This window comes from Oryctolagus cuniculus, chromosome 13 (genome assembly GCF_051225735.1).
Source record: "Oryctolagus cuniculus isolate XC-2025 breed Fujian yellow rabbit chromosome 13, ASM5122573v1, whole genome shotgun sequence".
Taxonomy (NCBI): Eukaryota; Metazoa; Chordata; class Mammalia; order Lagomorpha; family Leporidae; genus Oryctolagus; species Oryctolagus cuniculus.
The window spans coordinates 101,205,057-101,276,363 of NC_142879.1; the positions used below are offsets into that span (position 1 = coordinate 101,205,057).

The 71,307-nt window shown below is 44.6% G+C and overlaps 1 protein-coding gene across 3 annotated transcripts; it reads left to right on the forward strand.

The window, feature by feature from the left end:
* Positions 1 to 1,289: 1,289 nt before the first annotated feature.
* RAB18 (RAB18, member RAS oncogene family) lies at positions 1,290 to 45,517 on the forward strand. 3 transcript variants are annotated; one of them, XM_051820952.3, is made up of 8 exons: positions 1,290 to 1,435; positions 3,005 to 3,142; positions 6,105 to 6,160; positions 30,270 to 30,331; positions 38,250 to 38,322; positions 40,775 to 40,893; positions 40,968 to 41,034; positions 43,766 to 45,517. In XM_051820952.3, the coding sequence occupies exons 2-8, from the start codon at positions 3,099 to 3,101 to the stop codon at positions 43,939 to 43,941; spliced, it is 597 nt and encodes a 198-aa protein (XP_051676912.1). In that variant the 5' UTR covers positions 1,290 to 1,435; positions 3,005 to 3,098; the 3' UTR covers positions 43,942 to 45,517. The 3 variants fall into 3 exon arrangements, with proteins under 3 accessions (XP_051676912.1, XP_002717338.1, XP_051676914.1); XM_002717292.6 differs by lacking the exon at positions 3,005 to 3,142; XM_051820954.2 differs by lacking the exons at positions 1,290 to 1,435; positions 3,005 to 3,142 and adding an exon at positions 2,654 to 2,700.
* The last annotated feature ends 25,790 nt before the right edge of the window (positions 45,518 to 71,307 follow it).

Genomic DNA, 71,307 nt, shown 5'->3' on the forward strand with positions numbered 1-71,307 from the left:
CTGCCAACACCCTGAATCTCAGAGATAAGAATATTATTTAATACTATTTTAACTCCTCACAACTATTTATTTGTGCGGGTCAGATTTTTTTGGAATGGTTCAACCAAATCAAATACAGAAATAATTCGTGCTCCTAAACAATCACTGTGTCAAACAAGAATTGCAAAGAGAAATGAAATCAAAATGGCAGCGCTGTAAAAAGCCGTTGCAAGAGAAAAGCTTACAGGCAACAAATGCCTGTTTCAAAAGAGATCTCAAGCAGTCCAACATTACAATTAAAGAAAGAAGAACCAACCGGAAGCTAAAGTCAATTTATAGAAGCTAAACCAAGCTAATCAACATGCATTACCTCACATACTTAGCAACGTCTTATGCTTATTGTGATGCCACAAGCAAAAGTAACCCTGAGGGGCTGGATTTAGTTTTCAAGGCTAAAATGAATGGACTTCAGAATGTTCATTCATTCCACAGATCTGCAGCACTCAGTGTGTGCCAGGAAGTCCTCCCAACACTCAGGGTATTAATGATAAACCACACAGACAAAAATTCTCTGAGGACTCTCTTTGGGGGAGATCAGGCAGGGAATAAACTGGTAAAACACACCCAATAGCTGGACTGAAAATACACCTGATCTACCCCAAGTCTACACCTCCAAGATGACGTAACTCGCGAGGGGAACTCTAACAGCAAGTCAGGAAGTCTAATGCACTTTAACTCCTTTCATCGGCCTAACACTTCCCAGCAGGTGCTATTCCAAGAAGTACTGTGTTTCTCTCTCTCTCTCTCTCTCTCTCTCTCTCTGCAGGTGCTATTCCAAGAAGTACTGTGTTTCTCTCTCTCTCTCTCTCTCTCTCTCTCTCTGCAGGTGCTATTCCAAGAAGTACTGTGTTTCTCTCTCTCTCTCTCTCTCTCTCTCTCTCTCTCGGATTGGGGCTAGGTCGGACCTAAATTTAAGATAATCTGCTCCAAGCACGACACTCTTCCCTCCGCAGCGCTGAAATATAACAGCTCCCTCCCCTCCCGTCTCCTTTCTTTCCCAGTTAGTTGCAGGCTCCTATTAGGGCTGAGGGAGCAGACAGGGATCCGAGCCGGCCGGGAAGCCGGCGAAGCCACACGGGGCGCGCCCGGAGCTCTGCGCCTGCGCAAGGGAGCAACACGCCACCCGGAAAGAGGCCGCGGACTCCCGTGGTGCGCAGGCGCAGATTCACACCAAGGCGGAACTGGGACGTCCCGGGCTCGGGCAACCTAAACAGCCGGGGGTAAGAGGAAGGTGGCGGCCGCGGGGCAGTGCGCATGCGCGGGCCGCCGTCCCTGGTGAAGTGAGAGGCGGACCGGGGCGGCCAAGCAGGGCTCGGAGCAGGATCAGGATGGACGAGGACGTGCTGACCACCCTGAAGATCCTCATCATCGGCGAGAGCGGAGTCGGCAAGTCCAGGTGAGGGGTCTGCGGGCCGCGACGGGGGGCGGGGAGGGGCTGCGGCTGCCTCCCGGGCCGCCACGGGGACGGTAAACGGCGGTGGCGGCGGCGCTCCGGCCGGCTCCAGGCCTCCGGGCCGCGCGCGCCGCACCCGAGGCTGCCGGGCCCGAGGCCCCGGGCCGCTCTCCCCTGCTGTCGGTCGCACCGAGAGCAGAACCGCTCCGGGGCTGCTCTGGGCCGGCGGGGCGGGCGGGCGCGGGCCCGGGGCCGGGGTCGGGGCCGGGCGCGGCCGAGGGCGACGCCTCGGCCCGGGGCTCTCGGAGACGAGGATCCCGGCTCCCGGGGGTGGCGAGCTGTGGGACTCGACCCCCGGGGCTTCTGTGGGCCCCTCTGGAGATGCGCAGCGCTCCACGCAGGAGCTTTCCCGGAGCCGTAGGTCACATTCCTGGCCTGCGTTCTGGCGCAGCCCTTTGTCGCTTCTTTGCTGTGAAAGCAAGCAGCCCTGGCGAGGAGTTGAGAGAGCGCTTTGGTGTCGGGGGTCTCGAAGGCCCGGTAGGAGCTTGTGGGGTCGTTGCTGCCTTGGGTTATTTCGCTGGGGGCAGATAGTAAACACTGACAGTGGATGGAGTTGAGGATGAGGTGTGGCGGGTGCTGGGCAGGTGCGGTGTGGGGGGAGCGGGGCAGGTGCGGTGTGGGGGGAGCGGGGCAGGTGCGGTGTTGGGGGAGCGGGGCAGGTGAGGTGTGGGGGGAGCGGGGCAGGTGCGGTGTGGCGGGGAGCGGGGCAGGTGCGGTGTGGGGGGAGCGGGGCAGGTGCGGTGTGGCGGGTGCGGGGCAGGTGAGGTGTGGGGGGAGCGGGGCAGGTGCGGTGTGGGGGGAGCGGGGCAGGTGCGGTGTGGGGGGAGCGGGGCAGGTGCGGTGTGGGGGGAGCGGGGCAGGTGCGGTGTGGCGGGGAGCGGGGCAGGTGCGGTGTGGGGGGAGCGGGGCAGGTGCGGTGTGGGGGGAGCGGGGCAGGTGCGGTGTGGGGGGGTGCTGGGCAGGTGCGGTGTGGGGGGAGCGGGGCCGGTGCGGTGTTGCTGGCGGGCTGTGGATTCTTACAGGTCTGGGGACAAAGTTCTGCGGGTGAAGTCAACCCTTGCCAGCTGATCAGGTGCTAGCGCAGCCCGGGTTTTAAACCATCAACTCCAGGGGTTGGTAGGCAGTTTCCTGCCCTAGCGCTGCCTCCTGGAATTCGTATTCCGGAAATCTTTTAGGATGCCCAAGAGTTCGAAGGCTTCATATGTGTGGTATGTGCGGAAGTCACGGATTTTTTTCAAGTTTGGCACTCCAACTAGGTAGTTTTTCTCACTTAACATACTCTCTACTGGAGTGAGGGCTTTGTACATACGGAAGGATGGATCAAGGGAACACTCTGGATTCGCAAAATCCTTGGAGAGAGAGAGAGAGTCTGTTTCAAAGGCTGAATAAAATTATTAAAATTACTGTGTTTACCGTCTGTCATTGCATGTATTCAAAGGATTAAAAAATTGAAGATTGTCCCAGTAGCAGCTCCGTAGCTGTGACCTTTATTTTCGTCTTTTTCTCTTTGAGGTGTGACCCCAGTTAAGGCATTTGCAGTTGCTGTTCTCGAAGTCAAGAACGGTCCGTTGTCATTTCACGTGGGTCAACCCAATACGTGTGTTGAATGGAGCTAAGGTGTCCTAGCGTTGTCTGGAAGGTTAACCAGAGGTTAGTTAGCTGAAATAGGCCATTAAGATTCCCTTTTTAGAACATGGTCTGTTAAGTGGGTTTATTGGTCTCCCTAGTTCACACCCATCCCCCACCCATATGAATTTATTTGAGCCTAAGTTGCTTTAGATTTTTTTTCTCTACAAGTATACTTAATGGTGAATTATTAACCACTCCCTGCAAAATTTTAACACTTTCTTTCATTAAAGGTTTGCATCTAGGGAGAAAGTTGTCTTACTGTTAGAGGTAGATACACATTACTGGTCTGTGTGATGTGCTATGGAAAATGACCTGAACGGTGATCTTTCAGTGTTACTGAAGTAGAAGTCTGTAGCTTTTCAGGTGAGTTTAGTGCAAAAACATTTGTCATGGACGTGATCTTAAAGGGCTGTTCTAACGAATGTATTATTTATGCCTCTATGTCCAGCTAGTGGAAGTGAGATAGCCCTTTGTTGAGGAATCATTGTGCAACAAAGGAAATTTTAATCCAAATTAGTGGCTACTTTCCAGTGTATTTCCTCCTGTTGGAGTATAAAGGGTATGTCAGAGTAGCCGGGAGATCAGGATTATGAAACTGGTGTGACCTTGTGTTTGATACTTGACATCTCTAGGCCTTCATTTGGAAAGTGAGGGGGTTGGGAGAGAAACTTCTCAAACTGTTGTTAATTGTTTAGGACTGACTCTGTGGTTAGGCCTGATGAAGTGAAGATGTAGCAAGGTGTATCAAGCATTGCCAGTCTCAGAGGCTGTCCATTTGCATTCTGTTTGATGCAATTCATTTGTAAATTGGGAAATGCAGATAAGTTATAGTTGCCTTGTTTCTTTAATTTGGCTTTAGTGGCCTGGTGGAAGTTACTCCTTCCACTATAGCACTGCATCGTGAGACTTTTGCACTTTGGAAACAGGAAGGTTGTGAAGATAGAATGTAAGTGCAGTGGCTCTTAAACATTTGGGGGTTTTGAGTTTGTTTCAGAAGCCGGTAGGGATGTGGACTCTGTAGGGAAGTACATGCATAGACCTTAGAAAAACATTTGAGGCTATAGTGTGCCTCTGGCTAGGGTCGGACTTAGAGCCCGTATGAAAATGGGGTGTTTGACACCACTACCAGTTCCCTGCCTTCCCTGTCGGAGTGCCGTTAGCGAACACAGGCTGTGATGAGGATTAGCAGCGATGGAGGAGGAATCCCTGGCTCGGTCTCTGGTCTGGGCCACACTGTAATGGCCACACCACCATTATTACTAGCCTTACTTTCGTGGTGGTGCTATTGTTCCCATTACTTTGCAAGGTTATTTTAACCTGTGTTTTTGCAGTACTGTTCTGGGTGGTGACCAAATATGGAAACATACCTTTTCGAGTCTTAAATTATGGGTGACTGCGCTTGTTGGGAGAGAAGAAAATTATATATATAGATATATATCCTCTTTCAGACTTACTAGTGCTGGCACATGACTCATGTTGGTAGTCAGTAAAAATAGTTATAGTTAAAATGTTAGGTAAAAAAAAAATCTAGAATTTGACTCTAGTTTTACCTGTGATTCTGTAGTGTCTGTTTTATGGTAGACACAAGAAATCAGCTGAAAAATAAGAGTTCACTCTTCAGATATAATTGACACTGGGTTTGGAAATGACCAGTGAGCCATTCTGTTTTGCAGTATACTCTGGACAAAAATATCTTCAGTAGTTGGGGGCCAGTGCTGTGGCTTACTTGGTTAATCCTCCACCTGCAGCGCCGGCATCCCATATGGGTGCCGGGTTCTAGTCCTGGTTGCCCCTCTTCCAGTCCAGCTCTCTGCTGTGGCCCAGGAGTGCAGTGGAGGATGGCCCAAGTGCTTGGGCCCTGCACCCCATGGGAGACCAGGAGAAGCACCTGGCTCCTGGCTTCGGATCAGCGCGGTGTGGCGGCTGCAGCAGCCATTTGGGGGGTGAACCAACGGAAAGGAAGACCTTTCTCTCTGTCTCTCTCTCACTCTCTATCTGTCAAATAAATAAAATTAAAAAAAAAAAATCTTCAGTAGCGATAATCACAGAGCTTTTCTGCAGTTCAGATATCTGACAGCTGTTTTCTCGATAGGAATTAACACGAGGGGAGATTGATTAATTTTGTAAAGCCAGATCTGTAGCAAAGGCTTCAGCTTCCCTTCCGAAGAGCTTCTAATTACTGACAGTTCTGTGTCACAGTAGGTAAGATAGGAAACATAGTTTTAGAGTCCCCTTCTAACCTGGAATCTTCTGCTCCTGTCCATTCTTTTCTCGCTTCTTTGTACTTGTTGGGTTTAGTCCTTGCTCTGCCACCATGACGATGGCAGTTGTCTTGATTTGCTTGTCCTTTTTGGCTGGCATTCACTTTTCAGAACGTATCTTGTCACTCCTTTCTCTCAGTCTCCCTAGCTCCCTGTTCACCCTCCCTAGCACTTGCCTGAGTATGTTTACTCTGGCTGTCATGGGCTCCTTCTACCCTCTCCCTCCCTGTCCTTCCCTCCCTCTGAGGCAGTAGGCAAACTGCTTGTTAGAAAATGCTACCCACAAACCTTTCTGTTCTTGCTTGAATTCAGAGTGTATTATGTGTCACATTTTTAAAAAATTGATTTGTTGTGTTCCAAGATTGTTTCCCCTTGCATCCAAATCAGTTTAAACATTCTATGTTGCTGCTGTTACTCTCTCAGAAAGACATTCCAGTACAGTTAAAACAACACAGAAACCACCTTTTCCCATTTCAGTATTGTGTGGGGGAACGTCGGGGTAATATTTAGTGGTAAACTGCTTTGTTCTTAGGATTTTTAAGTTGCCAGTAATTTAATTTCTTATCTACTGCACTGAGGCAGAGTTCCTGGGAACAGGCCCCCATCAGCACTCTGCATCTAGTAGTTTGTAACAAAACATAACAATCTGGTGTGAACACATTTGTCCTGCCATTGGAAGTAAAAGTCAAATTCCTGATGTATCTTTTTCGTATCTCTTTTAGCCTGCTGTTGAGGTTCACAGATGATACTTTTGATCCAGAGCTCGCAGCAACTATAGGTAAGCCTGTGTTTAAAAACTCACTAGAAGTGCGGAAGATTTTCTTGCCTTTGGGCTGTTCTGTGTAAATTGCCATGCCCTTTCCTCTCATCCCACTGCTTGCATTGTCCTTGGGAATCAGTAAATCTCTGGAGCCTTCCTAGAGCTCACGCCCGTTACGTGTTGTCTGGTGGCATTTGGTAATACTGCTGGTAGTGTGATTCTCTGCATACACATTTCTCCCCTGTGTGCACATTATCTTTCATTTTGCAACACACCACAGTCTTTGAGTATCTGTTGCATGCAGGCGCCAACCCGAGCGGTGGGGCTGTAAGGATGAATAGTACAAACTTGGTCTCTGTCATCATGGACGTAACAGCAGTGTGTTCGTGTTTAGCATTTGCTACAGTGTTTGGAATCATTCTGATTTCTTAATTTTTGATTGGTTATAAAGATTATTAGGAGCAGTGACACCTAAATGCCGTTTTAAAATAACATGTGAGATAGGCTTAATGGAGTACATGAGACATCAGAGATACATGTTGAGACATAGAGATACATGTTTTGACATCATGAGTTAAGGGAGTAGACCATGATTTAAAGGCATCAAGAGACAGTGAGGAATAGTTGTTTGATAGCTGAGCTGAGTGGAGCTGGGTTGTAATCTTGGCTCTGCCTTGAACTTGGTGTGCTCTTGAGCAAGTCATTTTCCTTCATTGTCTTCATCTGTGAATTGAAAGGTTTGGGGAAAGAGAATGTATTTTTCGTCCAACATTAACATTTCATGACCTGATGAGTAGAATATGTGTTGAATGATTCGAGCGTTATTAGTGAGTGTAGTTTCTAGTTTTCATTGATTATGTGTGTTTTTCTTTTTACTGTGAAATAATTTGAGACTTAAAGATACATTATAAAATTAGCAAAAATAATTCTTACATGTCAAATTCCCCAAATGTTAATATATATTTGCCTTATCATTTTCCCTCTACATATACACATGCCATTCTTTTTGTAAAAATTGAGAGTGAATTGCCTTTCACATGTAGATATTCATTTATTTTTACTTTTTTTTTTTTTTTTAAGATTTATTTATTTGAAAGGCAGAGTTACAGAAAGAGGAGGGTGTATTGGAGAGAGAGGTCTTCCATATGTTGGTTCACTCTTCAGATGTTTGCAACAGTTGGGGCTGAGCCAGGCCAGAGCCAGGAGCTTCTTCCAGGTCTCCCATGTGGGTGCAGGAGCCCAAGCACTTGGGCCGTCTTCACTGCTTTCCCAGGCACATTAGCACAACTGGATTGAAGTGGAACAGCTGGGAATCTAACCGGTGTTCCTATGGAATGCCAACATCACAGTTGGCGGCTTAACCCTGTGAGGCGGCCCCTTCACTTGTAAATATTTAACATATATTTCTTAGATGAACATGGGTGCAGTTTACACACCAATTTGATCATTCATCCTGTTAATGTCCTGAAGGAAAAGAAATGTTTCTGGTTCTTAATCCGGCCCAGCATCATGCAGTGACTTTAGCTGTCGTTTCTCCTCCATCCTTCTGAACAGTTCTTTAATCTTTGACAGTTTTGAAAAGTACAGGCAGTCACTCTGTGGAATGCCCCTCACAGTGTGTTCTCATGGTTAGATTCAGGTTGTGTTTTTAGCAGGACTTCCACACGGTGCTTCTCAGAGCATGTCTTAGCAGGCCCATGCTGTTTATCTCATTGCTGGTGAGAAAACTTGACTCACTTAAGGTAACATATGCCAGGTTCTTCCACTGTAAAGGTCTTATTTTTCCCTTTTGTAACTAGTAGATTTTTGTGGAGAGAAAACTTTATGAGACAGTATAGATGTTCTGCTTGTTATATACTTTTTTACTTTGTGCTTGGTCATACATTATGTGGATGATATCTTATTTGCTCACAAGAATGCAGCAACTCTGAATGCCTGTCTAAGTGAGACAGTAGCAATAGTCAAGGTTCTACTCCTTAGCCAAGATGGACCGGTAAATATATTTTCGGACAGCAAATACTCAGTACAGGTAGCAAAGACGATCTCTTTTGCAGTCTTTAACCCAACCAATAAGCCAATTGACCATATGTTCACAACACTTAAAGAGCTAACTGAGAACAGAAAACACCCATGGTATATCTCACACTTAAGATCATATACTGGGTTACCTGGCTTTATTTTCCAAGGCAATAGAAAGGTTGATCATCTTATCTCCTGCAATACGGCTTCCATTGGACACTTAGAACAAGCTCATATTTTACACCAAAAATTTCATATGTCAGCAAGCAACATAAAATTGCTTTTCCCAGAGCTAACAATGAGCCAATGCAAACAACTAGTGCACTCTTGCAAGAATTGTGCACCCCTCGCCTCGTCAGGCCCACTGCAACAAGCAGGAGTGAACCCGTGAGGCCTTGCTCCTAATAAGCTCTGGCAAGTGGACATCACCCACATTAACTCCTTTGGTAAACTTAAGTTTGTCCATGTGGTGGTAGATACTTATTCAAAGGCTGTATTTGCAACAGTCCAATCTGGAGAAAAGGCTAGTAATGTGATAAAGGTGGTTAAATCAGCCATGCTGGTCCTTGGTGTCCCCTGGACCATAAAGACTGATAACGGGCCAGCGTATACATCACAGGAATTTAATTCCTTCCTGAAATCTTGGAACATACAGTCTGCCACAGGTAACCCATACAACCCACAGGGACAGGCAATCATTGAAAGAACTCATAGCACGATTAAAGATCTCTTACAAAGACAGAAAAACAGTCATATGCCCTCAGACCCACAGCTTGCTTTGACTGAGGTCCTTTTCACTATCAGTTTTCTTACTTTTGATTCCCAACGGATAAGCCCAGCTTATAAAACACTGGGGATCCTTTCCATCCCAGACCCCAGCCCCTATGGTTAGGTGGAATGACCCCCTGACAGGAGAATGGAAAGGACCATACCCTCTGCCAACCAAAGGTGGAGGATATGCTTGTGTCTTTCCAGAGAATGTGGAACAGCCCATTTGGGTACCAGCCAGAAACATCAAGCCTGCAACTGACAGCCAACCAGAATCAGCTGAACAAGACTGAGAATCTGCCTTGTTAGCAGACACACCTGTCCTATCATCCTACCCTGAGAAACTGCCCATAGCTATATCTGTTACTGTTTTGTACCCCACTAGCTCTAGTCAGGCACTCAAATGGCCCAACCTATGTGCGGTCATGCCATTCCTGATAACCATTATTCCTCATTCCTACCCCTATCTGAGCAAGCACTCCTGTGGTCTCTTGATTTGAGCGCTGGTTAGTCAATGACAGCTAAGATCCCCTGGGAGACAACCTAAGACAGGCACAGCTGTGTATGGAGACCACATGGAAACGGGGTCAACAATGGTAAGAATCATGCATCCCGTTGCTCAAAAATAAACGAAAAGGGGGAAATGTGGTGGAATGGGAAGGCCATGCCAAGATGGCCGCTGGCAAGCGAGCATCAGTTACTCAGGAATGGCTTTGAATCCCGCCTGGCAACGGAGCCTGCCTGGCAACAGGCTGTGAGTGGATGGCTTTGAAACCCACATGGCAAATGGAGCCTGCCTGGCAACAGGCTGTGAGTGGATGGCTTTGGAAACTGCCTGGCAACAGACGTGATTGGTGGGGTATAGCCTGCCCCTTGACCGGATTGGCTGGTCTTGGCTGTATAAGGTGTTGTACCAACTGAAATAAGCGAGTCTGCGGGCTGCTTGCTTCAAGCCTGCTTTCACCCCACTCCCGGGGTCTGTGTGGTGACTCCGCCCCTCTTGCCCCCACTAGGCTCCTCCTCTCAGAAACGAATCCACTGCAACATTGTTGAGAAATCAACTGCAACATCTTTGGCATCCCTTGATGATCCTAGCCTTCAACAAGTAATAGTACAAAGCATAAGCATGTCATTCCAATTATGATGGTTGACAAATGGTGATTTTTCAAATGTCATCATTCTGTGTACATTTTATTCTTGGATTCTGTAAGAAAAGTCTTTTTTTATATGATATTAACTTATGGTGTCTCTAAATTTTTATTCTGTCAGGTGTTACATTTATAGATGTGCTCTTATGTGTGTCATAAGAAAGGGAATCATTGAAACCCTAGTAATTCAAAATCCACTTTAATTTGCCTTTCATTTGTGATTTGCACCTTCAAAATTACTTGGGAGCAGAACTTCCTTTAGCCTAAAGCAGGCCTGGGGACTCAGAGCGAGGAGCAGAGGAGTAGTGAATGGAAGGAAGATAAACTTGCTTGGAGTTAAAGTTTTACTAAGGACTGAGTTTCTGTGTAACGTGAAATGATTTTCATTTCAAACCCACATGGAATCCGGGAAGTTGCAGAATGTCAGATCTTGGGTTGCCCTTACTATAAAAGTGGTCTTTTGCAAAAACAAACACCTAGATTATAGTGTGCTGTTCAAAATGTGTTTGAGCGGCTCCCCAGATGGGCCTTGGGTCTTGAATATATTTAAAAGCTAACTTTTACATTTGGACACCAGATTGCTTTCTACCACAGATTGTAACCGATAAGCATACGGGTTCTATTTGTTTATTTTTTAAAGATTTATTTACTTATTTGAAAGAGTGACAGAGGGGGAGGAGAGAGGGAGATCATCCATGTGCTGATTCACTCCCCAAATGGCTGCAGCAGTCAGGGTTGGGCCAGGCTGAAGCCAGGAGCCAGGAATTCCGTCTGGGTCTCCCATGTGGGTCAGGGGCCCAAGCACTTGGCCATCTTCAGCTGCTTTCCTGGCAGGGAGCTGGGTGGGAAGCCTGCTAGCAGGACTCAAACCCGCACTTCCGTATATGGGATGCTGGTGTGGCAAGCAGTGACCTAACTCACCGTGTCACAACACCAGCCCCCAGCATGGGTTTTATTGTTTGGCAATGGTGTTGTGAAAAACAGTGTTTTGTGGAACTCATCTGCCCTTCTGTGTATGAAAACTGGCCCCTACCCAGTTCCTCTCTAGTAGGTACGCGGTATTGTCAGGCTCTAGTTTCCCAGTCACACTTCTGAGCTAAAGTTTCTTTGCCTTTTTTGATGATTACAAATCAGTCTGTTTTCTGAAATTTACTCAGTGGATTGAGGGAGTGACGCATTAGATCCTGCTCCTGTGACTGTAGTCATTATCTCCTCTTGATGTGAGGGTTTGTCTTTAGGGTGGTGTGTGTGTGTGTGTGTGTGTGTGTGTGTTAACAAGAACCCTAGGCCCTGAACAAAGGCCAACAGAACTGTGGGAGATGCAGTGAGCGATATAGAGGCTCAGATGAAGAGTGGGTATTATGTACTAAAATGAATACACATGTTTAAGTGAGCAGATGGAAGAAATAGATAAATAGAAATCCAACATAGGCATATGTGAATCTCAGGAGAAAACATGAAACGCAAGAACATTTCTGGCATAAACATTTGTCCACACAAAATTACAATAAGATTTAAATTTTTTAAAAAAGATTTATTTTATTTATTTGAAAAGCAGAGTTACAGAGAGACAGAGAGAGGGCTGGGCAGGGGTCTTCCATCTGCTGGTTCACTCCATAAATGGCTACAATGGCCAGGCCAAAGCCAGGAGCTTCTTCCAGGCCTCCCAGCTGGTGGCTCAAACCATTGCACCACAGTGCTGGCCTCAACCAGGTGGCATCTTAAGCGTTGTGCCAAATGCCTGCCTCAGGTTTTGTTTCTTGTTTACCTGTTTTAGGAAACCTTTGAATATAAAAGGAGTATCTTAAATAAAGCTTTTCTCTAATAAAAATTTAGAAAATATAAAACTAGTTCTCTACCTAAGACAGGTTTACAGCCATTTGCTTAACCTATTTGTAAGATTTTTAGTTGTTGGAGCTGGAGTTGTGGTGTAGTGGGTTAAGCTGCGGCTTGCAGTGCCAGCATCCCATATGGGTGTCGGTTTGAGTCCCAGCTGCTCCACTTCCCACCCAGCTCCCTGCTAATGGACCTGGAAAAGCTACAGAGGATGCCCCAGTGCTTGGACCCCTGCACTCATGTGGAGGACCCAGATGAAACTCCTGGCTTTCATCTGGCCCAGTTCTGGCCACTGTGGCTATTTCAGGAGTGAACCAGCAGATGGAAGATCTCTCTCTCTCTGACTCTGACTTTCAAAATAAAAGAGTGAATCTTAAAAAAAAAAAAAAAAAAAAAAAAAAAGATTTATATCTGTTAATATGTGTGAAAGTGTTTTTTGAGGGTTGATATGCTTCAAGTAAATTTTTGTTGTTTTTTCTTTGTTTTTATTTATTTGAAAGTGTTATAGAGAGAGGGAGGGAAAGACAGAGAAAGAGAGAGGTCTTCCATATGCTAGTTCACTTCTCAGATGGCCACAATGACCAGCACTGGACCAGGCTGAAGCCAGGAGATTTATTCAGATCTCTCACATGGATGGTGGGGGCCCAAATGCTTGGGCCATTTCCACTGCATTCCCAGGCTATCAGCAGAGAGCTGGATCAGAGGTGGAGCAGCCAGGACTTGAACTGGCGCACATATGGGATGCTGGTGTCACAGGTGGCGGTGTTACCCATTCCACCACAGCTCAGGCCCCTCAACCAAACTAAGATGGCCCAAGTGTTTGGGACTCTGCTGCCACATGGGAGATCTGAATGGAGTTCCTGGCTCCTGGGTTTGTCCTGCCTTGGACCTGGCCACTGTGGCCATGCGGGAAGTGATCCAGCAGATGGAAGATCTCTCTTTTCCCTCCCCACTCCCCTCTTTCAAATAAGCCCTGCCTTTCAATAAATAAACCTTAAAATAAAATATGCCCATTATTTGTGTCCTCATCACAGACCACTTACTACTTGTGTTTGCTTCTAAGGGCAGAGCCCAGATTTGTGGGAATTTTCCCACCAATTACTCTACAGTTGGGCTTAAAAAAAGAAATAACTTGGTTAAAATGGAAAATAGTAGGTTTGTACTTCTTGTTTAATAGCATAACAAAAACTTGGTGAAATATGTGGAAATATGAGGTAATTTGAAGAAAAATAAAGCTGTGTGGTCTGTTTCATATAATTTCATTCATTTAAATGTTTTAATTGGAATAAAGCAATAAAAATAAATCTGGCATTTCTTGAATAGTGGCAAATGATCTTAATAATATTTGAGTAGCTTCTCTTTCTGTTTTGTGTGTGTATGTGTGTGTTATTTTTAAAAATCGGCATTTGGTATTAAAATTGTCCTGGTTTGTAACATGAAGAACTTTCCAGCTTTAAAAATGTTGTGACTAACTTAAATGATATTGGAGTCGTCTGTTCTTCGAAGATCACATTTCACCTGTGAGCAGCTTTTTTTTTTTTTTTTTTTTTTTGCCATTCCAGCCTTTATCCTTCCTAGCGACGATAGTCTTGAGTGCACAACTGTGAAAGTGTTTGTTTTAAGTTAGTTCCACAGAGTATTCTCTCAGGCCCTTCATTATTCGTAACTGTGGCTTCTCTCATTTCTAAACTTGTATGTTTTTGTTGTCTGTCTTCGTGAGGAATGTATTTTACTGTTTGTGAGATTGCTTTATTTTTTTCACCCCCTGTTTTTCTTTACTTTTTTCTCTTAAAGGTTTATGTATGTATGTATTTGAAGTCAGAGTTACAGAGACAGAGATATTACTTCCAATGGCGTGTTCATCCCCAAATGGCTGCAATGGCCAAGGCTGGGCCAGGTTGAAGCCAGGAGCCTGGACTTCACCCAGGATTTCCTACATGGGTAGCAGAGGCCCAGCACTTAGGCTTTTCCTGGGAGGTGGATTAGAGGTGGAGCAGCCACGGGAACTGGGGCTCATTGAAGTTGCCAGTGTTCCTTTTGTGTTCCTTTACTTTTAGTCTATTCTTTAACAAAGATGCAAATACAAATTGTATTGTATTGCATTGTGTTCTATAGGTTTTGGTATGTAATTTTTTTGGTATTGCTCTGGATAGTTTGAATTTTCAGTTTTGCTTTCTTTTTTTTTTGTTTTAAGATTTATTGTATTTAATTGAAAGGCAGAGTTACAGTGAGAGGCAAAGGCCAAGGCAGGGGGGAGGGTGGTAAGGAAGGAGGAAGAAAGAGAGAAAAAGCTATCTTCCATCCACTGGTTCATTCTCCAAATGGCCACAACTGCCAGGGGTGGGCCAGGCCAAAGTCAGGAGCCTGGAACTCCATCTGGGTCTCCATGTGGGTTGCAGCACCATCTTTTGCTGCTTTCCCAGGCACCTTAGCAGGAAGCTGGACTGGAAGCCTAGCAGCCAGATCTTGAAGCGGAACTCATATACGATGCAGGCAGTAGCACTTCCTGCTCAACAATGAATGCCAGGCGTTTGACCTAGCCTTTAGGATGCAGCTTGTGATGTCTGCATCCCATAGCAGAGTACCTGGGTTCAAGTCCTGGCCCAACCGGGTCCCAGGCATTGTTGGCATCTAAGTAATGAACCAGCATTCGGGAGCTTTCTCTCTGTCTGTCTTTTCTGCCTCTCAAATTAAAACAAACCTGAAAGACAGTAAAGCAGGACTTATATATTTCTTGGTGAGAAAGAAATTGACTTAGAGAGGTTTTATGCCCTTGTTGAATGAGACATTAGTAAGAGATTTGGTATTCTTTTAATTACATCAAGTGGATGAACCACACATCTGACAGAATATCAAAGAATGCTAATGTAAGAGGGAAGCCACAAAATAAAATATATCAGTGAATTAAATGTGTATGTGTCCAGTTCTCCTGACAATTCAGGTTGTCATACAGGATTGAAAGGTTCTAAAAGCAAATAATGTAAGGCTGAAGATAAGGGAATGGCCAGGCAGATGCAAATAATACAAAAGCAAGGATTTGGTAATATAAGTTAAGGTAGAGTTAAAGGTTCATGCATCGGAGAAAATAAAGTAGGGTATTATATAATGATGAAAAGCCTGATTATTAAACACAGCAGTTGAAACAGTCACAAACAAGTAGACACCAAACATGGAAATCATATATAAGAGCAAACTGGGTTCAAAATGCAAGAGGAGAATTTTTTATGAAAGTACAGTTAAATTAGGCTTGTTGTATTTCTTTCACAATTAAAACAAAATACACAGGTAAGTATATAAGGAAGTAGAAAAACACAAATGTCAAATCTCTGAATAACAAACTGTGCTTTAAAAGCCCATGGAGGGGCCAGGGCTGTGGCGTAGTAGGTGAAGCCGCCACCTGCTGCAGCAGCACCCATATGGGCACTGGGTGGAGTCCTGGCTGCTCCACTTATTGACCCAGGTACACCTGCCAATGGCTCAAGAAAGCAGCAGAAGATGGCTCAAGTACTTGGGCCCCTGCACCCACATGGGAGACCTGGATAAAGATCCTGGCTGTTGGCTTCTGCCTGGCCCTGCCCTCTGCCCTGGCCGTTGCAGCCATGGAAGACATCATTAATTTGTGTATAGTACCCACTCAATAATGATCTTGCTGGGTCATATGATAGAGGTAATATCTAAGTTTGGAAAGCAATTTGGATATGTTGTTATACAGTGATTGTATCATTTTATATTCCCACTATGATGAGCATTTGAGAATCCTTCTTCCTTATCCCTTGCCTGTATTTAATATAGGCACTTTTAAATTTTAGAAATTTGAATAAGTGTGTTGGTATATCATAGAGGCTTAATTTGCATATGTATAATTATGTTAAGCATCTTTCTATGTTTTTCTTTTTATATGAGTGCGTTCTTGAAGTGTCTCAGTCTTTTGTTAAGTTTTTAATTGTATTTTTTATTTCTGATTATTAAGTTTTAAGAATTATTTATATATTCTGCATGTGTCTTATTAAATGATAAATGCTTTTCAAATATTTTCCTCCCAGTCTTTGGCTTATCTTTTCATTCTTGTAACAGTACATTTCTAAATACACAAATTTTATATTGTGATGAAATCCAGTGTATCAATTTCTCCATAACAGGTAATGATTTTGTTCTGTTTTTTGCACAGAAGGTTGCATTGATTATTTTTCTCCTATGTTTTCCTCTACAAGTTTTGTAATTTCAGGTATTACACTGAGTATAATTTTTGAGTTAATTGTTGAGTATGGTGTGGAGTAGTGATTGAAATCCTGTTTTTTCTTTTGCACACGCTATCCAGTTGTTCTAAACATCAGTTGAAGAAACTCTGCTTTCTACTCTGAATAGCCTTTGTGCACTTGTAGACATACCATTTCTTTTAGTATGTGTTGACATTTCTGGGCTCTATTCTGCTCATCTGCTTGTCTTTTTCCATGTCATTAGCTCATTGTCTTGATTGATGTAGCTTTATAAGAAATCTGGAAATCAGATATTGTCGGTGTATCAACTTTGTTGTTTTGTGAAGTTGTTTTGCCATTCTAGTGCTTTTGCATTTCTCAGTGAACTTCAAAATCTGCTTGTTGACTTAAAAATAAAAGTCTGCTTGAATTTTTTTTAAAGAGATGTATTTATCTGTTTGAAAGGCAGAGTTACAGAGAGGTAGAGGAAGAGTCAGAGGCAGAGAGAGATCTGTCCACTGGTTCACTCCCCAAATGGCCACACAAGCTAAGCTGATTGGAAGCCAGGAGCCTTCCTTTGGGTCTCCCATAAGGGTGCAGGGGCCCAGCACCTGGGCCATCCCTGCCTGCTTTCCCAGGCCATTAGCAGGGAGCTGGATCAGAAGTGGAGCAGCTAGTTCTCAAACCGGCGCCCATATGGGATGCCGGCACAGCAGGCGGCGGCTTTACCCACTATGCCACAGCACAGGTCCTGTACCTGAATTTTGATAGCAATTATGTTGAATCCACACATCATTTTGGGGAAAATTGACCAATAGCAGTATTAAGTTAACAATATTGAGTCTTAGGCTTGTTGAATAAATTGTATCTTTCAATTCATTTAGGTTTTTAAAATTTTCTCAGAATGTTTTATGATTTTTAGTGATTAGATAGTCTGCAAGTCTGTGAGATTTAACCTTAAGTATTCTATAGATTTTTGTTTAAAACAATGTTTTTTAATTTTTGTTTCCCTTTGTTCACCACTAATATATAGACATACAGTTGGTTTTTAGTGTTTTGATACTAGGAGGGAAATATTGAGACAGAGCTCACATCCATTGATTCATTCCCCATATACCTGCAACAGCCAGAGCCAGGCCACACCGAAAGCAGGAGCCAGGAATTCAACCTAGGTCTCCATGTGGATGGCACAGACCCAAGCACTTGAGCCATCACATACTGCTTCCTATTAGTAGGAAGCTGGAATCGATAGTAGAGCCAGGATTTGGACCCAGGCAGTTTAGTAATGGTATACAGGTGTCCCAAACAGACCTAAACCAAAGGCCCGCCACCCAGTTGACTTTTTACATGTTTATTTTGTATCCTCCAGCTAAACTTGAACTTGCTTATTCTAGGAATACTTTTTTTCTTTTGGTATATTCCAGTGAATTTTTCAATCTGAATGCCTTTATTTCTTATTTCCTTTGGCTGAAAAATCTCACGTGCTGTGCCATGTTGAGTAGACGTGGTAAGAACCAGTTCCCTTATTTTGCTCCTGAGATTAAGGGGAAAGAATTCTTTACTGTGAAATATGTTGGTCGTGTGATCTTTAGAGATGCTGTTTGTTAGGTTTGGGAGGTCTGTTTTTTCCTAGTTCACTGAGAGGCTTTCCTAGTTCAATGAGAAATTCAAACTGGATTTTGTCAAGTGAATTTTATTTATCTTTGGTGAGCTGCTCCTCTGATAACTTTTTAAAATTTTTATTTTTTTCCCTTTTTGGTAACTTCTTTTTTAGTTTAATATAGTGTAGTACACATTGATTTCTTTGAATATTAAATGAACTTTCTACTTCTGGAATAAACTCCAGTTAGCATGATGTGTTTTTTATACATTTTGGATGGGATTCATTATTAAATTTTGTTTAGGATTTCCTTTTATGTTCATGAGAGATATTGTTATATAATTTTCTTTAGTTGTGGTATCTTTGGTCTTAGTATCAGGTAATGTAGGACTTACAGAGGTCTAAGGAAGTATTTCACTCCTCTTCAGTTTCTTGGAAGAATTTGTTTAGAATGCGCTAATATTTAAATGCTTAGTAGAATTCACTCAGGGCTTGACAATTTTTTCATTTTTAAACTTTATGATACAGGATACAGGATTTCTTTAACAGATACAGGATTCTCCAGGTTGTCTATTTATTTTGTTGTTGTAGCAATAAAGTAAATACAAAATCTACCATTTAAACAATTTTTCCATGTGTGTTGAGTATATTTACATTGCTGTGCAAATGTCATCCCTGCCCATTTCCAGAACACTCTTATCACCCCAGACAGAAACATTGACCCAACTGTACAAAACTTTCCCACTCCATCCTTCTCCCCAGCTCCCGGTGGTAACCTGTATTTTGTTTTCTGTCTCTATGAAATTTGCCTGTTCTAGTTACCTCATATAAGTAGAATCATACAGTATTTGTCTCTTAATGTCTAGTTTATCTACTTAGCTTAATGCTTTCAAGGTCCATCAGGTCTATCATGTGTCAGTACTGGGTTCCATTTTATGGCTGGGTTGTGTTCCACTGTACAATGATACTTCAAAACATTCGTGGAGAATAAAATTAAAAGGCAAATTAATTTTGCTACAGAAAAATTGAAATGCATATGTATTTTTTTTTTTTTTTTTGACAGGCAGAGTGGACAGTGAGAGAGAGAGACAGAGGGAAAGGTCTTCCTTTTTGCCGTTGGTTCACCTTCCAATGGCCACCACCGGCGCGCCGCGCTGATCTGAAGGCAGGAGCCAGGTGCTTCTCCTGGTCTCCCATGCGGGTGCAGGGCCCAAGCACTTGGGCCATCCTCCACTGCACTCCCTGGCCACAGCAGAGAGCTGGCCTGGAAGAGGGGCAACCGGGAGAGAATCCGGCGCCCCGACTGGGACTAGAACCCGGTGTGCCGGCGCTGCAGGCGGAGGATTAGCCTATTGAGCCGCGGTGCCGGCCCATGCAGAGTTAGGGAGAGACAGAGAGAAAGGTCTTCCTTTGCCGTTGGTTCACCCCCAAAATGGCCACTACGGCCGGCGTACCACGCCGATCCGAATCCAGGAGCCAGGTGCTTCCTCCTGCTCTCCCATGGGGTGCAGGGCCCAAGCACTTGGGCCATCCTCCACTGCCTTCCCGGGCCACAGCAGAGAGCTGGACTGGAAGAGGAGCAACGGGGACTAGAACCTGGTATGCCGGCGCCGCAGGCGGAGGATTAGCCAAGTGAGCCGTGGTACCGGCCTATAATTTTTTGATAATATATTTTTCCATGGACATTCTGAAGACTCATATGCATGGTTTTCTTTTTAGATTTTTTTCTTTAGATTTATTTTATCTATTATTTGAAAGACAAAGTCACAGAAAGAGGGAGATCTTCTAACCACTGGTTTGCTCCCCAAAAAGCTGTAGTGCCGGGTCTTTACAAGGCCAAAGCCAGGAACCAGGAACTCCACCTGGGTCTCCCACATGGGTGGCAGATACCTGAGGATTTGGGCCACGTTCTTCTACTTTCCCAGGCATGTTAGTAGGGAGCTGGATCGGAAGTGAAATAGCCAGGACTTGAACCAGCACTCCTGGTATGCCAGAGTCACAGGCATGGCTTAACCTGCTGTGCCATGACATTGGCCCCATTTACAGACTTCTTGAAATACCATATGTATATACCACATCTTGTTTACCTAATAGCCCATAAGCGAACCCGTGAGTTATTTCTGCCTTTTGGCAATTGTTAATGATACTGCTGTGACCTTTATTCTCTTAGTATATGTTTGAGTCCCTGCTGGTAATTTTTTGGGGTCTGTGCATAGAAGTGAAATTGCTGGCTTATGTGGTAGTTCAATTTTTAGCTCTTTGAGGAATTGCCAAATAGTTCACAATAGCTGGACCACTTTAGTTTCCCATCAATAAGGTGCAGGGGTTCTGGTTTCTCCATATCATTGTCTACATTTATTGTTTTCCATTAAAAATTATTTTTTTTTCATTTGAGAAGAAGAGGGGGCAGAATCAGACAAATGGAGCTCCCATCTGCTAGTTCACTCCTCAGATACCCATGGAGCTGGGCTGGTGTCAGGAGACAGGTGTCCCACGTGGGTCTCAGGGACCTAAGTGCTTGAGCCCACCTGCTGCCTGAAATCAGGAGCTGGAGCCAGGAATTGAACTCAAGCATTAATAATATATAACAGTATCTCAACTGGTATATTGACCACCAGCCAAACATATGGCCTTGATTACTTTTCAAGATTTACTTATTTATTGGAAAGGCATAGTGATAGAGAAGGAGGAACAGAGATCTTCATCTGCTGGTTCACTCCCCAAATCCCAGCAACAGTCATGCCTGGCCCAGGACAGTCAGGAGCCTGGAATTCTCCCAGTCTCCTGGAGGAGGGCAGGGACCCAAGGACTGGGCCATCACCTGTTGCCCAGGCGCATCAGCAGGAAGCTGGGTCAGAAGCACGACTTGATCCCAGGCACTCTGATGTGAGATGTGGGCATCCTAAGCAGAGGCTTAACCTGCTCCACCGCCCCACCCACCCCAGCCTTAAGATAGTAGCCATCCTGGCAGCCATTAGGGGAGTGAACCAACGGAAGGAAGACCTTTCTCTCTGTTTCTCTGTTTCTCTCACCGTCTAAAACTCTACCTATCAAAAAAAAAAAAAAAAAAAAAAAAAAAGATAGTAGCCATCCTAATGTGTGTGATGTGTATGAACTGTTGCAGAAACCTGGGCGGGGGAAACTCCCTTCTTCAAACAGGCACCAGAGACAGTGAAAGATGTAAAGTTTATTAATGCCAGTGAGCTCAGTGGGAATCATTTCCTGAGAACTGAGCATCAAACCCACGTTTCTTACAGTATTTATAGGCTCACCAGCATCATACCCTTAACCGTTAGAGCACTGGGTTTAAGTTGCAGCCTGCTTGACTTAGGACCACACTTCCAGTGGTCGGTGGGTCCAGTGTGTTTATAAGAGAGATACCCGAGGAGACTGATAGGACAGATTTATGACTGGAGTTACAGAAGCAGAGCTCCCGAGACAAGGTAACCGCGCACAGCTGCTTCCCCAGGGAATTGGGAGAGCCACTTTCCAGCATGAATGTCGGGGTCCCCCTTCCTTCCTTGGTCCCTGGTTGCAGCCTTATTTCCTATATAGAAGGAGCTCATTGGGATTTTGATGTGGCCATCCCTAATGGCCAGTGATGTTGAGTATATTTGTGCTTATTGATCATTTGTTTCTGTTCTTTGGAGAAATATACATTCAAATCCTTTGCCGCATTTTCAGTTAGATTTTTTTCCATTCTTAAGAGTTCTTTATATATCTGGATGTGAACCTCTTACCCAATATATGATTTGCAAATATTTTATCTCTTTCTTAGGTTTGTCTTTTAGCCACTGTGTCCTTTGATGCCCATAAATTTTTAATTCTTGTTTTTTAAAGATTGATTTATTTAAAAGGCAGGGGGAGAGAGAGAGAGCTCTTCCACCCACCGGTTCACTCCCCCAGATGGCTACAACAGCCAGGGGTTGGCCAGGTGGGAGCCAGGAGCCTCGAACTCCATCTGAGAGTCTCCCATGTGGGTGGCAGGGACCCAAGCCCTTGGGCCATCTGCCGCTGCTTTCCCAGGTGCATTAGCAGGGACCTGGATTGGATGTGGGGCGGCTGGGACTCCAGTCTGTGCTCATATGGGATGCCAGTGTCCTAGGCAGCAGCTTAACCCACTGTGCCATTACGCTGGCCCCAAATTTTTAATTCTGACAGAGTTCATTTTTTTCATTTTTTATTGCCTGTGCTTTTCATGTCATATCCAGAAACCATTGCCAGATCATGTCATGAAGACTTTTCCTGATGTTTTCCCAGGAGTTTTGTAGATCTAGCTCTTACTTTTAGGTCTTTGATCTCTTTTCTGTTTACTCTTGTTTATGGTGTAAGGAAGGGTTCAGGTTCATTTTTCACTTGTGGGTATCCAGCTTTCTCAGTGCTGTTTGTTGAAAGCACTGTCCTTTACACTATGAATGGCCTTGGCTCCCTTGATAAATATCACATATACATGAGGGGCTTATTTCTGGACTCTGTTCCATTGCTGTAAATGTGTGTCTTTATGCTGCTACCATTTTGCTTTAATTATTGCAGCGTTTTAGTAAGTTTTGAAGTTGGAAAGCATGAATCTTTCAAATTTATTCTTTTTTTTTCAGTTTTTTTGCTGTCCAGTGCTTTATGCAGTTCTACATAAATTTGACTATTAAATACTTTTCCATTTCTGCAAAAAAGCTGTTGTAATTTATATAGGAATTATGTTGAATCTTAAGATTACTTTGGGTATGATGTCATCTTAACAGTATTAAGCCTGCTAATTCACTAACATTGGTCTTCCCACTTATTTATGTCATCTTTAATTTCCTTGGCAATGTCCTTTAGTTTTCAGTGCACCCTAAACCCCTTGGTTAAGTTTATTCCTAGTTATTGTATTCTTTTAGATTTTCATGCTGGTGTATGGAAATGCAGCTTCCTGTTGATTTTGTGTCTTGCAGTTTTGCAAGTTTTCTGTGTGCCTGTGTGTGGCATCTTTATGGTTTGCTACGTTCAGGATCTTGTTATCTATGAACAGAGAGAATTTTACTTTTCCCTTTCCAATGTAGATGCCTTTTCTTTCCTAATGGCTAGTACTTTAAGTAATCTGTATTTAAAAGATAGAGGTGGTAATAGGTGGCATCCTTGTCTTTTTCTGATCTTAAGGGAAAACTTCCAGTCCCTCACCATTGAATATGATATTAGCTGTGAATTTTTCTTATGTGATCTTCTCATGTCGACGAAATTTCCTTCTAATCTAGTTTGTTGAGTATTTCCATCATGAAAGACCATTGCGTTGTATCAAATGCCTTTTCTACAGCAGTTGACTTTTTTCTTTCATTCTATTAATGTTAACTATTACTTTGGTTTTCTTTTTCTTTTTTTTTTTTTTTTTTTTTTTTGACAGAGTGGACAGTGAGAGAGAGAGACAGAGAGAAAGGTCTTCCTTTGCCGTTGGTTCACCCTCCAATGGCTGCCGCGGCTGGCGCACTGCAGCCGGTGCACCGCGCTGATCCGATGGCAGGAGCCAGGTGCTTCTCCTGGTCTCCCATGGGGTGCAGGGCCCAAGCACTTGGGCCATCCTCCACTGCATTCCCGGGCCACAGCAGAGAGCTGGATTGGAAGAGGAACAACCGGGACAGAATCCGGCGCCCTGACCGGGACTAGAACGCGGTGTGCCGGCGCCGCAAGGCGGAGGATTAGCCTAGTGAGCCGCGTGTGAGCCGCGGCGCCGGCCTACCATTGTGTTCTGATAATGAACTTGATTGATTGCTGATTCCATCTCTTTAGCAGTTATGAGTCTATTCTGAGTCAGTTTTGGCATTTTGTATGTTTCTAGGAATTCATTTCATCTAGGTTATCCAGTGTTTTGGTGCACAGTTATCCAGTTTTCTCTTATAACCCTTTTTTTTGTGTAAAATTGGCAGTTCAGGTTGAACAGACCTAACCCCAAAATCTGAAATGCGCTGAAAGCTGAAACTTTCTGAGTACCTGATGTTCAGACAGTCTCAGGTTTGGGTGCATTTCTGATTTCTGATTTTGGATTTTCAGATTAGGAATGCTCAGCTGGTAAAGTGTATGCAAGTGTTCTGAAATCTGAAAAACTGAAACCTGAACCACTTCTGCTCCTGAGCATTTTGGGTAAGAGAAAGTCAGCCTTTAATGCATCTACTTTCAGGTCTGACCTTTGTTAATTTTAATTGTCTCTTTTCCTTAATCAGTATAGTTTATAGCTTTGTCAGTGTTGTTGATGTTATTTAAAACAAAACAAAACAAAAACAAGGGCCAGCATTGTGGTACAGCAGGTTAAACTATCACTTGCAATAACAGCATTTAGTGCTGTTTTATTCCCTGTTGCACCACTTTCCATCCAGCTTCCTGCTAATGTGTCTGAGAAGGCAGCAGATGATGATGGCCCAAGTGCTTAGGCCCCTGCACCCATGTGGGAGACATGGTTAAGGTTTCTGGCTCCTGACTTTGGCCACTGGGGAAGTGAACCAGTGGATGTTCCAACTCTCCTCTCCTCCCCCTCCTTCCTCTCTGGGCCTCTCCCACTCCCCCTCCTCACCTTGGACCCTTGTTGCTCCCTCTCTGTCACTCTGCCTTTCAGATGAATCAATCATTCAATCTAGGGGCTGCCAATGTGGCGCAGCAGGTAACACAGCATCCTGCTACACTGGCATTCCATGTGGGTGCCAGTTCCTATCCCGGCTGTTCCACTTCTAATCCAACTCCCTGCTCAGGGCCTGGGAAAAGTGGGAGAATGGCCTGAGTTTTTGTGCCCCTGCACCCACCCACATGGGGACCCAGATGGAGCTCGTAGCTCTTGGCTTCAGCCTGGCTCACTGCTGGCCACTTTGGCCATCTAGGGAGTAAACCAGTGGATGGAGGATCTCTCTCTCTCCCTCACTCCCCCTCATCCCTCGCTCCCTCTCTTCTTCCCTCCCTCCCTCCCTCTCTCCCTCCTTCCTTCTCTCCGTTTCTGTAGCTACAACATTCAAACAAATAAAATTTAAAAAGCTCAATGAAGAAATCTTTTTTAAAAACTTGGCCATTGTTTTTTTCTGTTGTGTTTCTGCTCTCTGTGCTCTTTATTGCTTCTGCGCTTCTGTCTCTGCACTTGGCTTGCTCTCGTCTAGTTTCTTCTGGTGGAAAGTTAGGTTATTGATTGAAATCTTTTTTTTTTTTATCATAAGTGTTGCTCTGCAGTGTTTTCATTAGTCTCAAGGTGTTCTCATTTTCCTTAAGATTTCTTTTATTTACTGGTTCTTTCAAAGGGTGCTTTTAAATGTCCATGTATTTTTTATTTTTCCAGCTTTCCCTCTGTTACTGATTTCCAGTTTCATTCCATTGTGATCTAGAAATACTTTTCATGATTCATTTTTTTTTTTTTAATTTCTTAAGACTTGTTGTGTAGCCCTGTGTGCTCTGTCCTGGGAATATTCCATGTGCACTTGAGGAAATTTTATTGTTGGATAGAATTCTGTAGAGTATAATTGGTTTATAATATTCTTCAAATCTTTTATTTGCTGTTGAGAATGTATCTGGTTGCTCTGTTCATTATTGAAAGTAGTATAGAAAAATCTCCAACTATTTCTATTAATGTAAAACTGTCTTATTTTCCCCTTCAATTCTGTCATTGTTTGCTTTGTGTATATTGGGGCTGTATTCTATGAGGCATATATACTTATAATTATTGTCTCTTCTTGGTGAATTTACCTTTTCCTCAGCATATTTTGTCCTTTGTCTCATAATGGTTTTTGACAAAGTTTGTGTATTGTCTGATAATCTGTATAATCGCCTCTGTTGTCTTTCATTGTTTGCATGGAAATCTCTCCTTTCACTGAACCTGTTTGTCTCTACATCTCAGGTTAGTTAGATTCTTCAAATATTCTGTTCATCTCTGCATTTTGATTGGAGAGTTTATCTATTGATAGTGCTGATACAAAAGGATTTCTGCCATTTTCTACTTGCTTTCTGGAAAGAGTTTTGCCCCATATTTTCTCCATTACACCTTTTTTTGTGTTTAGTTGATTTTTTTTTTATTTTTTGACATGCAGAGTGGACAGTGAGAGAGAGAGAGAGAAAGGTCTTCCTTTGCCATTGGTTCACCCTCCAATGGCCGCCACGGCCTGAGCACTGCAGCCGGCGCACTGCGCTGATCCGAAGCCAGGAGCCAGGTGCTTCTCCTGGTCTCCCATGGGGTGCAGGGCCCAAGCACCTGGGCCATCCTCCACTGCACTCCCGGGCCACAGCAGAGAGCTGGCCTGGAAGAAGGGCAACCGGGACAGAATCTGGCGCCCCGACCGGGACTAGAACCAGGTGTGCCGGCGCCGCAAGGCGGAGGATTAGCCTGTTAAGCCACGGCACCGGCCCTGTGTTTAGTTGATTTTTCTGTGTGATGTTTCTTTTTGAGTCATTCTGGTATGTAATCTTTCAAGCAAATTTCCATTTCTTCTGAGTTGTCAAATTTATTGTAGACTTAACTCATAAAATTCCTACATTATGTGTTTTTAAAGTTTTATTTATTTGAAAGGCAGGGAGGGAGAGAGAGCAAGAAAGAGAGCTCTCCCATTGCTGGTTCCTTATTCCAAATGCCCACAACAGCGAGGGAGGGTCAGGCCAGAGCTAGCAGCCCATAAATCAATCCAGGTTTCCTATAGGGGTGGCGGGGACCAACCAGGTACTTGAACTATCACTTGCTGCCTCCCAGGAAGTGCAACAGCAGGAGGCTAAAATCAGAAGTGGAGCCAGGACTTGAACACAGGCACTGCATTATGGGATGTAGGTGTCCCAAGTGGTGTCTCAAATGCTGTGCCAAATGCCTACCCCCATTTTCTTCAGTTACATTTTTTTTAAAAATTAGGATTTACAAGTATTTTTTATTTTTTTAGAATTTCTGAGAAATGACCAAAAGTTCATGAAGAAAAATCTGGATTAGTTTTAACAATCTCTGAGAACTTTAAATTTTAGATTTGCATATTTTGAAACAACTCCTAAATAAGAGACTAAAAACAATACTTAGGCATCCTGGCCACATAAGGGAACCCTGCCACCTTGCGTCCGGCGTCTGGCTCTTGCCTTTGAGCTTGCTGCTTTGGCAGTCTTTTACTGCCCCCCATAGACTCTGAGAACAAGGGATCTGCGGTAACAGTCATGCTCGGGTGTTTGCCCGCTCGCCTCCCACGCCTCCCGCGGGGCTCGAGTGCCTGGTGGAGCTGCGCTTGGGACTGTGGCTTCTCTGCTGCCCGTGCCTCTTTCTGGTCCTGGCTCCTGGCAGGCTCGTGGTCTTGCTCTTTGTGGGAGGGCAAGGTGTGTTCATCGGGTTTATTAGAAATCTTTAGTTTGTACCAGCAAGAAGACACTTCGTCCAGCCCGTGGGGCCCATTGTTCCTGCTCTGGTTTTCCCACGCCTGCCTCCTCTAGCAGTTCTGCCACTTTCCTCTCCTGCTCTCTTGGTCGTCCTCCATCGGGGACTGGCTGCAGGATCCTGAGGTGTGCCGGTGCACCTGAGGCTCTGCCCGGGATCGCGAGCCCTGCGGCTGAAGCAGCAAGGTCTCTCTCTCTTTGTTTTAAAAAAGATTGATTTTATTTATTGGAAAGAGAGTTACAGAGAGAGAAGGAGAGACAGGGAGAGGTCTTCCATCTGCTGGTTCACTCCTCAAATGGTCACAATGGCCGGGGCTGGGCCAGGCTGAAGACAGGAGCCAGGAGCTTTTTCAGGGTCTCCCACATAGGTGGCAGGGACCCAAGTACTTGGGCCATCTTCTGCTTTCCCAGGCCATTAACAGGGAGCTGGATTGAAAGTGGAGCAGCTGGGGCTCTTAACTGGTGCTGGTCTGGGCAGCCCGCATCTTAGGTACCAGCGTAACTTGGCATGCCACAGTGCTGGCCCTCTCTCTCCATCAGCTCCAGTTGCTTGCATATTGGACTGCGTGAAGCTGTCTCACACAGCACTGACGCCCTCTCGTTCTCCTTGGGTCTCTTTCCTCTGTGTTTTTTCTTTGCGCGTGTCTATTGCTGTGTCTTCACATGCACTACTGTTTTCTTCCGCAGGGTCTGATCTGCTGTTCATCTCATTCGTTGTGTTTTCATCTCAGAAATTGCCATTTTCATCTCTAGAGATTCTATTTGGGTCTTTTTTATATTGCAGTGTCTAATTTTGAGTATATAGTTGTAGGTTTTTTAAAATATTCTTGTTTGATAATTCTAATATTTGTGTAAGTTCCGAGTCAGTTTCTGTTGAGGAATTTTTTTCTCTTTGATACAGCAGATGCTTCAATTGATAGGTTCTGATTTCTGATACACAAACATCTGTTGAGTTTAATATGCTATTTTTGGTAGATTTTCATATTTCACTTACTGCTTGTTTCAAAGGCTTTATTGCCATTATTAAACTAAAATAAGCCTTCATATAATAAGCAGGTGTACCTAAACAAGATAACTGCAACAATGTTAAAAGATCACATTAAAAATATAAACACAAATGAACAAAAATTGACAGTTCTTCTTTTTTTTAGAGAACTTGTCACGTACACGAACAAATTGAAAAGATGGGTCAGTCAAATCTAGGAAGAAGTCAACAAAATGAAATTTGTTAAAAAGACTCCCACTGCTGCTACCAGTGAGGACGATTTATCAGCCACTTAGAGAAGAGCAAGAGCCAGGGATGGTAAAGAAGCAGTTTGGCTTGTGAGAGCTAAGGAGCTCCGTAGTCGCATATGAGATTCCCCAAGGAACCCAGGGACGATGATCCCAGGCCACCCACGTCTGTTGGCTTTGAAGCCAGTGGACATGGCCCGCTGTGGGTGTTAGCAGTGACTTTGAGATACAGTATGTCGAAAGAATGGCTTGAAGACATTGTTAATTATCCATGTGGAAATTATTCGTGATGGGACAGTCATCGGACCAGGGTCACCAGACATGTGGAAGCAGGAAATGATACAGAAGTGATATGAGAGGGGAGGAGAGCCCATTTTGAAAACAGTGGGTTTCTTTACTGGAGTAATCAAGCAATGGTTAGGAAGAGGCTGGCCGGTCTCCCCTTAAACATGCTTTGTGGTTCCCAAGAAAAATGTTAGCTCTTTGTATCCTGTCTGAAGAACTCTGAGAATGTAACTGCGGAGTACACGGGACAGACTGTCTCTGTGTCCTGTCCCCCAGTGCCCTTGATTTTGTCCTATCCCACGGCAGAGTCACTTTCTTCCCCGAGTATTCTCAGGTTTTCTTTTCTTTTTTTTTAAAGTAGTAGGAAGAAAATGCAAAATTTTCATATTACGCCATGAAGGTGGCATATTTCTTCTTTACCTGGACGTGGTGAATACAGGATTGTTTAGTGTATGAGGCTGTTTGACTACAAAGAAATTTCCTATTTAGTGTTTCCTTTGGCTACATATTCAGCCTTGTCCTTGCCCTGAAGGTTGTCATTCTAGGCATGGGTTTATCAACTCCTTTATCACCCTAGCCCAAAACATCAAACTTTTTTTTTTTTTTTACAATATCTTTGGCACACAGAAAGGCTTGACATAATGCACATTTTGAATGTGTACTTTTATTACCTAATTTTTGTGTGTAATAGATCACAAATATATTTCCGTATGTGACAGGTGTTCTATTAAGCATTTAGTACATGAGGCAGTTTGGGCTAGTTGGGGCTGTTTTGAATTAATTGTGACAAGCTAATAATATCTTTCAAAAGTTTCTTTCCAAACTTGTTGAGCTAATGTTTTCCCTCTGGCTAGTTGGGTAGACTGCATAGTATTTCTGATACTTTTTAAAGGCATGTGGGCAGTTACTGTTCATTTGAGCCAGATGTGTGTGTTAACTCCTTTTCCTGGAAAGGGAGAAGTTTTTTGGGGGGAAAGAGTTGCTGTAATAAATTAGCTTTATGTGACTGCTTATGGAGCTCATCTTCTCTTTAAATGAATTAGTAGGTGGAAGTTTTTTTTTTTGACAGGCAGAGTGGACAGTGAGCGAGAGAGACAGAGAGAAAGGTCTTCCTTTGCCGTTGGTTCACCCTCCAATGGCCGCCGCGGCCAGCGCGCTGCGGCCGGCGCACCGCGCTGATCCGATGGCAGGAGCCAGGAGCCAGGTGCTTTTCCTGGTCTCCCATGGGGTGCAGGGCCCAAGCACTTGGGCCATCCTCCACTGCACTCCCTGGCCACAGCAGAGAGCTGGCCTGGAAGAGGGGCAACCGGGACAGAATCCGGCGCCCCGACCGGGACTAGAACCCGGTGTGCCGGCGCCGCAAGGTGGAGGATTAGCCTAGTGAGCCGCGGCGCCGGCCAGTAGGTGGAAGCTTTTAAAAATACATATAGTCATAATCTTAAAATGAATTTTATTTTTCCTTTTTCAAAGAAGTACAGGCAGGTAAGTGAATTCTACAAGCATTTAATTTCCATTTATCCTCATTAACTCTTAAGCTACTGAACTTCAGTGATACTTCTTTTATTTTCACATTCAGAATTCTAAGAATTTGTGTTGTAAATTTGGGCTTTTGATGCAGTAGCCTTTGCACTTTCTGGTTTTGTTGATAGTAGGTTCTGAAGGTTGTTTCCTGGGAGACTTACCAAAATTTTCGTTTCTTCAAGGTGTCGACTTTAAGGTGAAAACAATTTCAGTGGATGGAAATAAGGCTAAACTTGCAATATGGGTAAGAGTTCTTTTTAATAAACTATTAAACTTGTGTTTTTTTAGGGGATTAGAAATTGATTTGTGTAGTGTTCTAGAGGTGAACAATTTGTATTAAATAACAGGAGATTTGATGCTGATTGAAGGGTAAGTAGTTATATCTTATAGCGGGGTAATTAGGCTGAGACTGACTTGATGTAATTTTTAAAAGTCATGGTCCCTTCAGGATATTCCAGAGCAGAACCGAGGATTCCTAAAATCCGTGTCGTCTGCTGCCTGCGTCCCTCAGAACTTTGAAAAGACCAGCTCGGCTGAACGAGCCCTCTAGGAACTGCTGAGGGGAAGGTCCTGAGTGACGTCTAAGGGGAAACATACTTTTCCTTTTTGTTCATATAGGTAGTCGTAAAGTTCGAGTTTGCCAGTTTGGGGTTATTTTTTAGTGCCTTGTTTTTTCTTACTGGCTGCTTTTCGTTTCCTTGTGAAGCCATCCTTTCTGAGCCACATCGCTCTGCTAATAGACCTCTTAGTGCTAGTGCTAAACAAACTAGCATTAACTGGCAAAAACATCCAAGACGCTGGTGTCCCTGTCTGTCTCTCCCAAGCGCCCTTTCTCCTATCTCTGTCTAAGTTTGATTGATAATATATAAATATATAAATATGTTTCATGGTATTTGTCTAATTTCCACAAATACTCTGATAAGTATATAAGATTTATCAAAAAGTTTATGGAAAATGGAATAAAAAGATAAGCTTATTTTGGTGTAAAACATGGTGAAATCCATGTGTAGTATTTTCCTTTTAAAAAAAGAAAGATTTATTTTATTTATTTGAAAAGGAGAGTTACAAAGAGAGAGGGAGAGACTGAGAAGTCTTCCATACACTGGTTCACTCCCCAAATGGCCACAGTGGCCAGCTCTGGGCCAGGCCGAAGCCGGCAGCCAGGAGCTTCTTCCGGGTGTAGGGACCCAAGCCCTTAGGCCATCTTTGCTGCTTTCCTGGGTGCAGTAGCAGGGAGTTGCTTCAGAAGTGGAGCTCCCGGGACTAGAACTGGCACAGCAGGTGGCAGCTTTACCTGCTACACCACAACACTGTCCCTAGTAATATTTTTAATAATACATGTTTTCCCATGAACTTTGTGAGTACCCCTCATATACACGTATTTCGAAAACTTTTGTACCAAACTGTATTTCCAATTCCATTTTTCACGGACATGTTGAAGTCCCCTCCTGTTCTCATAGCAGTGTTAGAACTGGCGAGCAGTGGTCAAATTGAGGCACTTCTGTGGAGGCTCAGTGGTCAGGCTTTGTATTCATCCGAGGGTATTCATCTTACTGGTGTTCTCCAAATGGTACCCTGTTTGTAACCTTAGTTATCCCAAGATAATAAGTAAGCGTGCTTAATGTTTTGAGGTACTTTTTTTTTTTTTTTCGAAAATAGAGTATTTTAAATGATTGTCTCTGCCCCTCTTCCCCAGATGTATTTAATCTCTATCAGAATGGTTATGTCTGTCAGAAAACGAAGTGGAAAATGTTGGACTTGACCACAGTATATTGTCAGTTTCAGAGGGCTGGTTTCCTCCTGTGCTAGAGCGGAGGCCTGCTTTTCCAGGCTGATTTGTCACCCCTTTCTGTTCTGCTGAGGCTTTGGGAAATGTGTGAGTTGGAGCAGGACCTGAGAGGTGGTTGCAGTGCGTTTTTCATGTCAGACAGGAAGGTTCCTTTGGTTTTGCACTGTGTGATAAAAAGGCTGGCCAGGTGCTCGCGAAGAGCCATCCTCACCATAGGTCAGTCAGTGCTTTGTTAAAGGAAAGAGGTTTTCTCTCTGGCTGCAGCAGGGCACTCCGAGACCCGCAGAATCATTTTTTGCTAAGGCAACTACAGGCGGGACTTGAAAGTCAATAAATCTGTAGCAGGCCAGTTTTTAAGTTGATGGTTTTGTGTGGCCTACAAATGATGCTAGAAATACGCAAATAGTCCCCTGGTAGAAAAAAGGTTCCTCACCCCTGGGCCCTGAGAACAACGCAAGTTCTTTCTAAAAAGAGAATTTAGTAAGAAATTAATAAAGAAAATTCATCATTAATTAATTAAATAATAGAAAGGCAAAGAGCCAGAGATAGAAACAGAGATTTTCCAGATGCTGGTTACCTGCAGCAGCCCTGTGTCAGGCCAAAGCCAGGAGCCTAGAACTCCATCCAGGTCTCCCACATGGGTGGCAGGGACCCAGGTTACTCGAGCCAGCACATGCTCTGTCTCTCAGGGTGTGCATTAGCAGGACATTGGAATGAAAAACGGAGCCCACAGAAGCAGAGCCCATACTCATCTGCAGGCACTTCCATATATATGTGGGATGGGACATCCCAAGTAGTGTCTTAACTGCTGCACCAAGTAACTTCCCCAGAGTTCATTTGTAAGCAGTGAATACATATTAGTGAACCTCCCTTAAATTATTGAGGCACATGCGTATGTACCGTTACACATTTATACATACGCACTTTTCCAAAAAGAGATTACAGCTTTTTTTTTTTTTTTTTTGACAGGCAGAGTTAGACAGTGAGTGAGAGAGAGAGAGACAGAGAGAAAGGTCTTCCTTTTTCTGTTGGTTCACTCCCCAAATGGCTGCTGCAGCCAGAACTACGCCGATCCGAAGCCAGGAGCCAGGTGCCTTCTCCTGGTCTCCCATGCGGATGCAGGGCCCAAGGACTTGGGCATCCTCCACTGCCCTCCCAGGCTACAACAGAGAGCTGGACTGGAAGAGGAGCAACCAGGACAGAATCCGGCACCCCAACCGGGACTAGAACCCGAGGTAGTGGCGCTGCAGGCGGAGGATTAGCCTAGTGAGCCACGGCACTGGCTTTATTTATTATTATTATTATTATTATTATTATTATTTACCTTTTTGTCCTCCTCCTGTGCTCACCCATTCAAATATGCATCTTTCATCAGTATAGAGATACATCAGTTTAAGTGGCCATCTGGTATTCCGTTTCATGGCTCTACCTAACTATAGGGAACCCTAAGTGTGAGATCTTGAACTGCTGCCAGTTTTTAGAGACAAGTGAAGTTTGATGGGTATCCTGACTAATATATCTCTTTATACTTGCCCAGCTGGCTTCGAGTGTGAAGATTTAACACTGATGTAAACTGAAAAGTCTTGTTCCTCCCACCAGTTATATGTTCATGCCCACTCTTTCATGCCTGTATCTGTACTAAATATTGTTTGTCTTTCACAGTTTTTCACTTATGTTTGCATTTCTTTTGACAAGTGAGGTTCTTTTTTATGTATTTATTGGCTGTTTATATACTTTGCTCATTTTATTTGAGCATTTATCATTTCATGATAAAGTCTTTATATAATAAGATATTACTTCTTTATCATATGCTATATTTTTTCTACTCTGCTATTTATCTTTAAAATATTCTTTAAGATGGATATTTGGGGCCAGCGTTGTGGTGTAGTGGGTTAAGCTGTCACCTGCAACGCAGGCATCCCAGCTGGGTGCCAGTTCAAGTCCTGGCTGCTCCATTTCCAGTCCAGCTCCCTGCTAATGCACCTGGGAGAGCAGCAGAAGATGGCCCATGTACTTGGGTCCCTGCCACCCATGTGGGAGACACTGATGGAGTTGCAGGCTCCTGGCTTCAGCCCAAACCAGGCCTGGCCATTGCGGTCATTTGGGAGTGAACCATCAGATGGAAAATCTCCCTTCTCTCTCTTGTCTCTCCTCTCTGTATAACTCTGCCTTTCATATAAATAAATAAATATTTTTTTAAAAAGATGTGTGTGTGTGTGTATGTATGTAGTACACACTGTCATACTCCAGGTTTTTTCTTTTCAGTTTGTCATTTAACTTCGATCTTGTTAAGGATGAGTGTGTAGATGGGGGTCATATGGTCAGAGCAGTTATTCATGGCATCTGGATGTCATGTCATGTTTTGGAAGGCCTTTCTACTCAATATTTTAAATACATGAATCCATAGTTTCTTCTAATTGTGCATGTTTTTATTTATACAAATAAAATGAGTTCATCCACCACTTGGAAGCCTCTTCTAGGATCAAACAGAATAACCCTGTCCCATTGCCTTCTGAAGTGCGTTCTCATTATAGCCTGCATGTCATCAGCAAAGATGTTTTTTTCCACTGCCTTTTCTATGTCCTTGCCTCACTTCCACTGCCTGTGTTCTATTATTCAGCCTTTCTAGATATTTTATAGCCCGTGATGTATCCATGTCCATCTTCAGTAGTCTCCTCTCTCCTTCCCCCATTAGAAAATAAACCACAGGAGACCAAGAACTCTGCCTTTTATCTTGAAAAGATTTCATTACACTTGCCATCTGCTCCTATTTTGAAAACAAACACAAGCAAAAATCTCACATCTGATGATGCAGTTACATTTTGTAGTTGCTATAAGTCCTGATCTAATGCCATGGCACAGGGCTTCCAAATTATCACACCTATGTAAACATGTTTATAAGTGGATCTATAATAATTAATATTCATAGCATAATTAATATGCATGTGTGAAATGTCAAAAGCATGTAATAGCTTACCGTTAAAACATTTTTGCCACTGTACTCCATCAGTATGTATGTGTATGTACCAATTGGAAATAAAATTTCTAAGTGGAAATGTAAAAAAAAATTCTTTTGCGGGACGTGCATTCCCATTTGTAGCTTGTGTCTCATTGAGGTGGTTTTTGACGGCAGTCCATGTGCCCTTGCCTTCTGCCAGATTGCAGATCTGTTTACTAAAGTTTCAGATGTGGTTTCATCATGCAGATACGATGACATTTTTCCTGTCACCAAAAAAGTCTTGGGACTCAACTAGTTCTTGGTCCTTGCTCCAAACTACTCGTTAAGAGAATGGATCAGTGTTCGGTATGGAAAAACAGCTGATTCTTAAATTCTAGAATTCTCTGTCCAAAATTTAGTCTCTTAAATAATGACTTTTTCTTATCCCCCTCTTGGAGTAGGGGAAGGGGGAAAGTTGCAGTACTCAAAGTTAAATGGGTAACATGATGGAATTCTGAAAGTTACAACATATCTGGATAGTAAGTAATTTGAAAGGTGCTAACTTACTGTGGTGTGTGCTGTTTTGTTTTGTGCTCTGCCTTACAGTGAGTGGCCAGGGGCTAGGGTTTCTTTAACACAGTGGTGTGTCTTCTCTCAGGGCCTGTGGTTCCAGGGCTCCTGCAGGTGCTCCAGTCCCTCATAAAATGATGCAGTGTTTGCACAGAACCCGAGCACCTCCCACGGTGTGCTTTAATCATCCCTGGCTTGCTTTCAGCACCTAATATGGTGGAAATGTGTGGAAAGAGTTGTTAACACCATGTTGCTTAGGGAATAACTACAAGAAGAATAGACCTGTTTTGTGTTCAGTAGAGACAAAATACTTTTTTCCTAAATGTTTCTATGTGTGGATGCAGAAGTCATTCCCATGGGAGGGGTCAACTGTATTAATTTTTATTTTGTTTTTATGACTCCAATTTTCTGAGATAGGTACTGATCCAAGGCTATGGGCATTTCTAGTTTCTAGATAAATACTTTTCCTCAGTTGCTTTCCAGAACAGGTGGGAAGCAGACTTTTAGCCTAGTGGTTAAGAGGCCCACATCTCACAGTGGTGATCCCCACGTAGCTGGGTCCTTGACTCCCACGTGGGAGACCTGGATTAAGCTTCAGCTCCCAGCTTTGACTTTGGTCCAATCCTGGCCACTGTAGGCATTTGGGAGTAAACTCTGGGTGGGAGTTCTCTGTGTCTCTCTTGTCTTATCTCTGTTTCCTTGCCTCTAAAATTAATAAAAAATATTTAAAGTAGTGGTTGATTTTTTTTCCTGTCAAACTTGAATCTTTTGATCTTAGTGATCAAAACATATTTCTGCACATCCAGACATTCATGTGGTTTTTTTTTTTTTTTGTTTTTTTTTGTTTTTTTTTGGACAGGTAGAGTTAGACAGTGAGAGAGAGAGATAGAGAGAAAGGTCTTTCTTGCATTGGTTCACCCCCCAAAATGGCTGCTACGGCCGTTACTGCACCGATCCGAAGCCAGGAGCCAGGTGCTTTCTCCTGGTCTCCCATGCGGGTACAGGGCCCAAGCACTTGGGCCATCCTCCACTGCCTTCCTGGGCCACAGCAGAGAGCTGGACTGGAAGAGGAACAATTGGGACAGAACTGGCACCCCAACTGGGACTAGAACCCGGGGTAGTGGCGCTGCAGGCGGAGGATTAGCCTAGTGAGCCACGGCGCCAGCCGTGTGGTGTTTTCTTGATGACTATGAAATCATAATATAAACTTGTATCATGTTGGCAATTGCCATCTGCTATAGATAGCATATCAGTTTGTTTTATGGAGCTTTTAATTTATTATTGGTCTTTATAAAGTTGAGCAAATATCAAATCAGATAACTTTAATATCATAGGCAGATTTTGTAAGAAACCTAGAAACAGGGCCGGCGCCGCGGCTCGATAGGCTAATCCTCTGCCTGCGGCGCCGGCACACCAGGTTCTAGTCCCGGTTGGGGTTCCAGATTCTGTCCCGGTTGCCCCTCTTCCAGGCCAGCTCTCTGCTGTGGCCCGGGAGTGCAGTGGAGGATGGCCCAAGTGCTTGGGCCCTGCACCCCATGGGAGACCAGGAGAAGCACCTGGCTCCTGCCTTCGGATCAGTGCAGTGTGCCGGCTGCAGCGGCCATTGGGAGGTGAACCAACGGCAAAGGAAGACCTTTCTCTCTGTCTCTCTCTCTCACTGTCCACTCTGCCTTTAAAAAAAAAAAAAAAGAAGAAGAAGGAAACCTAGAAACAGAATACTCATTGTTTTATCTTATAAGTCTATCTGTTTAAAAAAGTATAATTCTCAGTGTGTTACATCTTCATTTAAACGTGGGAGTTGGGGCATAGTTTCCTGGTGGTGAGAAGGTAGCAGTGGCATGCTGTGTCTGCTGTCTCCAGAGACGGTTATACTGAAAGTTGTTTTCCTCAGATAGAAAACATGTAAAAGAGCCCAACCTAAAATCCCTCACATAAGTAAGATGCTTTTCTAATGCTCTTTAAGTCCCTGGTTCTCAACTTGAATCCGCATTAGAATCACCTGGGAAGGTTTTTAAAATTCTCGTCGTTACTGTAGATCCGTTAACTCAGAATCTTTGGAGGCTGGACCCAAGGATTCCCAGAAAATTTCATTGTGCTGCTGAATGTGTATCTCAGTTTTTGTTCCAAGTTCTTGCTCCTACATGAGATAAGAATTTAAAGTGGAGGCCGAAGTAAAGTACATAAATGACAGTGAGAGCAGGGGGTGAGTACACATTCAGGTGTGAGTGCTGGCAAGCCCTCCAGGAAAGAGACTTGCCTCGAGCAGGCCAGAGAGCTGCCTACTAGGAGAGCGCTCCCAAGCCCAGCCACCCGCGCTGTGGGGCATTGTACAGACAATATGCAGATGAGCTAGAGAGTGAGCACGTGCGGCTCTAAGTACCTGTGCTCAGGGCGTCACCTCCTTCTGGGTGTGGGAGACTCAGGCTCATCATGGAAGGTGGACAGAAGGGATTGGCACGTAAAGGCATGGTGTTAAGGCACAGTGCTGAAGACCGAAGTTGTAGAAAAGTCTTCCAGCTCATTTTCCCATAACTCCCTGCCTATTCTGGGCCCCACATCACAGCCAGAGTTGAGAACTGTGGCTTCAGTGAAATGGGTTTCATGTTAGTAAAGATCTGAAATCCAAAAGGACAGAAAACTTACTTAGTTGCATATTTCTAGAGGTGAATCAGTACTTAATAATTTTATTTTAAGTAACACTTGTTAATAAGAGGATACATGTTCTTCTTTAAATTCCAGTTATTACTGAGCTTGGGCATTGAAACTATTTTAAATAATGCTTGCCTCTATACTCTTAAATGGATGTATTGAGGGTCTGTTACTTACACTTTGTTTTATTTACTAATAATTGATTCTTACTTTTAGGATACTGCTGGTCAAGAGAGGTTTAGAACTCTAACTCCAAGTTATTACAGAGGTGCACAGGGCGTTATTTTAGGTAAGTTCTTACCTTAATTTATTATTTTAAATTTTGCTTGTTGGAATTTCTGATTTTTCTTACTCTGTGAAGGTCAGTAAGTTTTTGTTTTATTATTCTTTAGGGCTACTTTTATGTAACTTGAAATTATATGAACTTCCCTTAATATTAATAAATATTAAAACTTTTACAGCTTTCATCTAGTGATTGAAAAATAAAGACAAGATTAGCATATTTGGGTTAAAGGCACATGTTGATAAGGGCGTTACTGCAGCTCAGTGCACGTGTTGGTCTGTTTTGGAGCATTACCCGAAACTGGTCTCCACCATGAATACCCACTCCAGTTTATAAAGAAGGAGAGAATTTGTTGCTTAGTAGAATCTGTTTTATCAGTTCTAAAAGAATAGTACAGGAGCGAAGCTGTGGCTCAAGTCCCAGCTGCTGCTCCTCTGGTCCAGCTCTCTGCTATGGCCTGGGAAAGCAGTAGAAGATGACCCAAGTCCTTGGGCCCCTGCACCCACATGGGAGACCTGGAGGCTCCTGGCTTTGTATCGGCTCAGCTCTGGCCATTGTAGCCATCTAGGGAGTGAACCAGTGGATGGAAGACCTCTCTCTCTCTCTCTCTCTCTCTCTCTGCTTTTGCCTCTCTCTAACTCTGCCTTTCAAATAAATAAATCTTAAAAAAGAAAAGAATAGTACAAAGCATTTAACACTGTTCATAAACTGAGTTGGAAAACCCAAATGTGAATTGAGTGTAATTTGTTGAAAAGTGCTTATTCTTAATATTCCTGGGAAGCTATTTAAAATGAGTAGTTGAGGCCAGCATTATGGCATAACCAAATTAAGCTGCTGCCTGCAATGCTGGCATCCCAGATGGACACTGGTTCAAGTCCTGAATGCTCCATTTCCAATCCAGCTCCCTGCTGATGTGCCTGGGAAAATGGAAGAGGAAGATGGCCCAAGTATTTCGTCTCCGACACCCACATGGGAGACCCAGCTGAAGCTTCTGGTCCCTGGCTTTGGCCTGGCCCAGCCCCAGCTGTTGTAGCCATTTTGGGAGTGAACCGATAGACTGAAGATCTCTCTCTCCATCTCTTCCTCCCTGTCTCTGTAACTCTGCCTTTCAAATAAATAAAATCTTTTTTAAAAAATAAAATGAATACTGGCCGGCGCTGCAGCTCACTAGGCTAATCCTCCGCCTAGCGGCGCCGGCACACCAGGTTCTAGTCCCGGTCGGGGCGCCGGATTCTGTCCCGGTTGCCCCTCTTCCAGGCCAGCTCTCTGCTGTGGCCAGGGAGTGCAGTGGAGGATGGCCCAAGTGCTTGGGCCCTGCACCCCATGGGAGACCAGGAAAAGCACCTGGCTCCTGGCTCCTGCCATCGGATCAGCGCGGTGCGCCGGCCGCAGCGCGCCAGCCGCGGCGGCCATTGGAGGGTGAACCAATGGCAAAGGAAGACCTTTCTCTCTGTCTCTCTCTCTCACTGTCCACTCTGCCTGTCAAAAAAAATAAATAAATAAAATAAATAAATAAATAAATAAAATGAATACTGATCAATTGTGGAGAGAAATATGTAGTTTAATAGCAATACCATTTTGGTTCAGCATCTCCTAAATTTGGAAAAATTTTAAACTAGTAACTTCTTAATTATAATGCAAGAGGAAATGACAATAGAGGATGACAGTCAGGATCCTATTCACCTATTCACTGTACTGTGAGTCTTTCAAAGTTTCAAATTCTGATCCTTGTAAGAAATAAATTAACAGGGTCATAGATGTTTCAGTTCATATATGTAATTGTTATATTTTCCAGAGATTTAAATCTAAACACTTGGGCTTTTGGACAGAACTTCTTTATCATTATGGGTGGGAACAGCTGTTTTTTCACTTTAATTGATTTTCAGATACCACATAGGATATAATTTCATTTCTGTCACAGTGTGTGTTAGTAAGATTGACATGTGTCTGTGTATTTTTTTTTTTCTTAAGATTTATTTACTTACTTGAAAGAGTTACAGCAAGAGAGGGAAAAGACAAAGATCTGCTGGTTTACTCTCCCCAAATGACCGCAATGACCAGGGCTGGACCAGACCAAAGCCAGGAGCCAGGAGCTTCATCTGGGTCTCCCACATGGGTGCCAGGGTGCAAGCACTTGGTCCATCCTCTCCTGCTTTCCCAGGCACATTAACAGGAGCTGGCTGGGAAGTGGAGCAGCCGGGACTCGAACTGGCACTCATATGGAATGCTGGTGCTGCAGATGGCGTCTTAACCTGCTGCCACAGCGCTGGCCCCATCTTTTTTTAAACACTTGTTCCTTCCATCTGGATCAGTAGGCACACATGATTAAGCATTGAAGATCTAACCAAAACCAAACTTGGCTGTATAGTAATGTTAGCTTGTATTTACGTATCAGAAGTATAATGTCATGGCTTCTCATTTTTCAAGCTTATTTAATAAATGACTCCTTTTATTTCAGTTTATGATGTCACGAGAAGGGACACCTTTGTTAAACTGGATAATTGGTTAAATGAATTGGAAACATACTGTACGAGAAATGACATAGTAAACATGCTAGTTGGAAATAAAATTGATAAGGTAAGAAGGCAGACACTTGGCATTTTGGTTCTATATTTTGGTAACTTTTCTTAATCATTGCATTTGTCTTTTAGGAAAATCGTGAAGTCGACAGAAATGAAGGCCTGAAGTTTGCACGGAAGCATTCCATGTTATTTATAGGTGGGTGTGTGAATCAATATCCATCCTTTAATTTTAACGAGAAATTTTAAAAAGGAGTGTTTGCTAAATTTCTTTTTTTATGAACCGTATTCAATTCATAGTTACCTCCTGCTATAAAATCTAACTACAGAACAAAGCTTTTTATTTTATTTTTTTTCTTGACAATAAAATAGGACTACATTGTGTGAAATCCTTTGGAACACAGTCCTCTCAGGACATAATGGCATTCACTTGGCACCAGAGCTGAAATTAGACCTCCCTGGGCCATGTGTTGGCAGCATCCGTCCCACATGGGAGCTGGTTTGAAGTGCTTTGTCTCGGGCCCCGCTCTCAGCTGTGTGAATCCAGCTCTGCATTTTAACGAGATGATCCCTGTGCACACCACTCTTTGAGGAACATGGTAGCGCAGGGATTGGCCAAGGACGACACGGACCAAGGCTGGCCCTACGTTTGTGTCGAAACACAGCCGTGTCCAGGTTTACATACTGCCTTGGGCTGCTTTGTACTGCATGACAGAGTTCAGTCATTAGAACAGAGACCATGTGGCCCACCAAGCAGAAACTATTTACTGTCTGATCCTTTACAGCGAAAGTTTGACAAGCCCTCATCTAGAAGAGTGGGCTTGCTGTTATCACAGTCACCCGGGGAGCTTTGGCAGTGAAAGTCTCTGTGCCTTGTCACAGGTGTGAGAGACAAACCTTTATTAAAATGCTTTTACTGCCTACATGCTGTGTGTCCCCTGGTTCTGACTTTAATTTGTTTAGTATTTATTGAGTACTGAGGACAAGCTCAGCGCCCCCAGGAACTTGAGTAGGGGCACAGGAGGTAGTGCTGTGAAGGGAGTGGAACACTGAAGGGGAGCCAGCGTGAAGAGGTTGGAGACGGATGAGGAAGCATTCTCTGAGGCAGTGTGAGGACCTGGAGGAGTCATGCCCCCTGAGAGGAGGCTAGACATGACTGAGGCGGGCGCCCGCTGAGTGTGTTCCCCAGCAGGAAGCACACTGGCCTGGAGCACAGCGTGTGTCAGGTGCCGGGAGACGCTGGACCTCACAGGAAGTGGTAAAGAGATGGATTTTATCCCAGCTGTGGAGGAAAGCTGGAGAGTGGGATACGATGTGTGGAACATGGACCATCAGATGTGGGAGCAAGGGAGGCTAGTTCTCTGTGGTGTCGCATATCAATGAAGCTGACGGCTTTATGGAACAGTAGTGATTGGTGCCAAGTTGGGAGTTCTGTAAGAAGCTGGTGGTGAAGCTGACAGGCCATGTGCTAGATTGGGTGTAGATGTTAGGGAAAGAGGGCTGTCAGACAACTCCAGGTTTTTAGCATGAGCAACTAGGTGGATTGACCCTCCCTTACTTGGGATGTGGAAGACTGAGATGCGGGCAGGTTTGGGGTGAGGGAGTGAGGAATCAAGAGCTTTGCTTAGATATAAGGAGTGTGGCATTTACAGTCATGAGTTGGAGTGATCACTTCAGGAAAGAATGTGGATAGCAAAGGGCTGAAGATTGAGCCCCTGCGGTCCTCCAAGTTTTAGAGGTCAGCAGAAAGAGGAAGTGCCAGAATGAGACTAAGATGACATGCCAGTCATTCATAGGATTCACAGGATGTTGAGTGTGCCGGAAGTCCAGTGAACAAAGTATTCAGAGAAAGAGCGAGTGATTATTAGGATCAAACGCCAAAAGATGTCAGGAATGATCAGGACTTTGGATTTGAAAAAATAAAGGATGTCCAGTTTGTGGTCTTGAAAAGAATGGTTTCAGTGAAGTGGTGAAAACAAAGGCCTGATTAGAAGAGTTAGAAAAGTGAAAGTGAGGTAACAAAGTGGGAACAAGTTACATAGGTAACGTATTAGTTTGCAGAGAGTGGAGAAACTAGGTGGTTGCAAGAAGGGTGTGCGAGCTAGAAGACAAGCTTGTTTTTTAATAAGTTGGAAAAAAATGTGGCGGAAGTTTCGGCTGATTGGTGTGACCCAATAGAGAGAGGCTGTGATCCGTCAGTGGAGGAGAAGGGGAGGAATTCCAGGCAGTAGAGGAGGGAATGGCTTTAGATAGCAGCAGGGGCAGTTTGTGCAGGTAACAGGAGCAAGGTGGGTACAAGCGGGTCAGTAGATCGCCTCCTAGTGGAGCGATCAGGCAGGTCTGGCTAGGTTGCTTCTATGTTTCCCTACATAAAGGTGGATGAGCTGCTGAGACAGGAGAGTTTTGAGAAGACAGACTAAGATGACCTTCTCACAGTGGGGGATCCGGAGGGCTGGGAGGCAGTGCTGAGGATCCAGTCGAGTTTCAGGAGCATAGAGTTAAAGTGGGACCAGTGTTCCTAGTTGTCTGTCATTTCATCTAGCCACCTGGGGCTTCTTGGGCACAGAATAATCAGGTTAATTATTAACATGAATCTCCTTACTTTGAAGTAGCACTAAGCTGCTTTGGGACCTGGTTTTAAGAATTAAATGAACTGCTGGGAAGAAAACCTCCGTAGGTTTCAGTAGGGTTTGCAAGTTCCAATTCTATCACAAAATCTTGGGCATATTACATAACCAGTATTTTTATGGATAGAATTTAGCTCAATTTTGAGAGTTGGGGAAAATTCACTAGTGTTAAATTTGTACAGAGAAATTGTGGGTGTGGCTTTCCCTATATTGTAGAGTGATATTCATGCTGTAATATTTCCCAGAAAAACATGGGACTAGGGCCAGAAGGGATGAACTGTGACTCTTCTCCTTGAATTTCAGAGGCAAGTGCAAAAACGTGTGATGGTGTCCAGTGTGCCTTTGAGGAGCTTGTCGAAAAGATCATTCAGACACCCGGACTGTGGGAGAGCGAGACCCAGAACAAAGGAGTGAAACTGTCGCACAGGGAAGAAGGCCATGGGGCAGGCGCCTGCAGTGGTTACTGCTCTGTGCTGTGAACTCTGGGAAGTTCCATCTCTTGCCTAGTTCACCAGATAGTGGCATCGTTCTGCATAAATATTCTTTAACTGCTATTTGGGGGACCTTGCAGTTTGCACATAATTGTTTTGTATCATGGCAGTAAATAATTGCAAGACATCCCACTCATCGGCTTTCCCAGGTAGAATGCTATGGTAAGCATGCACAGTTTGCAGTCTTCAGTTTTTTATGTAACATAAAACAGGTGTACCTTTATCAGTGCATTTGATTTTATGACTTACATTTATCATGTAATTTTTAAAAGTCCATCTCTAGTATGTGTTGATACAAGGTCCACTTTTGGTTTCCTTCTTTGTGCTTAAATATTTCTTTAAATTACTGGATCATTTGGTATGTAGAACCCCAGAACCCCAGGGAGGTTCACAGGCATCATCAGACCTGCCAAAGTTCCTTTCAGGAATGACAGCGAGCATGATTTCACAGCTTTTCTAGGGTGTTTGAGAGTCTCTGCGAGCACTAAGCAAAACCCACACTACAGAATGTAGCCCAGGCCAATTTAGTCTTAAATCTATTTGTCTTGATGATGCTTCTAAAATAGTCTTGATACACTAAAGAAGTTTGGCATTACTTTGTGATTTCCTTCAGTGATTAGCGCAGTTGCTTACCTGGGGTTTTAATCTTGTGGTGTGTCTGTTGGACTCACGGTCCTGTGCCCAGCATCTAGAGTTAGCGTGGTACTTTGCAGAACCGCAGTAAGGTTTCCCGCATCTTGGTTTCAGAAGGACACGTATAGTGTGTTTATTGTAACTCCTGTCATAATTGCCGCTTTTAGAACCAGCTTTTTTTTTTTTTCCCCATCATAAATGTTGACAGTGTTTGTCCAGGTTCCTCTGTTGTAGCTCGTGTAATGTTGGTGAATATCCATGTCTTCTGGCATCTATAAATGGAGTTGATATTCAAAACCTGTTTCTCTGTTTTGAGGGGTAGGGACAAAAACACTAAATGACAATTTGAGAAAGGCATTTTACTTCCAGATTCTGATGTGTGTGGGAAAACACTGTTGCAAGAAAACCTTGGTAATTTATTGTCACAAGCAATCAGTAGTTTATCAAAAACCAACTTGTACAGACTAATAAATCTTTTCCACAGTATTCAGTTTTCTAACCTCTTGCAATTGTACATTGTATATTTTTTCACTCATATGTTATTTAATTTACTTGATCTTTGCTATTTTAAGCCCCTAAATAAGTAATTTGTCATTATAATACCCCTCGTAAGAGTCCAGTATTCCTTTCTGGGCAGTTTGTTCTCTATATACAATCGCAAATGATAAATGTTTTGTGAGTGACCTTTGCAATGTGTGTGTAAATAGATTTACTTCCAGCTGGGTTCTTTCTGAGATACATCTCCCCACATATGAAATCTTCAACTTGGTTTACACCTGTTATTCAACATTACATGCGGTTAAAGGTTTATACATTCTGTATGTTTTTACTAAATAAACAACATTTACTACCATAATGTTGAAGAAAAGTAGCTAACACATGTGCTTACAATTTGTTCATGTTCCATTAAAACTTTAAATTTGTGTGTTTATATAGGAGTCTGTATTGACAAGACTTTTTTGTTTATTGCTTTTTGGTCCTTGAGCTATATAATAATCCCTCTGCATTGGATTTTTGTCCTAATTTGGGTGGAATGTGGATACCTGTGATTCACTTGAATATATGAAAAATTAATTTTGTTTGCTAGGTTTACACTGTAACCTTTTATAGCTTTTGAATAAATACAGCCTGCTTTCCCTAGATGTATTTGTGCAGGTAGTATGACACATTTCCCTGTTACTGTCATGAGCTGGGGAACATTTGAATATAGTGTTACTGAGATTCTTTCATGTAACTTCCATTTTACTACTTTTTTTTTGGCAAACATTGTTTCCTAGTGGAGGTGTTATGAGACAGAGTATCTCAGATCAGATACCTGTATTAGCTTCTTTTCAGAATCATTTGAAGAAATCTTAAAAGACCTTTTACAGTGGTGCTAATGATAACAATTAGAATATAGAATGTTGAATTAAAGGAGTACTGACACAGGCCTAAAACATAAAGAAACACTCAATTTATTGGTAATAGTTAACATTTATTGAAAGCTTCTTGGTGCTTGGTGACATTCCAGGTGTTGAATTATCTCATTAAAACTTAGCAACAACTTCGAGAGATTGGTACTCCAGTTAATGCCCACCAAAGAGGAAGATAATAAAGCACAGATATCTTAGGCAACTTCCCAAGGATCATAAAAGTCACCAGTGATCCGGCTGGGTTCCAGTCGGGCAGTTTTACTCCTGATCCCGTAATCTTAACCATTGCTCCCGGCTACTGGCTTTTGGTCTTACCACCATCAAGTTAAAGAAGGTCCTGTATTGCTTCTTGGGCCATCTTCCACTGCCCAAGGCACATTAGCAGAAAGCTGGAACGGAAGTGGAGCAGCCGGGACTCCAACCGGCCCCCATGTGTATATTGAATGAACTGGAATAATAGTCGTTCAGATATTCTGAAGTCTTTTCATTATTCAAGTATTGTACTTCTATTCCTTGGGCTCCATTTCGCCAGTAGTGCTTAGGAAGCTTGTTATCTGTTACGTTATGTTCCCCAGTTCACTGTACAGGTAGAAGCATTTCATCATTTTGCAAAAGAACTTCTGTTGGTTCTGACTCTCACCCTGCTGTGGATAGTGGACTGTAGACATCACCCAGCATTTAGCTGGGCTTTATTATTTAAAATAATAAGAGAATGAGCCGGCGCCGTGGCTCAATAGGCTAATCCTCCACCTTGCGGCGCCGGCACACCGGGTTCTAGTCCCGGTTGGGGCGCTGGATTCTGTCCCGGTTGCCCCTCTTCCAGGCCAGCTCTCTGCTATGGCCAGGGAGTGCAGTGGAGGATGGCCCAGGTGCTTGGGCCCTGCACCCCATGGGAGACCAGGAAAAAGCACCTGGCTCCTGGCTCCTGCCAGGATCAGCGCGGTGCGCCGGCTGCAGCGGCGGCCATTGGAGGGTGAACCAACGGCAAAGGAAGACCTTTCTCTCTGTCTCTCTCTCTCACTGTCCACTCTGCCTGTCAAAAAAAAAAAAAAAAAAAAAATAATAAGAGAATGGATAGATATAGCTAAGACTTGGGGCTAAGGAATATAGAATTATTCAGAATTTTTTTTTTAATTAATAGGAATGTCTATCAGAGCAGGGCAGGGAGCCTTTTTTCTGCCAAGGGCCATTTGAATATTTAGAACATCATTTGCAGGCCATGCAAAATTATCCTCTTAATTAACCTGCTATAGATTTGCTGAACTTTGAGTCCTGCCCGTGTTGCCTTGGCAGGGTAAGAGCAAGGGATTTCACAGGCCTTATCCTGGCCCAGGAGCAAGACATTCTCCATGCCTGAGTTAGAGGGTGCAAAAGGTAGTCAGCCTCTGGGATGGCGCTTTAGATCTTCATGTTTTAGTGCCTGCTTATTGTTTTCTGTTTAAGAATCAGCAATGTTTCTGATTTGCTGCGGTAACCATCCAGCACCTACCTCCTCCTTGCACCAGTATCCCCACCTGCCGCCCCTCCCTGGTCTCCTCCCTGCCACAGGTACAGTACTCATGCTTGTGATTTGGGTGGTACCGCCCCACCCCCAGCTTTCCACATTGGCCCAGGTACCCCTCCCCAATATTAACCCGTGCAGGGAGCACACTTGCCACAAGTCGGACCACTGAGGTGGCTGGTGTTGTTTGTTGAGGCCTCTTGAGGAGCTGTCGGAGATGGAGGGCTGCGGGCTGTGGCTTTCTGAACTGGCTACAGCTTGTTTTCTGACCTGGAAGAGGCAGCCAAGGCAGAACCCAGAAAGCCAGAGGGGATCTGGATTGGAGCCCTGCTCGGACCTGGAGTGAGATCTGGTTCTGGACTTGGACTGATGTGTAAGTCCCTCAGTTCCTTTCTGTTTATGCCAGTTTCACTTGGAGTTTTCTTTCCTACAACCAAATGTGTTTTTCTTATTTGTGGGGCTTCTTTGCACATCCAGTTCAGTATGTTGAAGTTTATTTGCATTAAGAAAGGAAAAAGTAAGCCCATCTCTTGGAAGGCCACTACTCTTAAGTAACTGTTAACATTAACTTTATGTTCTTATATTTCTTTATGAATAGATACACAGAAAACTGTGTCAGTGAGCTAACTTCAAGCATGCTATTTTAAGGACCCCTTGAGTTATAAGGTGTCATGACCTTCCTGCCTGAGGTCTCAGTTAGAACCTGCCCATGGGTTATCTTTCTGCGTTTTCCCAAGACTCTGGAATCACACACATGTATATATGCCTATATATTTTATGAGTATTTATAATTTGTTTCATAAAAATGAGATCATCTTTATATTCATGTCTTCATGTTGCTTCTCTCTGTAACACTAAATTCTGAAAATTCCTGCAGGCCACCTCACATACATCTAATGTCCATTTCGATGGTTGTACCGTGTAAATCTTCCATGGCATCCGTACACCATGGCTTATTCAGCCACTGCTCTACTGACAGACATTATCTTGTTTCCCATTTTTTTGCTACTACAGAGAGTACCAGAACAGATAAATAACCTTGTACATATCTTTTTGTTAGATATCTAAGAGTTGGATCCACGGTCAAACAAAAAGGGTGTGTGTAAGTTCTGATCCATTTTGCTGATAGTTTTGCATGCATAGCATCCTGACGCCCCACAGGCGAAACGTGAGGTTTAGGGCTCCCCCGCAGCTCCCAGCAACCCCAGGACTCGCTCACCTCCTACCCCTGGCCACGGCGAGGTTTCTGCGGTGTCACTGTTATTTTAGTTTGTGTTTTCTGCAGAATATTTTTTCATTTGTGAGGGCCATTTAGAGCTGCTCTTTTTAGAAATGATTATTCATATCCTTTGCCAGTTTGCTCAGTTTTTTTGCGGTTTTATTGTCAGTTACATGAGCACTTTGTGTGGTGCAGATACTAATCCATCTGTATATGTTAGAAACATTCTTCTATCCTGAGATTTTTTTTTATCCTGTGTTCCTTAAACTTTTTTTTTAATGGCTTCTGAATTCTCCAACACTTAGATTTTATATACTTGAACAGTCTCCTAAGCCTCTTCTGAGCTTTTTAGGTTTTTACAAATCTTGTATAAGCTGGAATTTACATTTGTTTATGGTGTATAGTAGGGATCATTGCTCACTCAGCCAGCCGGTTGTGCCAGCGTTGGGCACTGGACAAACCTACCTGTCCCGCGGAGCTGCAAGGCCACTGTTACCCTAGGTAAAGTCCCCGTAAGTACTGCGACTGCTTTGGCTCTGTTGTAGGAGCTCTGAAACATGGCAGGCGAGTGCGTTTCTTGGTAAATGGTTTTCTTCAATCCTGCGTATTTTATGCTCTCCTTCAAAAGCCCTCTCAGCATGGCTGTGCAGGCTCCCTCAGCCTGCCGAGGCCCCGGGAAGCACTGGTTTTGATGGTGGTGGCTTTCGAGATGTTTTCTGGCTTGTGAGGCACACCCTTTCTCATTCTTCAGTTTTGTTTTTTTTTTTTAAACATACTTATCTTTTTTTTTTTAAGATTTATTTTTATTTTATGTTATTTAAAAGGGAGAGTTACAGAGAGGCAGAGAGAGAGGGAGATCTTCCGCCTGCTGGTTCACTCCCCAGATGGCTGCAACACTGGAGCTGTGCCGATCCGAAGCCAGGAGCCAGGAGCTTCTTCCAGGTCTCCCACGTGGGTGCAGGGGCCCAAGCACTTGGGCCATCTTCCACTGCTTTCCCAGGCCATAGCAGAGAGCTGGATCGGAAGTGGAGCAGCTGGGACTTGAACCGGCGCCCATGTGGGATGCCTGCAGTGCAGGCAGTGGCTTTCCCCACTACGCCACAGCGCCGGCCCCTAAACATATGAATTTTAAAGATTACTTTAATTTTTGCCTGTGTTTCCTTTGGGTGGGCCCCACTATTTTTTAGTGTGTTCATAGGAAGGAGTTTTCTTCAATATGTGGCTACCAATCTTCTGTCTTCACTACATCTTCACTCAGTGACTTGGCTTTTGTGTCTATTTGAAACATTCACTTACTTAAGGCTTTTTAAAAATTGTGGTCTAAATATTTTAATTTTTTAAAAGTTGGGATTCTGATTAAAATCATGTAGTATTTCTATATTCTGAGAAAACTGATCACTTAATAAGACTTTCCATTGGGATACTAGGATATCTTTCTGTATTCAGATCCTATGTAGTTTTTCTCCTTAATACTCGTATAGTTTTCTTTATAGACACTGTCCCTTCTTTGTTAAAGTTAATCCTTGAGAGGTGGGCATTTGGCCTAGCAGTGGAGATGCCCACTGCCTCTGAGTGCCTGGATTCTATTCCTGTTTCCAGCTCCTGAGTCCACCTTCCTGCTGATGTGGGTTCTGGGAGGCAGCAGTGATTGTATTCCACCACCCACACGGGAGGCCTCCACTGACGCTGACGTCGATCCCAGCCAGAGTGCTGCTGTGGACATGGGAGGAGTGAACCAGGAAATGGGCTCTTGCTTGCTCACCCTTTCTCTCTCTGCCTCTACTATAAAATAAATAAAAATTTATCAAGAAAAAGATTAGGGGCTGGCACTGTGGCGTAGCAGGTAAAGCCACCACCTGCAGTGGCGGCATCCCATATGGGCACCAGTTCAAGTCCTGGCTGCTCCTCTTCCAATCCAGCTCTCTGCTATGGCCTAGGAAAGCAGTAGAAGATGGCCCAAGTCCTTGGGCCCCTGAGCTGGTGTGGGAGACCTGGAAGAAGCTCCTGGCTCCTGGCTTCGGATTGGCGCAGCTCCGGCCATTGCGGCCAATTGGGGAGTGAACCAGCGGATGGAAGACCCCCCCCCCTCCCCCGCCTCTCCTCTCTCTCTGTGTAACTCTGACTTTCAAATAAATAAATCTTTTAAAAAAATTAAAAAATTATTCCTAGGAATTTTTTTTTTCTTGGTCAGTGTGGCTAGAATTGAGGTCATTTCCTTTCAGAATCTGTATGGGAATGGGCATTTGGCCTAGGATACTGCATGGCTCAGCACATCCCATGTTGTGAGGTGCCTGGTTCCAGTCCTGGCTTGGTTCTCAGTTCCAGTCTCCTGCTAGCGCTCATCCTGGGAGGCAGCAAGTGATGGCTGAAATACTTGGGTCCCTTCCAGTCACGTGGAGTACCCAAGTGGAGCTCCTGGCTCCTGGCTCCTGGCTTCAGGCTGGCCCAGCAATAGCCACTATAAAATAATATAAAATAATATATAAAATATAAAATTTTATAGCCAATATAAAATAATAGCCACGGCTATTGTAAGCATTTGGGAAGTGAACCAGCAAATGGGCCATTCTCTCTCTATAGCCACCCTATCTCCCCATCACTCCTCCCTCCCTCCCCTATGCATCCCCCCACCCCCCATGTCTGTGTGTATATATGTCTACCTTTCAAACAAATAAAAAGCTGAAATAAAATCTGTGTAGCTGGCACTAATAAAGATGAAGTGTAGACTTTTCTGTCTACCCAACCATCTGGTCACTTTGTTTAATTTGGTACTTAGGGATTCTTTAGTTTTCTAGGTAAAGCAACAAGACATAATTTGTAGTCTTAAGATAGTTATATTTATGTCACGGAAATTGGCAAGCTTCGGCTTTTCCGATTTATTTTGAATCTGTTTCCTGACAAGCGTTTCAAGGAGTCTCGCGTGTCACAGCTGGGAGGGCCTGGCTGAGGCAGCTCAGGTGTGCAGCTCCTTGGCCAGCGGGATCACAGCGCTTCCCAGCTGCCTGGTGCCCGCTCTCTCCTGAGCTCCATAGCCAACCCCCCCCCCCCTCCATTTCTGATTTCCTTCTGGCGTAGTCATAGTGAGACTGGGCTATTGTGTTTTGTTATTGTCATTAACTCCATGCGTTGCAAAATCTAACACTGGTAAGATTTCTGCCTGCCATTCTCCGTAAGCTGGAATATATAATTATTAAAGATGGAGATTAACAGTTGATTGCACCTTGGCTGGAGTTTAGTGTAGCATAATGGTTATGCAGCCTTTGGGAATGAGAGAGGATTTATAATCCCAGCCCACATTCTGCACTGCCGGATGATCCTGAACCGGTTAACCTTTGAGCCTCTCTCTCTTCATACTGAGAACGGGAGAGGGTTCTCATCAGCTTGATATGGCTGTCAGAGGCATTCAATGAGGGTCGGAGTAGGAAGACTGCTTCCATCAGTGTCAGCTGATGTTCCTCTTAGCCTACCTTGGTGGTTATTGGTCTCAGTTTTCCTGTTCATTAAGTCAAATTTTTATAATTTACAGAGAGAAAATGCTGCATTTTTTCTTCACAGGTTTAAAATTTTCTGGAACAAAATTGGAAGTATTCACTCATTTAAAAACCATTCTTCTGGGATTTTCTCACACCATGTATAAATTTTTTTTTATGATTTATTTAGTTATTTGAAATCCAGAGAGAGAGAAAGATAAAGAAAGAGATCATCCTTCTGTTGGTTTATTTCCCAGGTGGCCGCAGCGACTGGAGCTGAGCCAGGCCAAAGCCAGGAGTTCCTTCTGGGTCTCCCATGTGGATGGCAGGGGCCCAAGCACTTGAGTATTTTCCACTGGTTTTTGCAGGCCAGTAGCAGGGAGCTGGGTCAGAAGTGGAGCCTTTATGGGATGCTGGCATCGCAGGCAGTGGCTTTACTCGCTACACCACTACGCCAGCCGCTACTTAACCTTTTTTTCCCTATAGATTTATTTGAAAGGCAGAGTTACAGAGGAAGAGGAAAAGACAGAGAGAGGGAGTATTCTGCCTGCTGGTTCCCTTCCCAGATGGCTGCGAAGGCCTGGGCTGAGCCAGGTCATAGTCTGAAGTCAGAAATTCTGTCCAGGCCTCCCATATGGGTAGCAGAGGACCCAAGCTCTTGGGCCACCTTCTGTACATTGGAGTCGAGCAGCCAGGACTTCATGTGGTGCTTAGGTGGGGATGCTGGGATCATAGGCAGTGGTTTAGCTCGCTGTGCCACAGTGCAGGTTCTGCTTTCCTGTTTGCTTTCTACTTTTTCACATTGTTTTTTGTCCCTTTCAATTAGGCAGTTATTTTAGAAAAGTGAACTATAAATAAATGATGTATGGGTTTCCAATCAGAGAGGTAGAGTCAATGCAGGTTCTACATCCATTGAGAATACCACCAGAGTCAGAGGAGCGTTGCCAGGTTGCTAGGGTTCAAAGGTCAATATGGTGGCTACTGCTGGCATCCCATATTGGAGCACCAGTTGGACTCACAGCTACTTTGCTTCAGATCCAGCTTCCTGCGAATGCACTTGGGAAACAGCTGAAGATGGCTCCAGCCCTTGGGGCCCACATGGGAGTCCTGGTGGAAGTCCTTGACTTTGGCCTCAGCTGTTCTGAGCACTTAGGGAGTGAACCAGTCGCTGGGAGATTCTGTGTGTCACTCTGCCTTTCAAACAAATAAAAAAAAAATGTTAAGACGTCAATCTTGTGAAAAGCTGTTGTCCTAGAATTCACATGCACACGCTCCCCGAACCAGCGCCGCCACCACCGCCACCACCACCACCACCGCCACACTTCTGTCATCACTGCCTCTCCAGATGTCATTGACATTAAGTTCAGGTAAAATCCTCTTGCATTTCTTCTTGGAAATGCGTTTCCCCCATTTCTTTCACAGAAGGTAGTGTCCTGAATCTAGCTTTATTACTTACCAACATAAACTAAAACAGTGACTGCGTTTGTCAGCGGTTAGAACCCTTCCTCACTGTTTACACGATTGAAAGGGCTTTGCAGAGGATCTCCCAGGTTGCTTACCTGCTGGACTTACAAATAAAGCTGCAGAGTTGTTTCCTGTCCGTGGAGGGCCAGTCCCTGGGGCAATCTTGTAGGTCTTTATTGAGGTGCGTCTTATGCCTATCTTACATCCATTTAAGACGTTGTGATGAGTTTTAATCAGGGTGTCCCTTGGGTAAACACTGTCCCAGTGCAGATACAGAACGTCCCTCTCACCAGAAGGTGCCCTGTCTCTGCTTCCCCCCTCACTACCTATCCCTGACTGGGACCTTCTGAGTGATTCCTTTAGGTAGCTTGCCTTTGACTGCCTACAAGGTCTCCACCTGCACATTCTAGACTTCTTGTTTCTCCTCTTTTATCCATTAGATGCCTTCATTTTTCCTCCATTTTGCACACATTTGTAAAAATAACCCAATGTCCTTCACTGACATCACTATTAAGGTTTCTTTAAAGTTTCATTAATGTATTTAAAGGTTTACTGTAGTTATTTGGAAGGCAGGGTTTTGGAGAGAAAGAGAGGAGGAAACGTAGCCAGAGATCTTGTATCCGCTGGTTCACTCCCCAGATGGCTGCAACAGCCAGGGCTGGGCCAGGCAGAAGCCGGGATCCAGGAGCTTCAACCGGGTCTCATACCTGGGTACAGGGACCTAAGGGCCTGGGCGTTCTGCTGCTGCTTTTGCCGGGCAGATTAGCAGAGAGCTGGATCGGAAGTGGAGCAACTGGGACTCTTAACTGGCGCCCACATGGGATGCCAGCATTGCAGGTGTCAGCTTACCCGGCCCCACCACAGTGCTGACCCCTTAGTGTGTCTTGACGGGACATAATAACCTACCTGTTCTTGAGGATACCTTCCTCAGTCAGAGTAGCCATTTGACGTTTAATTATTTCTGTCCACGGGTGTCCTTTTGCCTTGATAATTAGGAATAAGGATAGAAGCAGAGAGAACTGTAAGGAGGGTGTTGCAAAAACCTGGGGAAGGTTGGGGCTGGTGTTATGGCGCAGTAAGTAGGTCAAGCCACAACCTGCAACACTGGCATCCCATATGGGTACTGATTCGAATCCTTGCTGCTGCACTTGTCATCCGGCTCCCTGCTAATGCACCTGGGAAAGCAGCTGAAGATGGCCCAAGTGCTTGAGCCCCTGCTGCCCATGCAGGAGACTCAGATGAAGCTCCTGGCTTAGGCCTGGCCCAGCTCTGGCTGTTGTGGCCAACTAGGGAATGAACCAGTGGATGGAAGATTCTCTCTCTCTCTCCCTCCCTCCCTCCCTCCCTCCCTCCTCTTGACTTTCAAAATAAATAAATCTTTAAAAAGCCTGATGAAGGCACCGTGGTGACTTGGCCTAGGGGTGGTGTAGTCTGTTTTCTGTTGCTGTAATAACAGACCTGGAGCCTGGGTACTTTACATAAAGTAAAGTTTTAGAGGGTTGAAAAGCCAAATAGCATAGCTGTGGCTCTGGCCAGGGCTTCATGACAGTTGGCATCATGGCGGGAGCACATTTGAGACGAGAGAGAAGACATGATGAGACAGCCAGAGAGCAGGAGGGTTCAGGCTCACTCTTCCATAACCATCCACTGGGATCCTCTGAGAACTGCATTATCTCCTTACAAGGGCAGTGCCTTCGGTGGTCTAAGTACTTCCCACTGGACCTGTCTCAAAGGTCCCTCTCACATCACCACCCTGAGTACCAAGCTCAAACAGGGAAACCCCTGGGCTATAGCCAGCCTTAACAGAGGAGGTGGTATGAAGTAACCAGTTCCAAAACACATCCAGAAAGTAGATTCAAGACTTCCTAATAGATTGATGAAGAAGATGAGAACAGAGCAATCAAAGGATGGATCCTCCCATTATAAGTTGGTAAATACAGAGGGGAAACAGGTTGAGGGAGGAAGATTATTTTTGGACTTACTAAGTTTGAATTGCCTGTTGGATATTGAAGTGGAAATTTTGAATGGAGATTTGAGTATTACAGCCTGGGGCTCAAGGGAGAGGAAAGATCTGGAAATGTGAGATTTGTCAGCACAGATGAAATTTAAAGCCATAGACACATAGGCAATTCCTAGGAGGTCCCTGCGGAGAGACTATACCTATGAATAAGGAAAAGTGCTAATTAATAAATCCAAGGACCTTTAGCTATTCAGCCAACTAAGAGCAGGATTCAGTGAAGAAAGCAAGCCTCACTGAGGAGGAGTTATCACAAAAATCAGGAGCATATGATACCCTGGAAGTCATGTGGAGGTTAAAAAAACAATGGAGGGAGATGGACAGTCAGTGGTAATAACAGCCAATACTTCCTGAATGCGACGGCGAGCCAGGCATTTTCAGAGTTCTTTGCGCGTATTGAATCACACAGTCCTTCCCAGCCAGTGTTCCCCAGTGTTAGCACAGCTTACATCCTCCTGTTAGAAATGAAGAAAGCATGGCACTGGGTGATGGGTGCCTACTGTGTTTTCACAGCTGCTCCAAGTCTGAAGTGCTTTTAGACACCACTCCCTGCTGCTGAGAGCAGGGTGTTCACATGGGATTTCGTAATATGGAGGCCACTGGGGACCTTGACCTTGGTGGAGGTACGGAATGAATGCCTGACGGGAGTATAGGTTAGAGAGAATCGAGAGCCGTGACAACAGGAGCAGAGCAGACAGCCTGCTGGAGTGGGGTCCTCACTGGGATGGTTGGTGGGTCTGGGAGGAGACAGGGCTGGAGATGTTGCAGAGTATTTGTGTGTCTTGGGGAGCAGTCATGAGAAGGGAAACTGAGGCACGGAAGGTCTTGAGTAGGTGACAAGGGACAGAGCCGTTACTTGAATCCCATCTGAATCAGATGGGAAGACCACATGTGGGCACAGACGTGGGCAGACTTGTGGGTTTAGGGTAGGATATGTTAGTGTTCTCTGGAGTGCTGCTGTGGGACCCCTGTAAAAAGCAAGGTAGCAGTCAGTGGAGATCTTTTGAGGAAAGGCAGGGTGGGAAATATTTATCTAGGAGATTAAGAAACTTTATTGGGAGAACAGTGTAGAATGGGAAAGCAGGGAAAAGCGATTGTTTGAAATTTGGAATTAAAAATAGAGGCTCGGAGGCCGGCGCCTGGCTCACTAGGCTAATCCTCCGCCTAGCGGCGCCGGCACACCGGGTTCTAGTCCCGGTCGGGGCGCCGGATTCTGTCTCAGTTGCCCCTCTTCCAGGCCAGCCCTCTGCTGTGGCCAGGGAGTGCAGTGGAGGATGGCCCAAGAGCTTGGGCCCTGCATCCCATGGGAGACCAGGAAAAGCACCTGGCTCCTGGCTCCTGCCATCGGATCAGCGCAGTGCGCCGGCCGCGGCGGCCATTGGAGGGTGAACCAACGGCAAAGGAAGACCTTTCTCTGTCTCTCTCTCTCTCTGTCCACTCTGCCTGTCAAAAAAAAAAAAAAAAAAAAAAATAGAGGCTCGGGGATGGCGCTGTGGCTTAGTGGCCTGAGCCTCCGCCTGTGGCTCCAGCATCCCACATGGGCACCAGTTTGTGTCCCGGCTGCTCCTCTTCCAATCCAGCTCTCTGCTGTGGCCTGGGAAAGCAGTAGAAGATGGCCCAAGTGCTTGGGCCCTGCACCCACGCAGGAGACCCGGAAGAAGCTCCTGGCTCCAGCCCGGCTCAGCTCTAGGCGTTGGGGCCATTTGAGGAGTGAACCAGCAAATGGAAGACCTTTCTCTCTGTCTCTCCCTCTCTCTGTAGCTCTACCTCTTGAAAAAATAAATTAAAAAACTTTTAAAAATACATTGAGGTTTATTGAGTATTTTTCTGTGCCCAGAAATTTGAATAGAAGGGACAAACATAATGACGTATTGTGGACTCTGAACTCAAGTCAAAAGGAAAGTGAGATCAATGAGAAATTACTGATAGAGGGAAAACAAGACAGAGCCGTAGGCTGGGTGTCTCTCTCGGAATAAAAAACGTTAGGCAGTGTCAGACATGTCAGAGACGTGCTTGAACTTGAGATTTTGGGGTAAGTCAGGGTGATGGCCATGAGCATATGCTTCACATGGTGTGGAAGAAAATGTAGTGGAAGGTGACAAGGCCAAATTGCCAGCCAGCTCATGGGTGTTTCTTCAATCAAAGAATAAGACAGTTTCCACAGACAGTTGAGTGTGTGTCTACCTTCTGTGCTCTTCCACCAATGTAGTCCTATGCCACAGTCATAACTATTTTGATTTAGAGTGTATTTATAAATCAAGTTTTCCCCGTCACTATTTTTTTTCACAGCTACTATTTTGGCAATTATTTTACCAAACTACAAAATAAAGTCCTTTGGAATTTTCATAGGAGCTGCGTTAAATTTATGTATTAATTTATGAAAGTGACATTTTTAAAAGTCTTCTCATCCAGAAACCTAGCATATCTTTCCACTTACTCAGTTCTTGTTTTATGTCCCTTAATAAAATTGCAGTGTTTCCTTCATATAGACCCTCTAGCTGTATTTATGAATGTAATTCAAGGCAGTTTATCATTTTTTCTTATTACAGTGTCTCATGTCTCATGTTTTTCCTATTTCCATTTCTCATTGCTTTTCCTCTGTGATAAAAATTACTGTTTATGTTTTTGCTATAAATACCATCTTAACAAATTTACTATTTTTTAAAGATTTATTTATTTATTTGAAAGGCAGCATTACACACAGATAGAAGGAGAGGCAGAGAGAGAGAGAGAGAGAGAGAGAGGTCTTCCATCTGCTGGTTCACTCCCCAATTGGCCACAATAGCCAGAGCTGCTCCAATCTAAAACCAGGAGCCAGGAGCTTCTTCCGGGTCTCCCACATGGGTGCAGGGGCCCAAGGGCTTGGGCCATCTTCTACTGCTTTCCCAGGCCATAGCAGAGGATTGGATCAGAAGTGGAGCAGCCGGGACTCAAACTGGTGCCCACATGGCATGCCAGCACTACAGGCGGCGGCTTTACTCGCTACGCTACAGTGCCAGCCCCCAAATTTACTTTTAATGCTAATCTTTTTAGTGTTTCTTATATTCCAGGTTCATATTAATATGTGTGAGTAAAGATAATTTTATCTGTACCTGATCTTACAATAGTTTTAGTACTTTGCCTTTGAATGTATTTTTTGCTATCATAAAATGCATGCCTTTACTATTGTAGAGTATTGACTTAGCTTCGTTATTTTAATATTTTACTTCAGTCTTTCTTTGACAGATAATTTTTTCAGATTCTTTTTTTGCCACCTACTGATATAATCAAATAAATTTTTTAATTTAATGTAATGAATTATGTTGAACATTTTCTGTTGCCAAATCACCTGTACATTTTTGAATATATCTTGTTGGAATTATATTTTTTAATACAATGCTGAATCACCAATTTAGTCATGTTTATTGATAGCTTTTGTATCTATAAGCCCCATGAAGTCATAGATGGGATCTGGCAAATTAATCTTCTTAAACTGCTGTAAGGTGGGCATTTCACACACACACACACACACACACACACACACACGAGTACTCCTTCTGTTGATGCTGGGATTCCACTGTGTTTATAGGAATGGTGCTGCTTGGAAATTCAGTCGCCATCCAGGAAGAGCCTATGTAAGAAACTCCTGAAGTAGAACAGTTTACCATAGATTTTCATATCATTGAATTTTACACACACGCACACACACATACACACACCCTTAATTTCTTCTGTAGTTGGAGTTTTCGATTTTGTATCTTAACTTCTTTCCTCCTCTTCCTGACTCGGAGGTTTAATCCATTTAAAATGTTTTCCATTGAAGTCATTACAAATTTACAAGAAATTGCGAAGATCATGCAGAGGTCCCGTGTGCCTCTGTCCCAGTTTCTCCCTAGGAGATCAACATTGGTACGATGTGTGTATATACCTCTATGCCATTTTTAAAAAAAGATTTATTTATTTATTTGAAACTCAGAGTTACACAGAGAGAGGAGAGGCAGAGAGAGAGAGAGAGAGAGAGAGAGAGAGGTCCTCCATCCCATGGTTCACTCCCAGTTGGTCACAACGACCAGAGCTGCACCGATCTGAAGCCAGGAGCCAGGAGCTTCTTCTAGGTCTCCCATGTGGGTGCAGGGGCCCAAGGACTTGGGCCATCTTCTACTGCTTTCTCAGGTCATAGCAGAGAGCTGGATTGGAAGTGGAGCAGCTGGGACTAGAACTGGCGCCCATATGGGATGCTAGCGCTTCAGGCCAGGGCATTAACCCACTGCATCACAGCGCTGGACCCAATTGAGCCATTTTATCATATGTGTAGGTTACCCATAATCAAGATACACATCCCCAGCCCCATCCCCATGAAGATTTCTCTGATTTTATCTTTTTTTTTTTTTTTTAAGGATATATTTCAAAGTCAGAGTTACAGAGCGAGAGGAAGAGACCAGAGAGACCTTCCATCCTCTGGTTTACTTCCCAAATGGTCACAATGGCCAGGACTGACAGGCCAGGAGCCTAGAAACCCATCCTGGTCTCCCTCGTGGGTAGCAGGTATGCAACTACTTGGGCCGTCTTTCACTGCCTTTCCAGGCGCATTAGCAGGAAACTGGATCAGAAGTGGAGCAGCCGAGACTCTAACCGGTGCCCACATGAGACGCTGGCACTGCAAGGCAGCGTCTTCAGTGTGCCATAGATAGCTCTATGTTTCACCTGCTGTGGGACATTTTGATTGTTGCCAGAATTTGGCTAATACAAATAAAGCTACTGGGAACAACAGCTGTGTATAGAAGCTGTGTGGACTCCAGGGGCAGGAGGTACGGCCGCTGCTGTGTCACTCTCAAGTCTCTGTTCTCTGTGAGTTTCTTTTGATTTATCGTAATTTTCCAGAAATTCCTTTATTGCTTTAGTTTCTTTGTTAGTCTTTCCTTTTTAGTAATAGAAGAATTTTAAGCTATTTCCTATTGTACGTGGTGTAACCCTTCCCAGATATTTTTATGTTAAATACGCCTGTGTTGTAATTCTGGTTTTAATTACATCTTTGGGTAGGAACTGTTTTGAAGAATGTGTCTTAATTTCAGATTGTACCGTCTTTATATATTGCCCCGCTAGGGTTTTTTTCCTCTTGTTGTTGTAAACTTCTAGTCTTCAATTCAATTATGGTTAGAGAATGGGGAACATAAAATCGTTTCTCTGTTTCTTGGGGATTAAGATTAAGGTTTTCTTGGTTGGCCAGGAATTTGATTTTTTTTCCCTCTGATTGTTGTGCTCCTATTTTCACCCCTTCTTTTAGTCTCACAGTTGGATAGCTCAGGGCCGCCAAGGGCAAGAGCAGTCCTCCGGCGTGCTGGCCCTGGGACCCCATCACTCCAGTTCTGCGCTGCGCCGATTTGCAGTGCATCGCACAGCATCTGAGGTCAAGAGCCTCTGTTAGGAGGCTCCGAGGGTGTTCCAAGTACCCGACAGGTGCGACAGGAAGATGGAGTAAAAAGTACTTGGTACTCAAGATGGGGAAGAGGAATACTGAGAAAAAATGTGATTACGAAAAGAAAAAAACCACTTATTTACCATCTTGTAGGTGCCAGATCCTTTCACTTACATCCATCATTAAACCTTTGAGGCCGGCACTGTGGCATAGTGGGTAAAGCTGCTGCCTGCAATGCCAGCATCCCATATGGGCGCTGGTTCAAGTCCCGGCTGCTCCACTTCTGATCCAGCTCTCTGCTATGGCCTGGGAAAGCGGTAGAAGATGGCCCAAGTCCTTGGGGCCTTGCACCCACAAGGGAGACCCGTAAGAAGCTCCTGGCTCCTGGCTTTGGATCAGCTCAGTTCTGGCCATTGCAGCCAATTGGGAAGTGAACCAGCAAATGGAAGACCTCTCTCTCCCTCTCCGTCTCTCTCTCTCCTTTTTCTTCTCTTTCTTTCTCTGTATAACTCTGACTTTCAAATAACTAAATCTTTTTTAAAAAAATCATTAAACCTTCACAAAAATTCAGTGAGTAGAAGTGATGGCTTTTACTTCACAGGGAATAAAATAGTAGTGCACAAAGATGATACAACTTTTCCAAGGTCACAAGGTTAATAATAGAGTTGGGACTTGGATTGATTTTTGAAAATATTTCATACATATAAGTTTTAATGTGTATTAATTATAGAATACAAGGTTGTATGTATATCTTTGAAGTTAAACATGTGTCATTCACTTTTTTTTTTAAGACTTACTTATTTGAAAGGCAGAGTTAGAGAAAGATCTTCCATTAGCTAGTTCATGCCCTAAATGGCCACAATGACCTGAGCTGGCCCAATCTGAAGCCAGGAGCCAGGAGCCAGGAGCCAGGAGCCAGGAGCTTCTTCTGGGTGTCCCACATAGGTGCAGGGACCCAAGCACTTGGGCCATCCTCCACTGCCTTCCCAGGCTCATCAGGAGGGAGCTGGATCAGAAATGGAGCAGCCCAGACTCGAACCAGCGCCCTTATGGGATGCCAGAGCCACAGGCGGCAGCTTTACCTGCTGCACCTGCACCGTGGCACCAGCCCATATCATTTAAATCTTATATAACATTTTGTGTACTTGAACTATCAAATTCTGAAGGCCGTATTAAGGATGTTACTGTGACAGGTGATTTTTATCATGTTCCCATAGCTCTGGAAGTTTTAGCTTCATGTTTGGTTCATAAAGACAATATATTTATATATTTTCTTTATCACTGTGTCTTGTCATTTCATAGTACTTCCTCTTTGTCTTATTTGATGAGTTTGGGCATTGACTTTTGCTTAATCTGGTGATAATATTGCTACTATGGAGTTCTTTGTTTTTATTTAATTTTCATATTAGAATGTGGATAACATGGCTATATTATGAAGATTAGTAATATGGACATCAGTTGAATTCTGACGGTGTGTACTTCTGTGCATATAAGGTATAACTTGTTTTTGGAGGTTTCTTAAGTTTTTTTCAGAGGTTTGTTTGTTAGAAATGGGTAGTTTCGGGGTAGGAGAGGGAGGGAGAGACAGAGATCACACCTCCATTGATTCACTCCCCAGATGGCCACAATGGCCAGCCAAAGCCAGGAGTCTGGAACTCTCACCCCAGTCTCCCACGTGGGTGCAGGGCCCAAGCACGTGGCCATCCTCCACTGACTTCCCAGGTGCACTAGCAGGGAGCTGGATCAGAACTGGAGCAGCCGGGGCTTGAACTGGTGCTCACATGGGATGCACTGGCATCACAGGCATTGGCTTAACCTGCTGTGTCACATGCCAGCCCCAGTTTTTAAAAATTTATTTAATTTTCATTTGAAAGAGGGACCAAGACAGAGAACTTGTATCTACTGGTTCACTCCCCAAATGCCTTTATCAGCCAGGGCAGGGTCAGGCCAAAAAGCGAGAAACAGATGAAGACCCGTCACTTGAGCCTTCATCTGCCGTCTCCTAGGGTGTACATTAGCAGAAAACGAGTCAGGAGCAGAGCTGGGACTTGAACCCTAGACCGCTGATATGGGCTGCCGGCATCCCAAGCAGGGTTTGTAACTGTCTGCCTCCTTAAATCTCTAGATAGACGAGTCCTGAAAACAGATTACTCTTTTTTTTTTTAAAAGATTTATTTATTTATTTGAAAGTCAGAGTTACACAGAGAGGAGAGGCACACACACAGACACACACACACAGAGGTCTTCCATCTGCTGGTTCACTCCTCAATTGGCCGCAACGGCCAGAGCTGCACCGATCTGAAGCCAGGAGCCAGGAGCTTGTTCCGGGTTTCTCAAGTGGGTTCAGGGGCCCAAGGACTTGGGCCATCTTCTACTGCTTTCCCAGGCCATAGCAGAGAGCTGGATCGGAAGTGGAGCAGCCGGGTCTTGAACCAGCACCCATATCGGATGCCGGTGCTTCAGGCCAGGGCATTAACCCGCTGCGCCAGAGCGCTGGCCCTGAAACAGATTCTTAGCCTTAGATTTTCTCTTCCAACTTTTGAAAAATTTTAGGGACATACAACCATAGGGATTCAGATTTCTTACTAAGGTTTTTTGTTTGTTTTCATTTTTGCTTATTTATTTTTTAATGCTTTATTTTATTTACTTGAAAGTGACAGTTGCACAGAGTGAGGAGAGGCAGAGAGAGAGAGAGAGAGAGAGAGAGAGAGGTCTTCCAGCCAATGGTTCTCTCCCCAGATGGCTGCAATGACCAGAGCTGCGCTGATCTGAAGCCAGGAGCCAGGAGCTTCTCCCAGGTCTCCCCTGTGGGTGCAGGGGCCCAAGCACTTAATCCGTTTTCTGCTGCTTTCCCAGACCATCAGCAGGGAGCTGGGTTGGAAGTGGAGCAAGCCGGTACGTGTACCGGTGCCCATATGGGATGCCACCGTCACAGGTAGTGGCTTAGCCTGCGATGCCACAACACCAACCCCCATTTTATACTTTTCTGTGACTGAAAATTCAAACCGCCATGCTTCCTGCAAAAAAGGACATTGTTTTGCTTTGTCAATAAGGTGTCAAAACTCCTTGGAAGTGAATTCGTTGTCATACTTTAGCTCTGGAGTGCACCTGTTTCCATTTTTGGCACCACATGGCTTGGCTGGAACGTGAACATTTGAGAGATGTTGGTGTGAAACAGTAAGAAAGATCTTTGGGCGTGAGGATGTTGCCGCATCGAGCCCGATTTCCGTTTTGCTGAGGTTCATAAAGCTGACATGTTCAGGGTGAAATAGCCTGTCATGTCGGGCTGTTTCTATGCACAGTCACGTTTAGAGAACAGAACGCGATGCTGTATCTAAATCCAAGCGGTAACCACTTAAAATGTAGCTTGTTCCTGTCACATGCATATGCCTTGTAATACTGTGGTTATCAGTTAAATGAGTTGTTTTAAAGGAAAACTACAAATGACGAAGCGTGTCCTAACTACGAGAAGTACGTGTGATTGAGTTGCATTCTTTTTAGCCGTCCCCTAGATGTCAGTGTGCGCGACTGCAGAATCCGAGTCGCTCCAGAAGGTGGCAGCAACTCTGTGGTCACAGGAGAGAGCCCAGGAGAGGGTCTAGCGTAAGGGAAGCCGTAGACAAGCTGCAACTGCAAAGTTCCACCGGCTGCGCCTTCTCTCGCCAGGTTCCTTCCGTGACTTGGTTTCTTTGCTTTGCCTCCTGGCACAGTTCGTCCACGAATCACCTTTTTATTAGCTCTGGGCCGTTCTGTTCTGGAATGGCCTGCTCCGCTGGAGTCGGCAGCCCTGGGCCCGATTACAGTCCAGCGTCCGCAGAGGTCGACTCAATGGAAGCGTAATTGACCTTGCACTTTGGAGCAGACGAACGCTTGCTTCGTGCGGTACACTTTTATCTTGGAAAGACATTTCAAGGGGATGATGTAGATCACATTACATGTTACAGATAAAATTCAGATACCATCAGGATTTGGTGCAAAACTGGGTTAATGTAGGGCTTTGGAAGAATTTGTTTAGTTTGCTACTTACTTATTTAATTTTTTGTTCTAAAACCATTTTAGAAATTAAAGATGAGCTTACTACACTCACTTTTTGTGAGAAGAGAGAACTGTTTTCTGGAAACACTCAGTTAAAATAAAAAAAAAATTGTAAATTGCACTTCATTTTCCACCAGACTTTTAAAACTAAATTGTTCAATGATTCTGACTCCAGTATTCTGAATACATTTAATTCTAATAGCCTTGCTTCTCCAAATGTTTCACATTATAAGACAATTTTGTCATTGTCCCTTTCATCAAAATCTGGCGCCCTCCCCTGTTCCTCTGCTTTTCTTTGGTTAAATGACGCTATTTCTGGATGAGTAATGACCGACATTCTGGATATAAGTATATGTTTGTAACGTTCGAGTCGTTTTTAGAATGTTCAGAAAGTCTTTTTTCAGTTCACATTCTTGATCACGCTTGCCACTTTTAAAATGTTGGCTTTATTGATAGAGTCTACATTTTTATTATTGATGTTTTCTACTTCCTTAATTTTTACTTCAAGGTTGATTCAGTCTTCCTGCTACTTTTTTAAGAATAGACTTTTTTTTTTTTTAAAGATTTATTTATTTATTTGAAAGAGTTACACAGAGAGAGGAGGAGAGGCAGAGAGAGAGAGAGAGTTCTGGTTCACTCCTCAACTGGCCACAATGACTGGAGCTAAGCCAATCTGAAGCCAGGAGCCAGGAGCTTCTTCCGGGTCTCCCATGAGGGTTCAGAGGCCCATGGACTTGGGCCATCTTTTACTGCTTTCCCAGGCATAGAGCTGGATCGGAAGTGGAGCAGCCAAGGTCTCGAACTGGCGCCCACATGGGACCCCGGCACTGCAGGCAGCAGCCCCACCCGCTATGCCACAGCTCCGGCCCCAAGAATAGACTTTATTTTGAGAGCAGTTCCTGTTCCCAGCAAAAGTGAGCAAGGACAGCAGCGTTCCCATGTACCCTCTGGCAGCATGCATGGTCAGCACCTCCCACCAGCCCGGTGCCTGCGTCACAACAGGAGAACCTGCGCTGACACGTTACTGCTCAGACGCCACCGCGCTTTCAGGCGAGGGTGCTTCTAAAATTTCTGGAAGACAGAGTTAAAACACAAGTTTAGGGGCCGGTGTTAGGGTACAGTAAGTTAAGCTGCTGCTTGCCCTGCCAGTATCCCTGTTTGAGTCCCAGCTGCTATGCTTCTGATCCAGCTCCTTCCTGATGCATCTGGGGAGGCAGTAGAAAATGGCCCACGTGCTTGGGCCCCTGCCACCCATATGGGAGACCCGGATGGAGTTCTTGGTTCCGGATTTTGGTCTGGACCAGCCCCTGCTGCATGGCCATTTGGAGAATGAACCAGTGGATGGAAGATCTCCCTCTCTCTGCGTCACTCCTTTCAAATAGATAAAATAATAAATATTTTTTAAAAATGCAAATGCAGGGGTGAGCATTGTGGCACAGCAGTTTAAGCATAGCTTAGGATGCCCATATCCCATATCGGAGAGACTGGTTCAAGTCTCAGCTGCTCTGTGCCTGCAAACCAGCTTCCTGCTGACGTATCCTGGCAGTGCTTGGATGGAGCTCCTGGCTTCAGCCTGACCCCGCTCTGGCTGTTGCAGGTTTTTCGGGTATGAATCAGTGCATGGAAGATCCATGTGTCTCTCTCACACTCTTTTTTATTTTTTTAAGATTTATTTATTTGAAAGAGTTACAGAAGGAGAGAGAAGACAGACAGAAAGGTCTTCCATCTGCTGGTTCACTCCCCACATGACCTCAAACAGCTAGCACTGGGCCAGGCCAAATCCAAAAGCCGGGAGCTTCTTCCAGGTCTCCCACATGGGTGCAGGGGCCCAAGGACCTGGGCCGTCTTCTGCTGCTTTCCCAGGTGCATTGTCAGGGAGCTGGATCGGAAGTGGAGCAGCCAGGACTCAAACTGGTGCCCACATGGGATGCCAGCTCTGCAGCCAGATGTTTAACCTGCTGCACCACAGCGCCACCAGCCCCTCTCACTCTTTCAAATCAATAAATGTTTTTGTTTTGTTTTGAAATCTGATATTTATTTTGTTGCAAAAATATTTTTAAAACTTTTGCATAGTTCTTTCAAAATACACACTTTCTATGAACTTTCAGAGATCCTTTATATATATGATTTCAAAAATATTTTAGTACCAAACATCTTTTAATTTCATTTTCTGTGAACTTTTAAAATATATATTTACACTTTTTTTATGAATTTGAGAGAGAGAGAGAGATACCTCATCTGCTGGTTCATTCCCCAAATGCCTATAACAGCCGGGGCTGGGTCAAGCCAAAGCCAGGAGCCAGGAATTCAATCCGTGTCTCCCACACGAGTGGCAGGGGCCCAAGTGCTTGAACCGCGGCCTGCTGCCTCTGCCTGTGTGCATTAGCACGAAGCTGGACTCTGAGGACGAGAGCTGGAACTTGGTCTCGGTCACTCTGACATGGGCTGGAGTGTCCCAGGCATCATTCTAACCAGTCCATCAAATACCTGGGCCTCTGTGAACTTTTTGAGATCCCCTGGTATACACGCAACTGAATTATTTCACAAAGGCTCCAAGACTATTTAATGGAAAGAGGGCACCCTGCAACAAATAATTGGAGAACCTTGACAGCCTGGGCAGCTGCACGCCCAGCCTTGGCGCTGTTGCCTGTGTCTTCTTCAGACCCTCGTGCTTCTTGGCAAAGAGCATGCTCCTCGGGCACTCATGGGCAACCCCTTAAGTGATTCCTATCCTTGTGGTAGGGGTTTCTTGATGCTATTTCTGGCTGAGTGTGTTTTGTGGTTCATGGACTTGGCCATGTCCGTCCCGTGATCCCCAGCTCCCCTAAAACCAATCTCTAGTTCACCTCTCTGAGGATACTCATGATTTTTTATTTTTTGGAAGTTTTATCTGGTTTCCTTGGAAAAATGCTTCCGTCAAGCTTTGGATCCTGTTCATGCCGTGGACATTCCTCAGATGCCTGGTGATTCTTGGATGTGTGCTTTTATTTAGGGGAGGAATTTGCATTTCAGTAATTTTAGGCTGAAGGTAATTCCCTTAGCAAGTTGGAAATTATTGGTTTCCTGGAAATCAATGTAGGTTCGAGGTTCATGCAAGAAAAAGCAAGGAAGTTGTACATGAAGTTGGGCATCCCACAGCAGTAAGGGGTTACCCTGTCTCTGGGTGCGGGGCCCCACCGGTCTTACCAGCTGCGATTTATATATGTCATGTGATCTGTCACGTATCTGTCACCTCAAAGCTTGGGATTCTGTCTTTCACACCAGGACTCATAATTTGTCCAGAAGAAGGTACTCTTAGCATATATAATGAAATAATGCTTACGCATAGTCCCCTAGTTGGTAGCCATAGAAACAGGAATTTGGGGGGCTGGGAGGGCTACCATTTATTGAAGGAATGGGGTTCCAGATGGTGACTTGTCACTGGGGTGGACTGGTGTGGTGTCGGCTGTAACAAAGGGTGGTCATTCCCCCTTCCCCCTGATCCATGTGTTTTCCAGGACCCCCAGGGGCTGCCTGAAACTGCAGATCAAACGGAACTGGGGAGACACCGTGTGCCTTCCCTCCGAGAAGTTCCACCTTCTCAGGAAAAGCAGCACTTTCGGGCTTCTCCATGGAGCACCTCAATTGCCAGCAGTCACCAGCCTTGTGCTGCGGGGCTGCTATTCAGTGAACTAAGCGACAGATGACCCAGTAACTGAGACAGCTACTGGGTACCAATGGGTAGTGGACAGAGGGTGGATGCCCTGGACGACAAAGGGACACCAATGACCCCTGGCAGGATGGAGCAGGGCAGCAAGAGATCGCATCCTGCTTCTCGGAAGGACACCCACTTTGAAACTTACAAGAGTTGTTAGTCTCTAGGACTTCCCACTGGATATTTGTATACTACAGTTGAGCACAGGTAAGTGAAACCGCAGAAAACAAGCAACTGGGCAAAGGGGATTCCTGCCCCCACAAAGTTAGTGGCTTCCAACGACATGGGTTTGCTCTCTTACAAGACTGGAGGCCAGGGGTCCCTAAATCAAGGCGCTGGCAGGGCTGCGGCCTTTCTGGAGGTCCCTGCTCCACGTTCAAAGCCAGGCGCTCAGGCTCCAGACCTCCTTCTCTCTGTCCCTGACCCCTGCAGCTGTCATAGCCTCGCCTTCTCAGAGTTAACCCCTCCTGCCTCTTTCGTGTACGCTAAGCCCACTCAACATCATCTAGGATGAGCTCATCCCGTCTCAAGGTCCATCACTAAGTCAAATCTGCACTGCATATAAGGTGACAGTCACCGGTTCCAAGGGTTAGGAGTGGGCGTTTCTGGGGGACCCCTGCTCAGAGTCTATAGTGTCTGGGGCTGGCGAGACCCAGCTGCGGGCAGTCCCAGAATCAGTGAGGAGGAGGCTCCAGGTTTGGTGTGGCCTCTGACTGTGCCCCATGCTTCTCCCCACTGTCGGCCTGCCTGCTGCACCTGCTGGCTGTCCTTTCTGCTCCTGCGCACAAACATCGCGAAATCACATTCAGGGATGCAGAAGGCACGCCCCCTAATTAGCACAGCTCCGAGGGTGGCTGCCCGCATTTACACGGAGCCTGGTCAGAGGGGGTGTAGCAAGGAGGCAGGTTCTTTACGGATTCCACGTACCAGGCACGACTGCCTATGCTGCACAGTGGAGATGCCTCTGCTGACCTGAACTACGTTTATGTTAGATCTGCATTTTACCCAGGGTCGTCTCTTTAGATCGTGATGGAAAGCGCCCGTCTGAGGTGTCTGATGAGAACCACGTGTGATCTGTGTGCACTAGCTGGGGCTTGCACTGCGTGGCACATCCTGTTTTCCATGCTCGCCGCTCTGTAGAGATTTGCAGATGCCTCTTTCTCAAGCAGGGAACTCTCATGATAGAGCCCACGCGTAACACATCCAACCTGAGCGGATCACAGCATTAGAGCCTTCGTAGTAGGAGGGCCTATCCTTTCTGTACCTATTGTGACAGGCAGAGCTCACATCTGCCGGTTCATTCCCCAAAGGCCTACAACAGCTGGGGCTGGGCCAGGTCAAAGCTACTAACTGTGGACTTAAGCCAGGTCTCCTCCGTGGGTGGCAGGAACCCAGTTTCTTGAGCCATCGCGGCTACCTCCCTGGTCTGGATTAGCAGGAAGGTGGATTCGGGAGAGCACTGAACTCCAGTTACTCCAGAGCAGGACACAGATATTTAAAAAATTTATTTATTTGAAAGGCAGAGTTAGAGACAGGAAGATCTTTCATCTACTGATTCACACTCCCCCCCACCCCCGCGATGGACACAAGAGCCAGGACTGGGCCAGGCTGAAACCAGGAGGCCGGGACTCCATCGGGGTCTGCCATATAGGCAGTAGGAGCCCAAGTACTCAGGCCATCATCCACTGCTTTCCCAGGCACATTAGCAGGGAGCCGGATGGAAAGTGGAGCAGCCGGGACTCGAACCAGCGCCCATACGGGATTGCCGATGCCACAGGCGACTTAAACCACTGCATCATAATGCCAGCCACTGATGCAGGCGTCTTAGCTGCCGTCTTGACTTCTACGTTAAATGCCCTTCTCGGAAGACAGTATTTCAAATTGTGGTTATTGTTGATCTGGCCAATATTCTTTCCACGACATTGCGCTCCGGAGAAGGGTCAAACAAGCCAAAGAACAGATAAAAGAGACGAACAGGAGGAAGTACTGCCAAGTCCTCCCAAGCTCATTAATCATTCGCTGTGGACGGAGGCCTACTGACAGTCCACTGTGTAAAGCTTACAGGTGGGCTTTTGGCCTAGCAGTTAAGGTGCCCCTGGCCCACAACAGAGCGCCTGGGTTTGAGTCCTGTCTCAGGCCTGACATCAGCTCCCTGCTAGTACAGACTGTAGGAGACAGAAGTGATAACTCAGGTAGTGGGATACCTGCCATGCACATGGGAGACCTGGGTGAAGGTCCTAGCTTCCAGCTGCAGCCCCAGCCAGGGCTAACCTGGGGAAGTGAACCAGCAAACAGGAGTGTGTGCGCACCTCTCTCTCTCTTTCTCTCTCTCTCAGATAAATAAATATTTTTAAAAGGACAGTGTATACAAACACTTTAATAGAATAAACATTATTTTATGGATGCTCCTGGTAAAAACAATTTTTTTTTCTTTTAAACTCTGAGATACTTCAGAAAATAGAGAAGCTGTGTGGTGCCCACTGTACCACGGAGGTAACTTAAGTGTCAGACCCC

Bases quoted from the DNA above. Each gene is read 5' to 3' on its own strand.
- RAB18 (XM_002717292.6), top strand. From the start codon at position 1,368: ATGGACGAGGACGTGCTGACCACCCTGAAGATCCTCATCATCGGCGAG. The intron at 38,323-40,774 runs GTAAGTTCTTAC...CTTTTATTTCAG, and splicing joins TGCACAGGGCGTTATTTTAG to TTTATGATGTCACGAGAAGG. The intron at 40,894-40,967 runs GTAAGAAGGCAG...TTTGTCTTTTAG, and splicing joins TTGGAAATAAAATTGATAAG to GAAAATCGTGAAGTCGACAG.